This window comes from Hydra vulgaris, chromosome 10 (genome assembly GCF_038396675.1).
Source record: "Hydra vulgaris chromosome 10, alternate assembly HydraT2T_AEP".
In the NCBI taxonomy this organism is placed as follows: Eukaryota; Metazoa; Cnidaria; class Hydrozoa; order Anthoathecata; family Hydridae; genus Hydra; species Hydra vulgaris.
The window spans coordinates 11,373,799-11,445,887 of NC_088929.1; the positions used below are offsets into that span (position 1 = coordinate 11,373,799).

At 28.8% G+C, this 72,089-nt stretch overlaps 2 protein-coding genes, 1 long non-coding RNA gene and 1 other non-coding gene across 5 annotated transcripts in view; all 4 read left to right on the plus strand.

Annotated features, from left to right (window-relative positions):
• Positions 1 to 6,958, plus strand: part of LOC100198946 (THO complex subunit 5 homolog) — a 19,587-nt gene extending 12,629 nt beyond the window's left edge. The window contains exons 9-20 of the mRNA XM_065807256.1: positions 1,839 to 1,888; positions 2,041 to 2,118; positions 2,247 to 2,311; positions 2,418 to 2,517; positions 2,609 to 2,702; positions 2,790 to 3,103; positions 3,513 to 3,601; positions 3,718 to 3,802; positions 3,890 to 3,996; positions 4,243 to 4,335; positions 4,469 to 4,542; positions 6,456 to 6,958. Of these exons, the coding sequence (XP_065663328.1) occupies positions 1,839 to 1,888; positions 2,041 to 2,118; positions 2,247 to 2,311; positions 2,418 to 2,517; positions 2,609 to 2,702; positions 2,790 to 3,103; positions 3,513 to 3,601; positions 3,718 to 3,802; positions 3,890 to 3,996; positions 4,243 to 4,335; positions 4,469 to 4,542; positions 6,456 to 6,516 (1,210 nt within the window). The 3' untranslated portion in view covers positions 6,517 to 6,958. The remainder of the gene's footprint in view (positions 1 to 1,838; positions 1,889 to 2,040; positions 2,119 to 2,246; positions 2,312 to 2,417; positions 2,518 to 2,608; positions 2,703 to 2,789; positions 3,104 to 3,512; positions 3,602 to 3,717; positions 3,803 to 3,889; positions 3,997 to 4,242; positions 4,336 to 4,468; positions 4,543 to 6,455) is intronic.
• On the plus strand, positions 3,240 to 3,311 carry trnap-ugg (transfer RNA proline (anticodon UGG)). The gene has a single exon. It is a non-coding gene; the product is annotated as a tRNA-Pro (tRNA).
• Positions 6,959 to 39,629: 32,671 nt separating the features above from the next.
• LOC136085790 (uncharacterized) lies at positions 39,630 to 47,288 on the plus strand. 2 transcript variants are annotated; one of them, XR_010641181.1, is made up of 3 exons: positions 39,630 to 39,878; positions 46,662 to 46,730; positions 47,106 to 47,288. It is a non-coding gene; the product is annotated as an uncharacterized LOC136085790 (long non-coding RNA). The 2 variants fall into 2 exon arrangements; XR_010641180.1 differs by lacking the exon at positions 39,630 to 39,878 and having other exon boundaries at positions 46,398 to 46,730.
• Positions 47,289 to 56,888: 9,600 nt separating this feature from the next.
• Positions 56,889 to 64,940, plus strand: LOC100204926 (transmembrane emp24 domain-containing protein). Its single transcript, XM_065807257.1, has 4 exons — positions 56,889 to 57,147; positions 58,698 to 58,890; positions 59,245 to 59,352; positions 64,815 to 64,940. Exons 1-4 carry the CDS (start codon positions 56,980 to 56,982, stop codon positions 64,937 to 64,939), a joined length of 594 nt encoding a protein of 197 aa, XP_065663329.1. The 5' UTR covers positions 56,889 to 56,979; the 3' UTR covers position 64,940.
• The last annotated feature ends 7,149 nt before the right edge of the window (positions 64,941 to 72,089 follow it).

Consider the following 72,089-nt stretch of genomic DNA (forward strand, 5'->3'; position numbering starts at 1 on the left):
TTGGTTCTAAATCTTTTTTTTACATTTCCACACAAATTTAGAAAGTTCAGTGGAGTTGGCCTTACTTTCATGAAGTTTACTCAGTAAGCCCAACGTAATAATATCCTTCTTCTTCTTGGTGAGTTTTTATGTTGCAAATATAAATAAGGTTTTTTGTAAGGCATTTTCCATTGAGTGGGAATACGGTAGTTTGTTGACAATTGCATAATTGATTGGCATTTTCATGAGAACTAAATAGTATATTTTTATTATAAGAAGTATTAATACTCTTGATATTTGGAAGCTATAACTAACCTTTAAGTTGTTCTGGTTAAGAAGTTTGTGAAATTTGTGGCCTTTGAGAAACTTTTATCAATTGTACTCAAAAATGTTTTTGCTATGTTCTGACATTGAGTGAATAAGGTGGGTTAAACCAGATGTTTTTTTTTCGAGTTTTTGTATTACATTTTTTTATATTTGGAATGAAATTGATCTTTTCTTTTAATCCATAAGAATTGAGAGCATTATTATAAAATGGTGCAGCTCTATCAAAAGCTTCTTTGCTTGAAGATATATTACTGATGCAAGATCGTTTTTGGTATCAATTTAATGATGCTTGGTGGATGATTGGAATTGATGTTAATATATAAAGGATTATCTCCTGGTTTTCTATATGGTTTAAAAGAGTTCTCAGAAAGATTAAATGTGATATCAAGGAAATTTATGGTTTTTAAGTTTGGTCTGATAGTGATGTTAAGATTAAAATTGTCTTTACACATTTTTATTAGATCTTTTTTTATTTTTCCGATTGAGAACCACTGATATTATAGAAGCAGCAAACATATATAGAAAAAGTTGTTTCTAAAACGGTTTTAAAATTTTAGTCCCAATTTTTTTATTTAATATTAATATTTTTTTTAATATTAATATATATTTTTTTTATAATAATATTTATTTTAAGTGATTTTTGTGATTTTTTTTTAATTGTTTTTTTTTAGTTGTTTTAAAAGTAGTAAATAAATTAACATTTAAATGTTAATTTGTTTACTACTTTTAAAACAACTAAAAAAAAACAATTAAAAAAAAACATTTCATTTCCTTATAACTATAGAAGTACACTTTTTTTATTATTGTTATTATTATAGAGGTGATTAAATTCAATAATGTATGTTTAAATTACTTACAGTGTCCACTCGCTGGAAAAACTAGAAAAGGCTGTTTTTGGAAAACATGCTGGAAAAACTGGAAAACGAGTTTTTTGAGCATCGTTAAACCAATGATGCTCAAAAAACACATTTTCCAGTTTTTCCAGCATGTTTTTTCTAAACAGCTCTTTGCAGTTTTTGCTGCGAGTAGACATCCTTATGTATGTAAAATGATTGCATTGTAAAATGAAAATCCTCATGTTCATATGAAAATTTAAGTGGCTGTTCTTTTTGTCTTAAATGCCAGTTTGTCTCAAATAAACTGTGTCAGTTTGTTGCAAAGAAAGAATAAAATTCCATTGTGGATGCTGTCAATTAGTGGACCACACCTTTTGAATTGCTTCATATTGCTAAATCCAGATTAAGCATATTATAAAACTGTCTGACATTTTGCTACATGAAGGTGTTTGCTCTATCATGAAGCTCTGTTGGCATAGCAATGCCTGAAACTGTCATTTTAAATCTCTTCATTGTTTTTAAATTACCCACTTTATGTTAAGTTTGTGATTTTAGTTTGTTATCTATATGTTTTTAAAATGTATTAAAGCTATATGAATCAGGAAGTTTTACTAGGGGTCCAGTCTTCCAAATTTTCATAGGTTATTCAAATTTCATTCAATATAACATTTTAATTTTTTTCTTTTTTTCTTGCAGACCTTTATATTTACTGTACGTTCAAGCTAAAGCTTACAGAGATACATGTGGTATTTTTTTAATTTAATTTAAAGATTAAGGTTCTATATATATTTTTCACAAATAATTATGTTTTTAATGTTGGTTATAATCTCATTTCTGTTTGATTTTGTTTGTAACTCAAAATTCAATTCATTGCTAGATGAATCTTTTCAATTTCTAGATAAAGTAATGCAAGTTGAAATAGAAGGTGATATAAACGAAGCTAAAAATGATCTTCAAACAGAAACTGTAATTATAGGTTTGTAACCAAAAATTCATTAATAATTAATTTAGAATTTTATAAATTATAAGAAATTTTTTAAATTCTAAAAAATTTTACTTATCAGTCTGCTGATTTCAAAACAGTATTTATTGTTTTGTTTTTAGATGAGAGTGATGATTCTGATTCAGAAAATGTTGAACCCTCTGAAACTAATAGCGAAAGTCACAGAGTATGCTTTAGTGTTGTTAATTTTTTTTTTTAATTATAGCTTCCTTTTACCTTTATGTTTGGAGGTTTTTATTTCTTTAACAATAAAAGTTTAAAATTTCTTTAAGAATCGAAAAAAGGAAGGCACACTCAATCGATTAGAAGAAAAGCGAAACAAGTTGTTAACTCCCCATCCTCTTTATGTGCGAATAAAATGGAAAAAAAAAGGTAACCTGTTATTTTTCAACTTTTTAGGGAAAGATACATCTTATGCTGCTTAAGAAATGTAAGAAATGTATGATGGATTTTTTCTTTTTAGACACATATGAGTTAGATATGCTGTTTAAATATTTGCCTCAATTGAATGTGAGTTGTATCCAAGTAAATTTAAATATTGAAGGGTCAACGTCTTTGTAAGTATTACGTATTATGCATTAGTGTAATCTATTTTATTTAAACTCTTTTAAAGATTTTTTCAAATATGTTTTAATTTCTCGTAGTCCTTTATTATCATCTGACGTCATTTTAAGAGATCTTTTGGCCTCAGATTCAGGCAATGAACTACCAAGTGTTGCAAGCAAGTATCAATTAGAATGCTTAGGTTCAGAATCTTTTGATCCTTATATAAAATTGGTTGGTTATCCATATTTGTGGGTCCAGTGGATCTGTGGATTAAATAATTTACCAAACAAAAAACTTCAAAATACAATGACCGATTCAGCTATAAATATGAAGCATTTCCAAACAGTAATCAAACATATACGAAAAAGAATAAAAGGAAGACTGTCGTTACAAAGGCAGTTGCATCTGCTTGGTAAGTTAATTTTCTGTTCATAAGATAACGTTTTGTTTTTAACAAATTGTTATTTAGCGTATTCTGCATGAACGTTTGATTTGCTTGAATGATTTTCAGTTTAATTTAAATTTTAACTTGATACGATATTTTGTGTGGCTCAATGGTCTAGCGGTATGATTCTCGCTTTGGGTGCGAGAGGCCCCGGGTTCGAATCCCGGTTGAGCCCGTTTTTTAAACTTTTCATCAAGTAAATATAACTTGTTTTAAAGTCATGAATGCGCAAGATTTTTTTTTTGCCTTGTAGGTTTTGTGTCAATTAAAACTCATTCCAAAACTCTCTGACTATTGGTCGGAAGTATATATTTTGCGAGTAAAGGTAGCCCGGAAAGCTCTGTTAACTTTAAATCGGTTTTTATACATATTTTAGAAAGCCTCCAGCTACCTGATTTAAACAGTCCTTGCAAATCGTTCAGTGTATTAACAAGTTGGAAAGAGCTTACACTAGAGGAGTTTATGGTAGATAAAATAATTTAAAACATGACATATTACAAATAAAGAAGATTACATATATTTTGAAAATTAAAAATAAAAAACTAAAAGCGATTTCTTATGGAGTTAATATCTATTTTTAGAGTTACGAAAAGGGAAGGGCGTTGTTTGCGATGGAAATCGTTCCGCGTGACTCTATGTACTACTCTGCTACAGTTACTCGAGAAGGTGATCATTTAGATTCATTTAATTTATCATTTATTTTAATTAATGAATAGTTTGAATTTTATTTCAATTATTTTGTTTTTTACATAGAAAACTTAGATGTTTTAGTGGCTATACACCCAAACTATCCTCAAGAACCGCCAGTTTTTCTACTAAGTATACAAACTGCATGTATTGAAAAGCGAAATAGCTTAAGAGTATGTACTTTATTAATAAACTATTCTTTATTAATTAATCATTTAATTTACTAAATAAAAGTGTTAATGTTATATTAGTTTTAAATTAGGAGCAAAATAGCTAAAAATGTTGTAAATTTATAAAATTTACAAGACAAATTTTTAGGGTAATATATAGATACATCGGGAAGTAAGTTTTATTAACTTCATTTAATGGAAAGAAGTTTGGTCGCAAAACTTAACGTGCATTCTAATTTTTTATTTTAGAATTTAGAACGTGAAATAAATGCTTTTACAGAAGAGTTAGTTCTTAAGTGCTCATCAGATATGCTTCTTTCATCCATGCTCCATAAGTTGGCGGTTTGTTAATTTTTATTAAAATCATTCATTTAAAAACGATCATTCATTCGAATCTTGATTCACGAACCTTCAATCGTTAGCTACGTTAAAGTATTTTAAATTTTTACAAGAAAAAAATTACTTTATTATTTAGGTATGTTTTGATATATTTGTCGAGACAGGGGAGAAGATTTCTAGTAAAGATCGACTTTATATAATAAAATTAAGGTATTAATTTGTAGTATATTAAAAAAAAGCTTTTCCAACTTTATATATATATATATATATATATATATATATATATATATATATATATATATATATATATATATATATATATATATATATATATAAACGCACTTGTTTTTTTAAAAGTTAAGGTAAGTTTAGAGTGGTACAAAGAAAAAACACGAGGCAGGGTCCAAGTGTTTTTTTTTTCTTTATTTTCTTTGCCGATTATTAATTAAGAAAAAAACACAACTTTAATAAAAAAAACTCAAAATCTTTTCTGAAATTAAATAACAAACTCAAGTAAAAAAAATTGCAATAAAGTTTAAACGCACCTACAACTTCTTTTAATCGAAAGATATTAATACGGGATATAACCCCCGTTGTTTTTAATACATGTTTGTATTCGCCTTGGCATTAATTCAATTAAGTTTTCAATCATCTTGATTCGTATTTCAAGCCACAGTTTGGTCAGTTCTTGTTTGAGCATTTTTGGTCAGTTCTTGTCTGAGCATGACTAGTTATTTGCTTTTTTGTTAGATAATCCATCCAGCTCCATAAATTTTTGATCGGGTTTAAGTCTGGGGATCGTGCTGTCCAAGCCATGAGTCGAATATTACTTTTAAGAAAATAATCAGTAATTGAATGAACTGTATCGCATTGAGCATTGTTTTTTTTGAACTACCAGTTTTGATCAGCCTGGAATAAATTGCGACTAGGGATAGGCGCGTTTTCCAAAATGTCACGATACTCATACTGGTTTAATCTTCCTTCGTATATTTTATAACAGCTAATGCTTGAGCCTGATATACATCTCCATATGCCGACGGAACCACCACCTTTTTGAATACGGCTTAGTATGTGTTGCTTCAAATATTTTTGCGACGAACAAATCTCTTGTTTTTTCTGTTAATAATTTCGCAATTTGATTCATCGCTAAAGATAATCATTTTCCATTGTTCCACTGAATAATTTAAACGCTCTTTGCACCATTCTTTTCGTCTTTGGAGATCGGTTCACGTCAACAAAAGCTTTCTTGCGTAATAACTTACTTATTGTCATTCGACTAACTGCTTTGTATACCCAGCGAACTATTGATTTCTGCACTTAAAGTTTATACTCCCGCTTTTGGGTTACGTCTGGTTAGCGTGTAAAGCATGTTTTCATCGCGTGCTTTCAGTTTTTCAGGACACCCAGTACAAGGTTTATTATTGATAAATAATTTATTATTGTTGTACGAATGCTGAATTCAGAAATATTTAGGCGTCTACCAATTTCTCTATTGCTTATTTTTGTTTTATGCATTTCAATGACTTGTCATTTTGTTTTCAGCGAAACAGCTCTTTTACCCATAAAAATATGATATTTTGACAAAGTTGGATCAGTTGAAAATTGCTGAACTTTGAATCAAATCATAGTTGCGGTTTTTATTCAAAATAAGATAAGAATAGGGATCCAAATGAAATATCCTAACGCTAACAGGCTGCTGAGTGATAAAAAAAAAGACCAATAAAAAATCTCTCAATAAACTAGTGTTACGAGTTTTCTTAACAAAGTGCGTTTAAAATTTATTTAAAAAAAATCGAAAGGAGTTAATTGCTCCGTTAATTTTCTCATCATCCTCCACCTCCTTTATAATATCCATGCAATTTTTTTTTCTCTCTAAATAATAAATTATAGCCATAGTATAAATAAACATAAAAATACAGAGTACATCTCATTAATTTACCGGGTTATCATTTCTTAAAAGTACTATATACGTTTAAAAAGCAACTTTCTGTACAAGATATATATATATATATATATATATATATATATATATATATATATATATATATATATATATATATATATATATATATATATATATATATATATAAATTTATACATACATGTTTTATATTGAATTTCAGAGGACGCGATCGTAATCGACCTTATCGTTATCAAAATGAAGGATATTTTATACAACGTTAATAAAGAATGAAACGTTAAAAATTTTGTTGTGAATTCATTTAAAACAGTGTCGGAATAAAAAATGTTGTAGAACTTTGAATATCTTGAAATTGTAAGTCGGATAGCAAAAAGAAATTTGAGTTCTACGAAACGTTTTAAAAAGTTGGTGAGCCTCTCATCATCGACTAACTCTCATCATCGACTAACAACCGGTTGGAATTAACAAAATTTTACTTTCCGAAATGAGTTTTGAGTCAAAAAGCAAATCTTATGAAGCTAAAAAATCAAAGTTTTAAATATTAGGATACTCGAATTTTTTAAATAAAATCATTTTGCAAGTTTTGTCTCTATTGTATAAATAAATAACAGTTAAACTCATTCAAAGCAATAAAAAGTAAAACATTAAAAGTAAATTGTTTGTAAAACGTTAGTGAAGTTCCATAAAACACAATCTACAAGGTGACTAATGTCTTTTTTTATGAAGAAGAGCGTTTTAAGAATTCTAATTTTATTAGCTTTCCGTTGTCCCCTCGTGTCTAAATAGGAAGAATTGGTGACCTTAATCTATTGTGCCTAATCATGGATGTTTATTGCCTAATTAAACAATACCAAGTTTAACGTCATAAATGTGTTTTAAAAATGACTTTTTTTTTCTTTTTCTTTTTTTTTGTTATAGATCACAGGCCATCGAACTGTATCAAGCAGTTTCGTAGTGCAGTCGTGAGTTCTTACCGTTTTTCAAATTATTGTGCGTTTTAAGGTATAAATTGGTGGTTAAAATTTTAAGACATATATATATATATATATATATATATATATATATATATATATATATATATATATATATATATATATATATATATATATAGGGGAACAGCTCATTTTTAAGTTTTTTTTGTTAAAAAAAAGTCATTTTTTGACAAAAAAAACTTAAAAATGGGTGAAAACGAAACTGTATTTCCATCTTGTATTTTAAAACGCTAATTGGTTTTTTAAAATATTATTAACGCAGTTTTATGCGCATATGTTTAGTTTTTGCGCTAAAAAAATACCTTGCTTCCGGTTATTCAAAATGAATGGTGTACTTCAGGTGAAACTTTTTTAGAAATATTTTTTTGTGGAGCGTGTTTGTTTTGTGTTACTTTAGTTAGAGTAGTAAGTATTTTTTCAAATTTTTATAAAATTAGAGGCAGAATTTGCAAAATAATTCATCTTGCCCGGTCACGTGACCAGATAACAAATTTATGAACTTATTATTTTAAATTTTATTTCAAACTTTTCAACTTACTACTTAAAAATCAATGCAGGCAATGAATTATTATGTTATCATGAACACACTGACAAAGCGTCACTGTTAGTTTTACGATAACTCAGGCTTTTCAAAACGTTCGCCATCTTGTCCCGTGTTTCCCTATATATATATGTGTGTGTGTGTGTGTGTGTGTGTGTGTGTGTGTGTGTGTGTGTGTGTGTGTGTGTGTGTGTGTGTGTGTGTGCTCAAAGAAGTAGTTTCAACAAAGGTTTAAAAGCTTTTAATTTGAGAGACAACCGTGAAGACAGACGATACATAATTTAAAAATTCTTTGATATGTTTTTCAACAAAAATGCATTTTTAATGGTTATTTAATTTGAAATAAACAAATGAAGTTATAGTTTATCTTTTATATGTTAAACAATTAAAAGTAGTTTTGCAATACTTGCATTGGTTCTCGTAAGGGTTAAATCTCATGCATGTAAACCATAGCTAAAATCCAGCGGGTTTACGGAGAGTCTCATATAGATTCTAGTTGCAAATCTATACTTACAGTTTTATAGTACATAACTTGGCTAAATAATTTTTTGTTATTATTCATTAAAAACATATTGTTTTTAATGAATAATAACAAAATTAATAATAAAAAAACTCTATAAAATGGTATAAAAATGATTTGTGCAACATCTAAATCTTGCGGAAACAAAAGATGCAGGATTACTTTTTTTAAGCTGCAAAGCAAAGAAATAATGAACGAAACACAACCCAATGAGTTATTTGATGCCCAATGAGTGTATGATGCAATTGTGTGAGTGATTTAGGTTGATTAGTGAAGCAGAAGTCACTATTAAAAATATTTATGAATCTAGAGCTAACCCTGACTAGCGCTAGAAAATGTACTGAACTTCGTAAAGTGTAACTTTACTACTGGTTGTGAAACTAAACACTGTTCGTATATAGTTCAACTTTAAAGTGCTCAGATCAGTGTAATTGAACAAAGTGGGAGACACTGATTCTGCTGCTGACTACGATGTTTACGACAATGGTGTTTATGATTATGATAAATACGAAGCAGACTTAATAGAAGACGCTCATTTACATCGGAAATTTTTAGATCTCACGACTGCACCACGAGTGTTAACTTTAAAACTTCTATTTTATATTATGGTCCGCGGCCTATTAGGAAATAATAGAGTTTTCAAATTTCACATGAGAAATTCTTAAAAATAATTCTTATTCAGTAAACACTAGGGATGACACTTTTACTTATTTTGATGTATAGACGCGAATTACTTTTTAGCCTAAATTAATTACATTTAAATATATAAATTACTAACATTTAAAAGTAATTCGTTTCTTTTTACATAAATTATATAACGCGTATAAATTAAAGTGAGTAACTGTTACTTAAAAAGTAATTTACTTTTACAAGTAAAAGTTATTTTCATTTTTACTTTTACTTGTAAATGTAACTTACTTTTAATGGTAAGTCGTGAAAAGTAAATTACTTTGAAAAGTAATTTTGGTTATAATTATGTAAAAAATTTACATCGAAATGTAATTTACTTGTATTTAAATTAACTTGTATTTAATTTAAATGTAAAAAAAAGTTATTTATGAAGTAAACTTACGTAAATATAATATTTAAAAGACATAACACTTACTTTACAAAGTAAAATAAAACTACATCATAACAACAAATTACTTTTACGTGTTAAAGTAAGTAATTAGCAAAAGCAGCTTACATAAAAGTAATTTGAAAAAAATTGTTATTTACTTTTACAAATAAAAGAAAATTCTTTCTTTGAAATTTTATACTTTACTTTGTAAGTAAGTAAAATGCAAGTTATATTATTTACTTTCTCAAAGAACAGTCATTTTATGTTGATTTAACATAAATTTTGAGATAGGTAGCGTATTCAAATCCAGTGCCTGTTTGAGGGCACTTCTGGGTAATACTTCAGGTAAAACGCTGATGTATGTGGGCAGTGTTTGTGGTGGGGCATCAGGAAAAGATTTTTTTTCACGTATATTATAAAAGGATAGTTTTATTATAATTAGGGGCAAATATAGTCAACATTCGGGTATACCAGTACTGTAGAGACGGACTCCCTGCCGCATGAGTGCTAATAGGGGTTGCTAAATAATCATTGATTTTTTATTTCTTTTTTTTTGTTGAGCAGAAATAGGTTAGTTGCCATTATGAAACTTTGGTTGGGAAAGAGGACGTAATTTCTAATCTATGGGTAATTCATGGATGTGTAAACCTTGACTAAGTCACTGTTCGTTAGAGTGCGCTTTTTCTCCAGATATTTTTCTTTGTATTTTCCTTTTATATAAAGTATTTTGTTATGGTAATATGACGCAGTATAACATTTTTGGTATCCGCAAGGACATCGACTGCTAAAACAGTTTTCAAAAAATTGTTAAACTCATTTAAACTATCTGGTATAATTTATATGACTAAAGGAGTGTTTATCAGTTATAAACTTTTATTGCGTTTTATCATGTATAATTGATTTGAAAAAAGATGGTAAGGAAAACTGGTCAATCTTCTACTATAGGTTATGGGCACCATAATAACCTCCTTTTTGTTGTGTTGGTGTCCAACCCGCACAAGGATGAATAGAAAAATAAAATGTTGATTTGATTTCACAAGATGTTTATCGGCTATCAGTTGTCCTGGACTCTTGCGATTGATTTTTCACTACCTTCCAGACTAGCTAGAGTTCAGGATGCGGATTCACAACTTTTGCGTAACTCTTGCGTAGTAGAGCAAAAGTTGAGAAAAACTTACGCAAAATATTTTTTGCGTAACCATTTGGTATTCACAACTTTTTCGCAGCATTTGCGTAAAGTTAAGGTTGCGCATTAGTTACGCAAAATTTAGGCAAAAACTTACGCAAAATTTAAGGCAAATATTTTATAACTATTTGTATAAAGGAAGTAGTTAGTATTATTAATTCTTTTTTTAAAGACAGGGCTTACATTTACTTACAACTACTTTTTTTTTGTTGTAGCAAAATTTTGAAAATTTAAATTCTAATCACAGCGGAATAGTAAACCTTTAGCATAAAAGTACAAACTCAAAGATATATTTGTTTAAAAATAATGTCACGTCACAAAAAGGGCGGGGAGAGATTGTTTAAAATGTCGCATATACAAAGAAGAGAGTCTAAAAACAGCAAAAAAGTGTATCGTATTATTTAAATAGCCCCATATAGCATATACGTACATTTACTTTTAAAAGTAATAGCATATATAGCATAAACATTAGTTTATTTGAAATTATTTATAAATAAAATTTCTATTGTCTTAAATATAGGAAAAATTTTAAAAACATAAATAAAAGTTCAACAACTTTTCCATAACAAATTATGAAAAATTGTATTTTTCATAATATGTTATATCGAGTAGACTAATACATTAGTGTATTAGTCTAGTCGATATAAATCTACATTCATATCATACATATTATTATGAAAAATACATTAATCTATTATTCATAATACGTTATGGAAAAGTTGTGTTTTTTATAATTTGTTATATCGTTAATAAAAGTTGTATTTTTCATAATATGTTATATACTAGACTAACTTCGTAACTTCGTAACTTCGATGCGTACAGTTTCAATTGTATTAATTAATAAAAGTTTGAATTTGAATTAAAATCTACTTGCTTTTTTTAAGTTTTTTTCAGTGATATTTCAGATTGAGAATTTGTTGTACCATTTTTGCACGAATAAAAACATGGTTCTTTTATTTTTTGGATAGAGTAGGGTAGAGTGGGGAGAAATGGTCCACCATTTTTACTTTTTTACTAAAAGTTACATAAAAGCATAAATAACAACAACTTAGGGATGTTTGTTATATTTCTCAATAGAGTAACCATTAATTTTAAAACATAGTCTATAAAAAAAATAAAAATTATCATACATAAGAAAAAATAAAAAATAAAAGACACCACCCCAATATGGGGAGAAATGAACCACCTGTGGGGAGAAATGGACCGACTTTCAAAAATGTGTTGACATTGAATTTATTGAATGCTGTAGCCCGTGCCAGTGATGTGGCTTCTGGCTGTCTGAGTAAAAGTTTTGGATGGCGTCTCATAAATCCAAAAAGACACTCTCTTCCGGCCATTGAATTGGTGATCCAAGGGCAAGAGCACGATCATTTTTTGTTGTGAGGCCATAAAACATATTTGAGCACCTGGCCAAGTATGTTGCTAAACAATTTTCTTGCTCTGCAGTAAATAACAGGCTGTGCTGATAGTTGGGACACAGGCTAGTTTGTTTACTTTTTGCCTTTTTAATGTTGTTAATCAGTGTTGATCAGGCAACGTTAAATTCTTTTGCCGCTTGTCGAACTGTCATGCCCTTCTCAACAGCAGTTACAGCATCTATCATAACTGATTCTGGCACTTTGCCTTTGTCAGTTTTCCTTATGTAAACTCGAGGCATTATTACCTGGGAAAAAAAAAAATTTATCATTAACTATGTTTTGACTTTTAAAAATCTAGATTAGATCTATAGCTAGATCTACTTAAAATAGAACCAACATTAATAATTAACCGATTTATTACAGTAAAGGTAAGACATACATCTATATAGATTCAAAATGCTAATTAAAAGCATATCATCTCTATAGAAATCTACTGCCAATCATGAATCAAATGAATGGGGAGAAACGGACCTCTTGTGGTCCATTTCTCCCCACTGGTACCTGAATTGGTTAAAACACTATAAAACCTTTATTTATTGAACTTGTAAGGTAAAAGTTATAAATTATTATAAAGAAATGTTGGTTTTAAAATTAACTTGAATTCTGACGTAGATCCAATGAAATATAGACGTGCAAATTGGTTAAGAAAATACTTGTTTTGTGACTGAAAAATTTCCGTAAGCAAATAAAAAAAGTGCATAAGAATTGAGGAAAAGGAAATGGTTTTTTAAAAACATCTCATGTTACTGAAGTTTTTTTATTCTGGTCCAAAACAATATGGTCCACTAGTTTTAAAAATAGCCTGGGGTGTCCATTTCTCCCGACTGTCCATTTCTCCCCACTCTCCCCTAAAGTTAATTCTGTGAATCAGGTGCGTACAGTATAAAAATGTTTGACTCATTGACAGAGGAAGTATTGATTAAATCACTACAACAAGTATTGTAGTAGGTTTTCAAGACACCAAATACACTACAATCTAATAACTACAACCAGTGTGAACAATATGCTGTTATCTCAAGAATTGTAATACTATTTTCAACAGCAACAGATAATAACTCTAGTGAATTGTGAAAAGCGCTATCACTCCATTTGGACTAACTGGTGGATCGAGGAATTTTTTTTAGAATTTCTGCTCTTTGCAATAACAAACAACAAGATTGAGAATTTATATAGAAATACAAAATAAAAGATCTACCAAAACAATTTAAACTATTACAGAATATGTTTATTTTTTGCAAATAACAATATTATTTACCAAGAAATTAGGCTTTGAAAAACAATGCTCTTTTTTTTAATAATTTAAATTATCCATAGATATTAATAATATCTCCTGGTAATTGAAATAATTAAAAACAGAGCATTCTTATTCAAAATCTTAATATTGTTAATACCTTTGGATAATTGAAATCATCGAAAAACATAGAATCATTATTCAAAGTAAGTTTAATATTTAGGATATAATACTTTTTTACTTCAATAGCCTGATTACTCAGAGAAAATTTTAGTATTATTGTATTTTGAAATAGCCTTGTTCTCATTTATAAATTAAAAAAAATTGATATTCGAAAAACTAATGAATTAATTACATATTTTTGTGAATATTGTGTCTTTATTAGCACACATATTTTCTCTCTCTCACACAGAGGGTGAGAGAGAGAGACTATCTCTCTCTCTTTATGCTAGTTATGCAAGTTAAAGTATATACTTCAATAATATTATTGTATATATTTTGGTATAGTATAGTATAGATAGTATAGTATAGATACAACTATAAGTTAGTATAGTATGGATACATCATATAGTTTTGAAGTATGACAGTAATTAGTTATTAACTTAACTTATTTAATAAGTTATTGGAATACTAGAAAACTATATGATATATCCGTACTATGGTCGCTCTTCTTGTTTTAGCTAGGCTATCAGAGAGTGAACCATCCAGTATATAGATCGTATGTATATTTTTTTAACCTAAAATTTAAGGTGAAAACAAGTTTTATAAAACAAGCTTAAATTAATAAAAAGTTATATTTTATTGGCAATGACATACAAAATCTGAAATCTTTTACAATAATAAAAACGCCATTTTTCAATATTATTAGATGATTTATAGTTACTCCAAACTTAAGTCAGAAAATAGCAGACGTAACTTTTCTTGCGTAAAGTTTGCTGAGCACTTTTTAGGAAAATGTTGTGAATACCGTTTTTTATTCTTTTTGCGTAAATAATAACTTTAGTAGGAGAGAATTAGCGAAAAATAGGGTCGAACCCGGACAAAAATGGTATAAAGCTGAAATTTTGCAGAGAGAAAGTTACTGCAGTCTTGCCCATTATTACTCCAGTCTTGCCCATGATAGCCACCGCATGCAGACATGCATTTTAATCCGTTTTTCCTGCAAGAACACATATTAGTTCCGCACATATTTCTTGACGAAGTTTTACAATCGCAGCGAATCAATTTTAATATATTAGGTGGTGCCACATCTTTGTCTGTTGGTATTGGAAGAAGACAACCATTATCTAACTTTCATCCCCATTCTTTAGGATCCAAGTTGAAAGATTCATCTAGCATTTTCCATTCAACAATTTGTAGGTGAACTCTAAGACCATGAAAATAAGCAGCACGGTCTGTGGGTGGTAACTTTTCTGGCCTAATAATTCCTTCCCAAACCATTTGTTTATATTTTAAATACCTAAGAAAAATACAATGAAAATATGACACTTTCTAAATCTAAATGAGTGACTTAAATCTACAAAATTATAATTAAACTTTCAAATACCAACCGCATTTTCCTTAACGAAGATTCTACATTTCCACCAAAAAGTTGAATGAAAGCCCTTACTGCAAGTTCTCTAACTTTTTTTTTGGTTGCCCAGTAATCCGAAATAATTTCAGATAGTAATTGTAATTATTGGATTTTTGCAGTAATTTTAAAAAACTAGTTTTTCCTTTTCCCAGTATTGAAGGTGTCGAGTCACATCCTGACTGTGCGTGAACAAATAACAGATGTTCTTTAAAATCCATTACTCGAGATTGAGCGTCTTTAATACTTCAGAGTTTTTTCTTTCTTGATAAAAAAAATCTCATTTAGTTCATCTTTCCAATGATACATTAGCATAACTGCTATATCAGTATCATCAGCAACAAAAATGCATGGTGAAATTTTCTTTGCAACTTCCAACGATTTAGAGACAATTTTCGTGTCAGCATCCCCTTTGCAAATATATACTTCATATCCATCTCGTTTAAGGTAATCTGACAAAAGTAAAATTAATTGTGCCTTGTTGTGTGAATTCGATAGAAAACGCTCTTGTGAGTACGGAACCTGATTATTTTCTCTTATAACAAGATTTTGGGAAGGACCTTTGCATTTTCTTCTGATGTGTTCATTAAATTTAATTATAGATTTCTTATCATAACCATCAAATATAATATATGTGGTGGCATAATTTTTTCTTATACAGCTGATGTAGGTCTCAACAATTTCTACAAACCTCATACCTTTGTTCTAAAGAACTCTGTGGAGTAAGGAACCCCCATCAAGGACATATTTGCACAAACTGACATTTGTACTTGCTTTAATTTCGTCGTCAGGAAGAATCACTTTGCGCAAAGATGATTTGTTTGCTTTCAGCATTAGGTTATTTTTAAATAATGATTGTTAAAAAATATAGTTCAACGTCATCCTCTCTTTCTGCAATTGCTGCAAGTCTATTAAAAAGGAGTTTTGTATCGACACAACAATCAGTTTGTTTGTCTAGTTTTACGCTATTGATCAAAACATCTAAAGAAAAAAATGTATTCTTCTTTTTAAACTTTGCTTCATTTAACTTAAGACACCCATGAGGCTGAGAACACCCATGTTCTCAGCCTCTTCACAATTGACAAGATCTTCAGCATTGACTGACAAAAGACCCGTGGATAATGAATATAGATTTATATTGACAGTATTAAATTGATTTCTTACAGAAAACCAGTCATAAAACAACTCACAATGTTCATAATCACATACTAATCTTTTAATACCCATTTCTTTATTGCTTTTCATAACTCCGATTTCAAATCCAGATAATTTATGCATTGTTTCATGAAAACTTGCAGAATAACAGATGCTCATTGTCCATAGGTTGCGTACATTTTCATCAAATCCTCTACCTCTAGTTAAACCACCATTGCATTTTAAAGTCCGCATCAGGGTCTTCTCTTTTACAAGATCAGAAGATAGGCCAACCCAATACCTTTCAGATCGGCGCACTGCGTGACGATCATTTAAGAATTGTTGATGTAACCATGGATTTGTTTCTGAAAGGTATTGCATTTCTTGCAAATATAACCTGGAGCACTTGGCATAGTTTGAATGTCCTGATGCGGCAAATAAGTTTAGCATTTTTGAGAATGTTTGAAGATGCAAGTACCAGTTACAAGTTCTCTCTGCAACTAAAAGTTCCTTTATGATACTAATATATTATATGTACAAGATCCAAAGTTTTGCAGTGCGTGATTCATATGACTTCTTATCCGTATAGGTTAATATGGCACATTCAATATTTTTGAAAGCATCTGTATTATTAAGTCTGATTAACTCTTCCTCATTCATACCATTTTGCATTGCGCTTTTATAAGTGCATTCAAGTCCAGATATATCTAGTTTTGATTCGTCAACTAAAATATCTATAATATGACTTATCAATGCACTCTGGACCAACATGTGACCTCTTAAAGCTCTTGCAACAGCTTTTCCTTTAAGCATATGTTTTACTGTATCTTCAGAGTAAACTTGTTCTAAAACTTCTTCCAGGCCAGTCCCTGCCATTAGTTTTCCAATGCTTCCGAGAAAGCTCATCATTGTGTGAAACCCTCCGAGTCGACATACTGTATTGAGGTTCTGATCTATTATAACACCAAACGCTTTTTGCCATAATGGCTGATCAAACGTAACGCAGGGAGTAACTATTTTATATTTATTGGCTTCATCAATAATGAACAATAGTGTAGAATATATGCATGTTTCATCTGAAGAATTTAAGTCAATAATAGGTAAAAATTTTATGGATACTTTTTCATAAACTGTTTTTGATTGTGATGTAGTATGCATCATATAACCTGACAAGTTTGGGCGAGGATTATTTCTTGAACTAAAAAACCATGCCACATGCCAAATAAGATCAAGATTCATTTCGGGCGCACGGAATACTTCAGATACAATATCTTTTATTGGTTTAAAGCTTACATTTAATAAACCCTGATAGCTTGATCCGTGATAAGGCGTTATTTTTTAAGACATATCAGATAAATTTTTAATAGACTTGTGTTTCAAACGTGTTATGCTTTCATAATTTCATTTAGAAGACGAACGTATTGATATTAAACCTATTCCGTGAAACGTTCCTTTTCCGGTCAATATTCAAATGTTGTGATCTACATTATCAGCGACCCAATGTAGGAAGTTCGGCTCTTGTTCTTGCGCAGCATTTACTCTACTAACTGCAGCAGATAACTTGAACAACTTAACTTCATCGGAGGAAATTGAAAATCCAAATTTGTAAAGGTGATCCACAAGCCATTTTGTTCCAAAAGATTTATCGATATCTACTCCAATTCCAAATGGAATTGGTGCTATCATAGATCTTGGTCGCGAAGCTTGAGCAATGCATTGTCCTAAACTAATTTGTCGAAGCTTAACTGAAATTAAATGGCTTAGAAATAGCTGTAAACTCTTTGGAACCCATTTGAGTCCATATTCAATATCACAATATCCTCTAGTGACGGATATACTGATTTATCGACATTCATTTTTCTGATTTCGCTTTTAATTATACTTGTAGCGGCAGAAATAATATCATTTTTAGTGTGATCTTTCTTTTTTTGAAATTTTGATATTACAAAAGAAGCCAAATCTCTGAAACAAACTAAATTAGATTGACCAGAGAGTTCTCCAAAAAAAATATGATCACGTTAATGTTCAAGTAATTTTCGTTTTAAAGATTTTGGTCGAGTAACACGGATAACCATTACTAAGTTCTTTCATTTTAATGTGCACATCTGAAAGAGTATAAAGTTCGCAGTCAGTTTCTTCTTCTAACCAGAAACAGAAATTCTCAAAATTTTCAAACATAATGAGATCTAATATAAAGTTTGTGTATTGTCAAACCCAAGCTTGCACAATACACAAACAGCATTCTTTTTTTTTTTAAATGTAAAAACCTTTACTACAAGTAACGTTTAACTTGTAAGTTTTACTTTTCCATATAATAGTTTCAATATAATAAGACGCAACCTTTTTTCGGAGTAAAACTAAATTATTCTATTCATACAAAATGTTTCATTGCAAACTTTTGTTATGAAAACAAAAGAAATGATTAAGTTTTTCGCAATAAAAATTTTCTTTTGAAAACAAAAAATCGAATGAAGTTTTGCGCGGCAATCACTTTTAACACTTTTATACTTTTCAAACGCAAATAACTTAAAAAATAATTGTTTTTAAGTCATAGTTCTTATATAAATATTACTCAGCATAAAATTCTCGATTCAACGATATATAATTAAAGATGTTTTGGTGTTGTCAAAATTAGCCTATTTTTTGCCCCAAATTGCCCCAAAAGGGATGTTCTCGTAGCGCAATCAACGGGGCTTTTTTTACGCTCATCCAGAGACTGTCAACTTCCTCTGTGAAAAGTTTCAGCTTTATACTATTTTTGTCCGGGTTAACTCGCAATTCTCTCCTACTACTTACGTCAAAACTTAAGTTTTTGGTTACGCAAGGTTTGTGAATATGACTTTGCGTAACTTTAAACTTAAGCAAAACTTACGCAAACTTTACGCTAATTTTGGACGAACGAAAGTGTTGTGAATTTGCACCCTGAAACTTGCAGCATCTGTGTAAATTTAATAAAAGTATATCTTAAAATTGTTTTCAGAGCCAACTGGAGAACTTCACTTTTTTGAATCTCTCTTTCAGACTTTACTTTGATTTTACTTTATTTTGACAGCATTTGTGTATTCCCAATGAACACGCATGTTAAATTTGTTTCCTAGGCAAGGGGGTTTGTACCCTTATTTTTTTCTCTAATATTTTGTTTTTCTTTGTTGTTGGAGTTTATAACTTTTTAGAAAGAAAGATTTTTTGCAAAAAATCTTTTAAAAGACATTTTTTTGATTTATTCCTTTCAGTATTAATTTTTTTGTCTTAGCATAATACTTTTTTATACTTTATGTCTTAGTATTATACTTTATTACACTAGTATTATACTTTTAGTATTTATTTTTAGTACTAATTATTTTGGGAGGAAATAAGTTAGTGGTCTTGATAAAAATTTACTGTAAAGGAGCCGGGTATATCGTCCCCTCAGTGTTATCTTGTTCCATCTACAAATGTAATAAATAAACTGTTTTATCTAATACATAAAATAAATACATTGAAATAAGCGAATAAACAAACATTTTCAAATCTAATTTATACTTTAATTAATATGTTTACAAAAACTAAATATTATTACACAATTGTGATCAATAATTTCCAATTTTAACTTGTTTTCTAGTTGTATTCGTACCAGTTTTGATTTGTCAAAAAAATCAGTTATTCAGTAAATAGCCCACTCTTAAGAAATAGTGTTATTAATACCTTTACTAGAGTGACAATTAATAAACTTTGTGTGTGATATAATTTTTTGTAGTAACAAAAAAAAATAATGAGCACAGAATTTTGATATTTATAATTTGGCAAAAATTGTCTAAAAATTGGTGAAAAAATGGGTAAACGAAAGGAATTAAACATTGCTGAAAAAGAAAGAATTCAAGTTTATCATGAAGAAGGTTATTCACAAGTCGAAATTTCAAAAAAAATGAAAATTTCAAGATATTGTGTTCAAAGGACATTACAACGACACAAAAAAACTGGTAAGAATGCAACTAGAAAACGTACTCGAAGGCCTAAATAAAACTAATAAATTACAAGATAAAGAAATAAAAAAGATTTGTTTATCAGATAGAAGGTACACCGCCGAAAAAATCAGGTCTGTGAAAAAAAGAAATTTGGCTAGCATGGGCGTGTAGCTGATCGTAAAACAATTATTAAGACCAATTAATAAGACAAAAAGGCTAAATTGGGCTGAAAATCATCAACATTGGTCATTAAAAGAATGGAAAAATGTTCTTCGGACAGATGAATCCAATATTGAAGTTTTTAGTTCAAAACGTCGTGTTTTCGTGCGAAGATTTGCAGGGGAAAGATATTCGGAAGAATGTTTATTACTGTTAAACATGGGGGTGGATCTGTGGTCGTTTGGGGATGTTTTGGTGGGGGGAATATTGGAAACCTACACAAAATTGAAGGAATTATGACAAAAGAGGTATAAAAAGATATTTTAGAACATCAAATGCTGCTTTCTGGTGAGAGTTTATTTTCCGATCAGTATGTTTTTATGCACAATAATGACCCAAAACATACCAGCAAAATCTGCAAAACTTATTTAGCAGATCTTCAAAGCCAGAAAATATTAAAAATCACAACCACCAGATCTTAATCCGATCGAGTTGTTGTGGGAAGAACTTGATAGGAATGTGCGAGAAGAACAGCCATCTTCTTTGAAAGACCTTTGGCACATATTGAAAGTAAAATGGGATGCAATATAACCTGAAAAACTATCTAAATTGATTGATCGTATGCCGAAGATCTGTACAGCTGTAATAAAGAATAAAGGTGGTTATTTTGACGAATCAAAAATTTAATTAAAACGCTAGTTAAATTTAGAAATTATTGACAGAGGCGTAGAAAGAATTTTTTGGTGTTCAAGATTACTTCCAGACATGGAGCAAACTCCAAACATTTATATGTTTATATTTATGTCAAATAATGAGGGTTTGCAAAAAATTGCGATGATTGGAGGCTGGGAACAAAAAAGCCCCAAAATTTTTGCCCCCTCCCCTGCCCCAAACGTGAGAGCAACAAGTTGATGAAGTATTTTTTGTACTATTCTTAACTAGACTAATATTTTTCGATAAATTTTAAGTTTCATTTTAAAATATTTTAGCGTTCAAAAATTATGACCATATAAAGTTTAAACCCCCCTCAATTTGAGGGGGTTGCAAATTTTATATGGTAATAATTTTTAAATGCTAATAGATAATACTATGAGATAACATTATTTGACATAAGTCAAGGACTATTATACGGAAGGACGCGCAAAGTCGATTTCCTGACTCCGCTAGCGAAGGCCATTCAATATTTCTCACTAAACTCTTACTTAACTAAATTTGGCCAAAATAACGTTTTATAAAATCAAATTACTGAAATATTATTAAAATAATTTTGCGTTATTGTAAATAAAAAATTAATAACAAATTAAAAACTTATTTAAAAAAGCATAAAAGATCAATATAAAAAAATTCCTCTATGAAAAAACGTAAACATTATATCCTCAAGAGAGTTTTTAACAAAGTGAAAACTTTAAAAAAAACAACATGAATTTAATATCAAAAAAAGAAACAACAAAATATTATATATATATATATATCATAATGACATTATTCAGCTAGGCGTGCCTTCTTAATTGATGTCTGATAAAGGCATTTTTTGATTGGTCTTGATCCAAATTCTGCAGTCCATGCAGGAGATCATTTGCCAAACGCCTGAAAAGACTTTTTGAAGATAAACCTAAATCATAGTATGTGTCCTTTACAGAAAGAATGTTTATAAGTCTTTTTCTACAACATGCTCTGTGTTTTTTTTCTTTTACAAAGCATAAACCAATTTTAACTAGCTGATAGGTACACTCATGTGGGACTGTCAAATATCCCCTTGAAACCTCCTCAATAAAGTCTTTAGCTTCATTTGTTAGTTTAGGTTCATCATCTGGATAAACTAGTTCACCTTCACATTTTTTCTCAAGCCACCTTGCCACGTAGGCAGCAGAGTTCTTTTCAGTTTCAGAAAGACTCACATCATAAATGCATGTTTCAATTGAGGTTGCATCTTCAATACTAATTGGACCCTCGCATATGTGACCTTTTCTATTGGGTTTCCCTACTTCCACTGATTCTAAAAATGATGCAGCAAATCAAGCTAAACGCTTTTTAAAAGCAGAGAAGGCATCACCAGCTGCCATAAAAGCATTTGCCCCTGTTGATTGTCTATAAACAGAAAACTCTCCTTCTATTCTGTCACTTTGTAGCTCTCAAAGCAAAACGTAATCAAAACCAACTGAAAACTTGCAGATAGCTATCAACACTTCAGTGGTTTGCACAAGGGCTTTTTTGGTATCATGGGTAACACACTGAACTCGTTTAGGTCCATGTCCTGATTTCATACATTTAAATATGTCTAAAAACAATTGAAGATTATTTAAATCTTTATCTTCCACAGATCGGTTGTGATCTCTCAGCCTAATATCTTGCTTTTTTGCAGAAACATTAACAATGTTCCACCGATCTAAAATATTCTGAATAAAAGAGGAGGTTTCATAAGCTCCTTTTAGTTTTAGGGCAGCTACTACTTTCTCATTAAATACTCTTAAAACATATTGCACATTCTGTAGTTGAAGTCTCGAAGGATAAACAGCGGCATAGGATAAAGGAACTAATTTTAAAATGTTCTCTTTCTCATATTGATATAGACCTTTCACATCTGAAAATGAAGCTATGGTTTTATTATCTAAAGATATCTTTTGACACTTTTCAGAAATCCAGTTATTTTGTAAGCATTTAAGTAGATGAACTGTGTCAAACAAAAGAAACCAAACACGATGATCGTCTAATGGATGAATGGCCTGATAGTCAGTAATTCTGTTAAATATTTTACAGTATTGCTGATTGATTTTATGGTTATCAGTTACAGATCCTAAAACTATTCCACCGTGTTTTTCAATTATAATAACAGCTTCTTTCACAACAATGAACTGATACAATGATGTTAGTTTGTGAACAGGAGTAACAGAAATCATTAAACTAGGTCCGCCATGTAAGCATTTCATCATAACACATAGCATAGAGGTTGCTTTGGATTCTGGATCATTTTTTGCCATCCCATTTAAAACTCCACATGAATAAGCAACTGTTGGTCTAATCTTTACCTCGTCAACTATCAAAATAACATTTTCTGGTAATTATTCTTTACTTTTTCAAATGTTTTTTGTAAAACCTGATCAATGTTAGTGGCAGAAATTATAGACTGCAGCTTTCTTTTACTTGGAAGGACTAAAAAATCACGAAGTTGATGGTAGTTGCAGTTATAAAAAAACTCAATGGCAAAGCAATAATCAGCTATAGAGAAACTTTTGTTACGCAAGAGTTTTAGTTGTCTTGTAATGAAATTCATTTTTTTTTGCTTAATATCATCATCTAATTCAAATTCATTTTCTGAAAGAGTATTTGACACCTTTTCAATAACATCATTAACATGGAGTTTATAATTATGAACTAAATTAATTGCTTCGATAAATTGTGAGTAGAAGATTAAGCCATTGTTTGGATTCAATATATTACCTAATGAAACACTAATTCCATGTTTAAAAGCAGAAAAAGTTAGTGGTGAACACAAGGTACACTTATCATAAACAATAATTGTCATAAAACTCTCTTTGAAATCTTTTGACAGAGTTTATCCTCTTGTCAAGATATTACTATTTTTTCATACTTTTTGTGTAATTCGGTGTCAGGATAAAAATCAGAAAACGAATTTATTCTATCTTTTTTGATGAAATACTTCAATTGCTGATCCTCAGGCTTAGATTGGCGAAGCACAGGCTTTGGTGTTGGTAAACAAGAAAAAGGAACATTAAAAATACTTGGTGCACATGCTGGTTGAGTATAGCCACCAGGCACCTTTATCATTTCTGTATTTTCAGGCCAATGTTTTTCACATATAAAGAATTTAGATGGCTCCATAATAAAATTTTTACCTGAAGGAAGTACGTTAATCCATCTCTGTTTCTCAACTTCATATTTAGGTAATTTAAAAACACGACACTTATTAAATTTATAATTCCCTTTGCAATTTACAACGCCGCATTTGTTCACCATAATAAAAGTAAAAGATTTTCAAAAATTATTACTAGAACGTAAAAGAACCCTACAACTTTGATAAAAATAATGGCCTTCGCTAGCGGAGTCAGGAAATCGACTTTGCGCGTCCTTCCGTATAGAAGTCCTTGACATAAGTATAAACATATAAATGTTTGGAGTTTACTCCATGTCTGGAAGTTACCTATCTCGAACACCAAAAAATTCTTTCTACGCCTCTGATTATTGATCAAAAATGTATAATAATATTTAGTTTTTGTAAACATATTAATTAAATTATAAATTAGACATCAAAAAGTTTGTTTATTCACTTATTTCTAAAAATACCTCGCTTGCCTCCAACTTTTTGTCGGTGGTGTGTATATATATATATATATATATATATATATATATATATATATATATATATATATATATATATATATATAAATACAATGTTCTACCTGATATAATATATTATATTACATAGAACATTGTATTTATTTATATATAACTTTTTTTTGAATTTATTTTATATATTAGATAGAACATTTTATTAATTACATTTCTAGATAGAACAAGATAATACTGAGGGGACGATATTTGTAGCTATGGTGCTGCTTTTTACTTCTCTTAATCAGCGTGGTTGTTGTTAGGGCTGTCCCGAAGAGGTCTCTTTTAAGGAGGGGGAGGATTGTATATGTTTTTTGCCAACTAAAAAAAAAAAAAAAGGATTCTCGATATTTGACATTTGCCAACTATAGTTCAAAACTTGTTAACTTAACTGCTAAATGTACAAATGTACTAACTCAAGTCGTACCGAACGGGGGTGGAAGAGGGGATACCCTCTTCCACCCCCGTTCGGTACGACTTTGGTCAGCCCTGGTCGTAACAACCACTCAAACAGAAATGAAAACTTTTTTTTTTTAATTTCATTTATTAATAGCTATTCATTAGTCATTTCCAGAAATAACTTTCATTTTGATTAGATTGGTTTTTAACAACAACCACGCTAACTAAAAAAGCCAAAATACAAAACTTAGAATATAATTGCAAAATGCAGAGCCATATTTAAAGCAAGAACAATAAACCAGACAGTCTTTTAAAAAAACTTTTAAATAACTGATGTAAATAACATCAAGATTAATTAAAAAAAAATTAAAGTAAAAATTTATAACTTTTTATAACAATAACCGCCTATTTTAATTTATTTAATATAGCGAATTTAGTGGGATGGTTCAGAAAAGCACACTTACAAATTTAAAATTATATGGTCGATTGTGAGGAAAGGTGTCTTGATGCTAATTTATCATACAGATGAAATAACATCAAGTTCTTTTTTTTCCAGTAAATTTTTGTTATTTTTTTTACTTTAAATTTTCAAAAATTTAAAGTATAAAAGTTAACAAAAGTGCAAATCACAATATTTAAACAACCAGATTCCAATAACATATTTAAAATCACGCTCGTAGCAAGCTTTTTGTTTTTGTTTGAGAATTTAACTTTATGTAAAGATATGGAGCAAACTCCAAACATTTATATATTCATTTTTTTGTAAATTTTTTTAAAAGTATTGCGATAATCGCAATTATCGCAATACTTTTAAAAAAACTATTCTTATTTTTATTATTATTAATTTGATAATTATCAAACTAATTTTTTTTCCAAATTTAATTTCGACATTGATTTTTTTTATTACGTAAAGACATTTATTTAATGCAGTGATTGATTTTTAATTTTTATAATTTTTCGTTTTTCTAAATTTGCCGTTACAAATTATTACTTTTCTTGTGTAAAATTTACGAATGGCGGGGGCAAAAGAAGACAAAAATAGTCTTTTTGCCAAATCCCTTAATATATAATAAAGTCATTAAAAACTTGTCATTAAAAATTGATGATCACGTTAATTTAGTTGACAATTATACCAAGCAAGCATTTTGACGTTGATTCAACGTTGAAAACGCGTCGATTTCAGGACGCTGATTTAAGCGTTGAATTGGAAACAAAAAATCGACTTTGAAATATCAACATCGATTCAACGTCTATAAATTAACGTTGAACTGACGTTGATTTACGAACGTTGATTTATGCGTTGATTTGGAAACAAGAAATCGACGTTGAAATATCAACATTGATTCAACACTAAAAAAACAACGTTGAACTTATGTTACGTTTTTTAAACGTTTTCGAAAGATAACACTTTAAAAATGAATTAAAATGTATTTTATAAAAGTTTTACAAGTTAGAATAATAGGGTAATTTATTTTTCATTTTGGCAACTACCTTCGTTTTCGTTTGACTCAACGCCACCTTCTAGGTATTATCTTTTTGATTATCTTCATCATCTTTGATTTTCACGATCACCTTCCTTCATTAAATTCTTCATCTTCTTTTTCGTGTTTGTAATATTTCCGTTTACTTCCATTTAAACGATGAAGTGCATACTTCAAGCAGGAGGCTAATTATGTACGAGTTTTTTTTGTCTGTTGCTTTTGATTAATAGCACTTAATCGATTCTAGAAAATATATGCAAAAATATTCGAATTTAGTCAAGCAAATAGAACTGTAGAGATAGGAGGAAATAAAAATTTATTTATTCATATTATTTCAAGTATTCATATAAAGTAATTTATATTATTTTATATTAATACTTGAAGTTTACAGCTTTCATCTTAACTGATTTATTTTATTATCTGATAAATTCAAGGAAAGTTTTACACCTATTTTTTGTGAATACTAAATTAAATAAACTAAATTATAACTCATTTATTTTCGGCAGGTAGCTATTAAAGTGAAATAAACACTTAAAATTAAACTTTGAGACTTAAAATCAAAATAATATCCTACCATTATAGCTTTGTAAATATTTATTCCTCCATAGGTAATTTCACTGTTACTTTTCCCTTCAAACCAACGAAATGGAACTTTGATTAAAGTCTGTTTGTCACCAGCCTTAAACATGTCAAAAGACAACTTCAACATTTTTCTTTTTGAACTAAAAATCGGTTGAACTGATTTTCTTTACAAAACTAGTAAGTATTATTGATTAAAAAAATGTTTTCGAAACAACTTCATCATCTAAAACATTTGTTCTAGATTTCTTTCTGTTGTACTTTCTGACTCAGTAAATAAATAACTGCTTTATAAATTTCTCTGCATTATCCGTAATGACATAACAATCGAATACTTTTATTTCTATAAATAAATAAATATAATAACAACTGAACATTTTTATTCATAAATATACACAGACACGTAAGTGGATATATGTAAATAAAGAAAATATCTTTATATTATCATGTATAATATTGTATACTTAAAAGAGTGCTCAATAGATAAACTAGAGCTATATAATATATATGTTACTGTTACCCGCAGTACCAGGAATTAGCTAAATGCTAATACTTATAATATAGTATAATATTGCAACTCTGAGTTTCATGTGTTACCACAATCATCAGGCAAGTTACTATTTGCAGATATGCCAACAGATTTTCATTTATTGAATATATATATATATATATATATATATATATATATATATATATCAGGCAAGTTACTATTTGCCTGATGATATTGGTAACACATGAAACTAAGAGTTGCAATATTAAACTATATTATAAACATTAGCATTTAGCTAATTCATGGTATTGTGGGTAACAGTAGCATATATACTATATAATATATATATATATATATATATATATATATATATATATATATATATATATATATATATATATATATATATATATATATATATATAATATATATATATATATATATAGTATATATTACTGTTACCCACAATACCATGAATTAGCTAAATGCTAGTTTAATATTGCAACTCTTAGTTTCATGTGTTACCACAATCATCAGGCAAATAGTAACTTGCCTGATATATATATATATATATTCAATAAATGAAAATCTGTTGGCATATCTGCGACCGCTAAACTTTTTGAAACATTTTTTGAACAATTTTTTATCATAAGGGGCTCCTTTACCTATTTATAAAAAAAGAAAAGAGTACAAATTCAAATTCAGGGCTAATGCCAATGCATTGGGCTGTACAAATCAGCAGTTGCCAAAAGTAGGCATCCATGCACCCTTAATATATAATCAATCAATATATTTTTGAAATAGTTGGTGATTACATTTTAAAGTTGTTTACAAATAGTAATATTACTAATATTAGGTAAACATCTAATAAAAATTATGATAACAAAAATAATATTTACAAAAATAAACATTAAAACTCCCAACAACATAAAAACACAGAGAAACTAATAACAATAATGATAACAATAATAGTAATAAAAAAAATAAGTTACATGTTTTTATAAACACAAATAGCTATATCTATAATGTTAGACAGTTACAAACAGTTAAAAAATTGATAAAATGCAACAACTAACTAAATGACATTAAACAATTATTTAAATAGAAAACAAGAAAATAAGAAAAATAATAAAATTAAAAATAATAATTCCAGTGATAATGATAATTATAATATAAATAACAATAACAAAAAAGATTAAATATAAGAAAAAAATAGTTATCATCAAAGTAATACTATCAAAAAATCAAAACCGATAAAAAAACATAACAAAAATAAAGAACATAATATGTTCTTTATACATTTTACATCTGTACATGTGTATATTATACACATGTACAGATGTATAGATATGCGTACACAGTTTACACACATATATACACTTTTGCATACAGAAATACACATAGGCGCCTATACACACTCACATAGAAATGTATACATACACACACACACACACACACACACACACATATATATATATATATATATAGATATATGTATATATACATACATACATATATATATATATATATATATATATATATATATATATATATATATATATATATATATATATATATATATATACTGATGATCTTGATATAATCAAAGAGGTGAAGGGCTTTTACACACGTACAAATATCTTAATTAGACGCTTTCATTTATGCTCTACCAGAGTGAAGGTTAAACTGTTTAAAGCATATTGCATTTGTTTATATGGTGTTCCTTTGTGGCAAAATTATAATGATAAAACAATGGCACGCCTTCAGTATTGCTACAACAAATGTGCTAAAATGTTTTTCGGATACAACAAATATGATAGTATATCTTACATGCTTTTAGAGTTCAAACTACCATCTTTTCATACAACTATCTTAAACTATAGACATGCTTTTCGTAAACAGTTGATGGCTTGTACCTTGGCGAATCACTCTATGAATTCAGTTAATCAAAGTTTAAAATAATACTTTTCTTTGAAAAAAAAAAGAAAAAAAAAAAACTATGGACCTGGCACCTAATTTGTACATGCCTGTTGTCTGAAATATATTTTATTTATTATTATTTATTATTTATATATATATATATATATATATATATATATATATATATATATATATATATATATATATATATATATATATATATATATATTAATTCGAGTTCTCTTTTTACTAATTTATTGATTCTTTTACTCGCATTTTTAGCTTTGATTATAAACAAAAAAATATGTATGTTTGTAATTAAAGATGTGTAAAACAATGTTAGATAACAAAACACGGCTTTTTTTTAAATAATTATTACTAATAATATTAAAAATGCATTTAGGCATTGCAATTTTCTGCAAGCTAAATAAAACATGAAATTATAAACCAAAAGAAACTTAAATTAATTGTTACCTATAAATCTAAAATGTACTTAAGATAACTTGTCAATAGCTATTTACGAATTTTAAGTAAAATATTATATATAGTTATGAATAATTTTTAAATATTAACACTTTTAAATAAAATACAATAAAAAAAGCACATTTCGCTGGGAGATAAACCATAATTATTTTTAAAAGACCTTATAATAATCTGCCTCTATATCAAAAAGACAGGTCGTTTTAACGTTGAATAATCCACGTTAGTTTATCAACTATAAATCAACGTGGAAGTGACGTAGAAAATTCCGACGTTAAATTCCACGTTGCACAGTGGGCCAGAATGCACTTTTACTGGACAAAATTCATAACTAATTTAATATTAGAGCTATATTCACTAAAATTAGTATGAGTACTAATATGATGTCTGCGCTTTTTATGAAGGTAATATTTTTTTATTTCGTTGCTATGGATACCTTTATTTTGCTTAGCAACAACCTACTTTTGTTATCTGCAGATATTTTATAAGTGCTATATTCACTAAATTTGGCATGAGTACCAATATGAGATCACACTTCTTACAAAAGTGATAATTTTTTAAATTTAGTTGTTATGGATACTTATATTGCTTAGTTACCGGATACTTTCCTTAGTTACAAAGTGGTAAATTGATATTTGAATATCTTATCGGATTTTTGACCCACCTATATTGAATAACAATTGAGTATTTAGGTAAATAATGTTTTAGGAATAACAAAAGCAAAAAATAGTGCAAGAAAACGTTATCAATTTTAAATTACATCAAAAAATTATAAAACAATAATATCGTTTGAAGATTGTTTAAGTAATTGTAAAACATCTGAAGGAAATGCTTTATGATTTGTTTGGTGTGATGTTGATTTACGCAATGATGAAATAACAGGATCACTGGAAACTAGGAGTCTATTGATAAGATCAGTATTTGTTGCTTTTCTGAATGTTTTTCGGCTAAAATTTTCGCGATAAGATTTAAAGTCTTTATTTCTAGCCTCTTGAGCTTCCTCTGACATAAGTCCGATGGGTAATGCAAGGCTTTTAATTATGTCATGTCCATGTATCAATACTTTGTGAACTGATTGAGCCATGTAATACCATGGATAAAGGGACACATATAGTCTAAAAGTGTCAAAACAATAATCCTTGAACTTTAAGCAGTCTATTTCATATCCTGAAGAGAGCGTTACCAAGATAATGTAAAATCTGAATATAAGGTTTTGGTCAATACCCAGAATTTCAGCTGTTTGTTCATATGCTGAAAAAGCACGCCATGAGGTATTACCATCATTACTTGTTCCAGAACCACCACTTTTAGGGAAATCAACAACAAGTCCCATTTTGTTCATAAAATCAGTCTGAATCTTTTGTTTAGCTACAGATACCTTTTCTTTGTGTTCTTTAGATCTTGCTTGCCACTTTCTTGTTTCTTTTTTATATGCAATGTGCAATAACATCTCAAAAAATCGAATCCATGCATGAAGACTGGAAAGACCATATTTGAACTCTCTGTTAGTATAATCTATATTAAGGATATCAAGACTATTCATATTTTTTGGAGAGACACCACACACTGAACAGCATTGGTATGAGTTATTTTTTTCAGATAATATTGTTTGAACCTTCCCATCAATCATTGTAAGTTCAATAATACAATTCACTTCAATAGAAGATCCGCAAACCTCTAAGAAAATCATACCCAAGCTTTCTATCTCACTTTTAATGTACTGATCTTCTTCAATCACAGATTCCTTGGATTCCATTTTGTATGCAAATCTTATGGGTCTACAATAGGCTGTGGAGGACGACTTTTGATTTCTCCAAATAGGCACCTTTTCGTTGCTGTTGTTAAATCCAGTCAAATCCAATGGGACAAGACAAGTAATAAATAATGATTCTTCACGCTTTAAATCTCTGTTAATGTCGGGTTCTGATAAAACTTGTTTATAAATGCTTTGGCCAGTAGCACCATCAAAACCAGCCTTACAGGTTAGTGTCATTGTTTTTATTGCTTTGTCGTTCAATATCAAGTGCCTTAGCACAGGTTCCTGAACTGCACAGATTCTTTGCAAAGTATGAGTCATTAAATCTTTTAAAGGAACTGAAGCTGAATAGTCCTCCACTGTTATGTTTGCAGGATAACATTTCAATTTTGCATCTCTGACATCATTGTAAGCGGGGTAGATGTTATATTCTTTCTCCAAGGCTCCGCTTCTAATCAATTGATAGGAAGCTTTTGTCAGACTTGCATCAATTATTAAAGCCAGTGCTTCGTCTGCTGAATATTTAGTTGCTTTATCTGTATTTGATATATTTAAAACATTCTTGGCAGCAATAACAACAGATTCATCTCTAAATTTTTTATTAGCAGCAAAAAATAATTCATTGGATGAATGAGATTCAATTAAACAAGATACACGCCGTTTTTTAGTTTTATTAGAACTATTATCAAATGCAACTAGTTTTCGACCACGTCTACTTGCAGTTGGTTTATTGTCTTTTTTTCTGACAATTAAATATTCATTAAGCCAGTTCACAAACTTCTTTTCAAAATTTTTCACAGTATAGTTTGCAGATTTCCACTTTTTTTTATACAAGTAAACAAATCGTTGAACAGCATGTCTAAAATCAACGTCTTTAAAATCAGCAAATTTTGGCTGAATAAATTTTAATATATCTTCAGTAATATTTTGTTTTGAAATGCTAAGATTGTTTTTTTGGAGAAAATTATGAATGTCTACGTTTAACAAAACCATATCTAAATAATTATTGTAACAAGTATTTTGTATTTAAAAGTAAAATGTTATAATATATATGCCGCCTGGACTACTAATACTTGTTAGTAATTAAATTACTACAAGTGTTAGTAATTAAAATTAAAAGTAATTAAATTACTGTCAGTGTTAGTAATTAAATTACTAACAACTACCGAAAATATGTTGTTGCTATGTTATGCAAAGAAAAGGTATCCATAGTAACCAAAAAAAGTTAACCTCATAAGAATTCTGAATCTCATTTTAATACATACCCCCAATATTGTGTATTTAGCGCAAGTAAAATACTGTTAAAACAACGTTAATGTAAAAATGAGTTGTTGCTATGCAAAATTTAGTACCATAGCAACCAAGTTAAAACATACATAAAATCTGAACGGGGATTTAAGGGGACGAGCAATCAATTAAAACTCGATTGAAGCATCATATAGCTCAAATAAATATAAGACAACACATGGCAAATTGTGGTAATTATTAGTTATTGTGCGGCAAAAAATAAGTTTCTTAAGAAATTTTTTTTTTTAATCTGTGATTTTCAAAGTATAACTGAGATAACATGCTATGACAAATTTATTTCACACATTGGTTTTTCTTATCTCTAAATACTCTAAAATAACATGTACTAATTTTTTGTTTCAAAAACGTAGATGTAATTGAAATATAACACAACGTTGATGTCACCGTTAATTACTTATTTATAATTTTTTTTATTTTTTATTTTATCTCAATATTCAAATGCTTAGAGTCCTGGTAACTAAGGGATTTAATATAAATAAATTATCAATAGATTTCTCCTAATATATGTAGATACTAAAATTAAATAGGTTTTCAAGATTAGACAACTAAAATTTTTCCCATTTTGTCCACCTACTGGCCCACTGTGCGTTGATTTATAGTTGATAAACTAACGTTGATTATTAACGCCTTAAGGCGTTAAAACGACGTTCTATTTTTCAACGTTACTTTATCAACCGTAAATTAACTTGGAAACGACGTTGAATGCTCCGACGTTAAAAATTTCAATCTTGCTTAGACGTTGATACGACGTCGTTTGCTTTGTGGGATTCTATTGTTAAAAATATCTAATTGGTTGTATAATTTATTGAAAACACTGCTTTTAAAATTTACTATAAACCAAGACAATTTATTTAGCTATATATATTCAATTTATTTATATCTCAATTTGATTTTTTATCTTTAATTTTATAGTTTGGCTCCTTGAAGCATTTGTTATTTTGCTTTTTAATTAAAATATTTTAAATGTATTGTGATGTCTTTTAAATTAAACTAAAGTTTACTAAAAGCCAACATGAAATAACGTCATAAAACAACACCGACAAGCTGCATCATGACAGCAACTTAAGTATGACAGCAGGTTACCGAAAAGCAGGTAAATTGTTTTCCAGTTTGTTTGTTTTTTTCTTTTATGTCTACTTATCTGTTACAATTTTTATTGTAGGTTTGTCATATGGCGCAATAATGCAAGATAAAAGATCAAAGTTTACATATTTTTTTCAATTTGCTATACACATGTTTGATTTTAAACTTAATTTTTTTGTTTCAAACTTATTTGTACTCAATTGCTAAGTTATTTTTAATAAATTTATTTAGCTGTTTGCATTTAACGTTTTAAAAACAATTTTCTTTTTTAAGGAAAAATGTATCACGGGGATACCAAAAAATTATAAATCCTTTATAATTTACGTTCACTTCTTAATTATTTAATAATTATTCAATCTTTAATTAATTAAAGTTCATGTTATAAAAAATATAACAAGAATTAAGCTTTAGTTTTTCGTCACTTTAAAGCAATTATGAAGTGTTATTATTTTGTGTCAGTAACTAAAAACGTATTGTGTTGAACTTAGTAATGTCGAGGAAAATGGCTCTGCCTTACACACTGCTATGACCTATGTCAGTTTTAAATTACTCAAATAATGTTAAATAGTTGGTAAATTATTTTACCTCATACTTTTTATGTTAATTTGGCAGGTGGTTTAATTTTTTCAATTTGAAGGCGTTTTTCTAAAAGGGTATTAGTTAATGTTTCGCAACTTTAAACTGTGGAAAACAGCCACTATAAATTAAATATGTAACAGACCGACCATAACCCGTATTACGAGTTGCTTTCCGCTAGTTTTCGATGATTAATCTTTCTTATATAATTTCTTACCATCTTTGTTTACATTGAACACTATTAATAACCGAAGTTAAATTATAAAAATTTCTTTGAATTTATTACTAATATTGCTTTTCTAAATAAGGAAAATAATATTTCAGATTAAAAATATAATCATCAAACTGTAAACAGCATCACGAAATGCTAGTAAGATTTTTTAAATAATATGTTGTCCCGACAGCAGGACTATCTGTAATATTTTTAAAAGGCGAGTAAGAAAATATATCAATTATCTTTATATGTATATGCATAAGTTATGCAGCATATCTTAGTTGGTTTTATTTTAAAATCGCACAACTGCTTTGTGCGTTTTTACCATAAGTTGTGAAATCATAATGCATTGTTACCTAATGTGTTCTTACGGGTGGCCTATAACTCAACCTAATTTTGAAATTTCGTAAATCGTAGATTATGACGTTTTTGATTTTCAACCGATAATTTTTGATTTTTATATTTACACCTAATTAAAATATGTTCTACTAATTTTCCAACCTACTAAATCGTTGACCTACTATATTTTTGACCAATAATTTTTTATATTTTGTTGTTAATTTGAATACGAGCCAAATTTGATCAGTCTTGGCGCAGTGGTTAAAGCGCTGTCTTGAGAATCGGGAGGTATAAGGTTTTATAAATGCTTGGAAAACTTATTGATCGTTAATTAAAAAAAAATTAAATTTGATAGTTAAGAAAATAACGTTAAAAACACAGACCAGATTATCGGTTGAAAGTTAATTTATCTCAAATCGGTTGAAAATGAAAATCTATAAAATAGGTTAAAAAATAAATCGGTCGAAAACGAAAAAGTCGTAAATCATTTGAAAATAAAAAAGATTATAATCGATTGAAAAAATTTAGGACTAAGTTGGTTATTTGAAAACTAGTTCCACTTTTTAGTAAATGTTCTTTTTGTAGAACAACTTAGAAGGTTCAGATTTTTGTAGGTCTAACTCTCTGACACGTTCTTAAGCGGATGGTCGTAGAGTTTGCACTGTAGTTTATTCTCTTGCATCTGCTTGTTTAATATAATCGATCATTTATAATCATACTCAGTAAATTCTCGTTAGGGAAACTTAATCAAATCTCGCCCATATCCACACTAAAATTACAGTTGAAAGGCATTTATAGACCTACACTGCTGCACAATACATCATTTGATAGCTTAGTCTTTCAGCTACAAAACTATGCAGACTATTGTAGACTTTTTAAAAGTTTTGGCATTACCATTAAAAACTGTACTGTGTGTCAAAAGCACTGAATCTCGCCCACTTGAACTCAATCTCGCCATGTTGATTTAAAGTCGCCCACTGTGTGTCTTTTAAAAAGAACTTATACTCGCCTAGGATGAAGTTATATACAGGTAATTTTTATGCTCAATTGCACTATTTTAGAAAAGTAAAAAACCATGGGGTTTTTGTGAATGCGAACTTTCACCCCTTCCTAGATTCTGACCTGGATCTGGATGGGACTCGTAGTACAAGGGTTGCGAGTTCGAATCCAGTTCGAAGCAGTTATATGCTATCGGTTAGACTTGATATGGGGAACTAACTCATTAAACAACTTATGCCCTAGTGGTGGTGCTTTGTAATAAGACCATTAGGTCTTATCACAAAATTAATAAGACCCTTAGAGTATTCTTAAATAAAAATAATAAAAAAGTTTATATATATAATACGAAATTGTACGCATTTATTAATATATGAAAAAGATTTTAAAATATTTAGTACATATTAGTCAGTATTGTTCTCGGGACCAACCTATGGTTGCAATAAAGATGATAGTGAATTGAACTTCTTTTTTTTTTGTTGCTGTAGACTTGTTGGCACAATTTTTTAATTTTCTTTTCTCAGGCACTTTTTTTTCTTCTTTTTCTTTGAGTCGCTTAGCAGCATTGATAAGTCGCAGTTGTTTTCTTTTGCATGGTTAAAGCCAGTTTGATTTGTGTGAAGGCATTTCAACTATATCTATCTGGTTCTGGATGGCAATATCAATTAGCGCAATGAAGTTGTGAGAATCGTGCCCATCCAGAATCAATAACTGAGGACGTTGTGGACCAATGTTTTCTAAAAATGTCTTGGTAAACCATAGCTTTGCTAGCCCCTGTTTAGTCCAACCACTATCGGACCAGCTCCAATTTGTTCCTGATGGCGCGGACTCTGTGTTAAAACCCAACAAAGACCTGGATGTCTTTCCTTCACTATAACCTAAGGTGGAATGAACTTACCCTGTGCATTTACACATGCACTAACAGTGATTGACTCTCGATTTCCACTCGTTCGACTATGGAGTTTTTTTGTGCCTTTTCGTGCAACCACTTTTCTTGGTTTTACATCAAGTTGTAGACCATTTTCATCCTTATTCTATATGGATTCTGGTTTAAGGGGAAAACCTTTCTTCACTATAACGCCATTTAAAGCAGTAAAGTATTTTGACCCTTTATCTTTATCCATGCACTGATGTCGAACTGAAGCTGTACCCTCAGGTTGTCGCAGAGTTACCTTATGTCCATGCCGGCGCTTAATCAAAGTCCACCACTGGTTGCTTGGAAGTATCTTCTTGAAGTTAACATTATGCTTTGTGGCAAGTTTCCCAGCATAATTCAGGAACTGTGACTTTCCAAAACCTAACCCTAACTTTGCTCTATTGCTTGCATAATCGATAAGTTTTTCTTCTATTGCAAATGGTGGGGAAGGTTATCTTTCTGGCTTTGCTCCAATAACAACTTTTCCAGAGAGCCTCTCAGTGTTGTACGTGGCACATTATATAATATTGCTGTCTTACAAACTGAAAATGATGGCTCTGATCTGATATGCTTAATTGCACTCATCATATTTTCCTCACTCCATTTCAGGAATTTGCCCCGTTACTAAACAGTGACTGGCTGATCAATGGAATGATTGGAACCATTAACACAAGTTAAAGAAACATCAAGTGTTGGTAGCTGTTTCATTTGACAAATGTCAAGAGCACTACATGTTGAAGGAGTTACACCATCCCGAAGATGTGTTGTATTATGACATATTGTAGCCTCTCTTCCATCAAACATCCTGTGAAATCTTGGTGGTGATCTACAAATACCTCCTGTTTTAACCATTTTTTTCAAGACAAGACCTAGATAAATTTAATTTTAGTATGAATGTCATATTAATTTGATAAAGTGTTCAAAATTTACAAGAGCTACAAATATTAACACACGGTGAAAACCATGTTAAATTAGTTTTAAATTTGAAAATAAATAAAAAATCGTAAATGAAATACCCATTATTTCTAAAAACTAACTATTATAAAAAAAAACATGGCATAAAAAGATAAAAATATATAAATCAATACTAAATTCTTTCTTACCAATAATTATCAGGAAAAGAAAATGCAATAGCAGACAATGTTTACTTAGTCGCGATGTGTTTATTTTCTTTGCTATTCTTCTAGCTAATTTATTGTGTTTTGACGAACATTATCTTTTTATACAATTACTCAATACTCAACGCAGGGCCATAGTACTGTAATTAGCTATTTATTTTTTAATTAGTTTCCTTATTAACAATACACAGAGAAAGCTTATTATTTTGAAGGCAATCAAATATACATTAACGTCGATATCATCAATTTTTGTCAAAGCAGCTTACAAGTACATTTGGGGTTCAATTTTACGATGATGCCAATGTTGAATTAAGGGTAATTAATTTATAAAATAATTTCCTCAATAGTATATAGAATAAAAATACATATAAAATATAATTCTTTGTAAGCAATCAAAAACATAATGTCCTTAATATATATCCTTGCAAAATTTTATGACTTTGAATTTCGATTATTTTTTAAATATGTCATCCCAATATAATCAAAAAATAATAGGAGTCACGGCGAAAGGTTTTTTTTTTAAGAGTTAAATCTCATAAATATGTCTTAATGTAACATGCTGCATCTATTCTCGCCCACCCGGGCGAGGTTGAATGCATTGGGCGATAATATATTTATTCTGTGGGCGAGATTAAGTTAATTTGGGAGGTTGAGCAGAAAACAACTTTAAGCATATTCTACTATTTCAAACGATTGTAAATGTTATTACAATTAGAGAGTAAAATGTGGAGAACAAAATAAAATTATAATCTAAAATGCACATTAACTAATTAACTCGGTAGAGTTGCATTAGCTGGTTTGAATTCGGCAAATTAAGTAGCAAAAAACTTAGCAAAAATCAACGAATTTTCCTTAAGTGATCATTCTTTATTTGCAATTCCTCTGAGGTTGGTTGTTATGATGCTGATGAAGGTTGGCTTGCTGCTCTAAATAAATGTCTTTATGATGATGTAGCGTGTGTGTTAACGGACATATAAGCAATCAAAGATGGTGGGCGAGATTGAGTGATGGGCGAAATAACATTAAATTACCCTAAACGTTAAACGTTTTCTCTAGCAATTATATTATAGATGGAATGTCATTCAATGCAATGACATCGGAATGGACGGAAGCGTTTATTTAACGGTGAAAAGGAAAAAAAGAAGAATAAAAAAGATTAGTTAAAAATAAAGTAAATAATGAAAATTATTAAAAGTTATTAACGAATTAACAGATTGAAGAAAAATAAAAAACGAAAATGAATAAAAGAAAAAACAGATTTATAAAATAAATAATATAAATGTGAGTGTATATGTGTATGTATGTGTGCTGTGTGTAAATATGTACAAATATGTACATGTGTGTATTTGTATATATATGTATGTATGTGCGTATGTATACGTTTATATGCGTATGTGTATATATATATATATATATATATATATATATATATATATATATATATATATATATATATATGTTTGTATGTGAGTATGTATATGGATGGATGTGTGTTTATGTGTATAAATATATATGCCTATGTCCCAGTGAAAAATAAAACCGCGTCCCACATGGGTTACGCGTGGGTTCCGTGTGGGATTGATGGGATTTACGTGGGACGGATTTTCCCATGTGGTATCAGTATGGAAATTTGTCACCTTAAACCCATGTGGGTAATCCCACATGGGTTACATGTGGGAACCATATGGTATTTACACACATGGGAAATCCCACGTGGGTTTCCTGTGGGATTTGTATGGGAATTAATTTAAAAGCTGGTAACTAAAAAAAAAACTAGAAAAAAAAATTTTTAAATCGACATAGCATTGCGTTACGTTTATATTGTGTGAAAATATTTTATATTAATAGAGAGAATGGCAAGCAAGTATGTAAGTACCACGAATAATGTTTATCTTTCTTTATAGAAAAAAAGATTAAGATATGTTCAAATAGACGTATTATTAGGATAATATAATAGTTATTTGAATTTAGATTTTGAGTTAGTTATTTGCAAACAATTAACTGATGCAAGTTGAAATGTTGTCAAAAACCAATCTTGCATGCATGGGAGTTTCATGAGTTTCAAACCTGCATTTCTTTGTGGGACACTGCAGTGTCCCACAAAGAAATGCAGGTTTGAAACTCGAAGAATTCCCAATTTTCTTTATTAAAAAAAAAAAAAGTAGGATAGAGATGGGTTTCTGTAACTTTTTTTATGCTCCAAAACTTTTAACTTTAGATATAATAAGGTCCTTAAGACTTAAGGGACTTACGAACTACATTGAGGAACAAGTACAGAATATTTACAGAAACTTTTCAATTTTTAGTTTATAGTACCACAGTGTTATTGGGAATAAAATCTCTGGCTCCAGTTTTCAAAGTAATATGATCTAAAGTAATGTTTAAATAAAATAATATGCTTTAAAATGCATATAGTTATACATATAACTCCTGATAGTTAACTATATGTATAACTAGATATACATATAATTTGTTATAAAAACTTATTTTTTAAGGTTATGCTTGAACAAATTAGTACCAATTAATTCAAATTCAAGATTTAGTTAAAGTTCAAGTTAAAGTTCTTATTTATTCATTGTTTTTGCTAATTTTATATTTATTTGTTCAAATTTATCAGTTAGTACTATTTTTTACTACAGTAAGAATGTTTTTCATTGTTGAACGTGATTTTATTAGTAACTTAATTTTATTTTCAATATATTTTGACAACACCCTTTACATTTTAAATGATGACAGCTTTACTTTTCTATTGATGTTAAATTTATTACGTTTCAATAACTCAGATTGAATCTTAACTGAATTATTGTAAGCTTTGTAGGGGTTTGTTGTATATCAAATCGTGTTGTAAATAAAGTAAAAATAATATATATATATATATATATATAATATATATATATATATATATAAATAAATATATATACATATATACATATGTATATATATATATATATACAAATATATATATATATATATATTTATATATATATTTATATATTTATATATATACATATATATATATATATATATATATATATATATATACAAATATATATATATATATATATATATATATACAAATATATATATAATTCATTTTATAAAACAGAGACTGACAACTGATAATTAATGGATGTAAATACAAATTATAAAAATCATGTAAAAAATCATATAAAATATATATTTATATATATATTTATATATTTATATATATACATATATATATATATATATATATATATATATATATATATATATATATATATATACAAATATATATATATATATACAAATATATATATATAATTCATTTTATAAAACAGAGACTGACAACTGATAATTAATGGATGTAAATACAAATTATAAAAATCATGTAAACTTCATTTATTATTTCTAAATACTATATTAATGTTAGTCGACAAAGTTAAAATCAATTTAGAGCATTGTTATTAGTTCTTTTGCGATTCGCACTTCCACTTCTGTCTCTCAAATTTATAAAATAGGTGGTCAAAGCTTGCTCAATAGGTAGGTTATCAGCATAACAATGCTTTTTTCTTACACTTTCTTAAGAGAAATATGGCAAATTGATTACTTATTTTACCTAAATCATAGGGTCATCTATGCATAATGATGTCAGATGATGACCCGTTTATTGAACACCTTCACCCTTTATCAAACTCAGTCAATTTTTTGCCATCTCCCATTGAAAATGATGTCAGTTTTTGTTATCATATTATGATGGTATACCTGAATTGTTAATATAATATAAAAAATGCATATACCATCAATTTTTTTCTGGTTCAATTATACATTTATTCTCAACAGTACTACAGTTTTAAGCAACAAAAGCAAGATGTTTTTAGACCACATTGTTGGTGTAAATACCTCTAAAACCTGCTCATAGCTAGCATATATTGTTTTACTTTTTTTTTAAATTAAGTATGTTACTTTTTTTTTTAATTCAATTTTTTAATTGACATTATTTTGGTCTCAACTTCCCTTCCCCATTGTCAATTATTGTTAAACTCACACTGCCCCTCTATCTACTGGCATCATTTATGGATGATCCCATAGCCTAAATACTATATATATATATATATATATATATATATATATATATATATATATATATATATATATATATATATATATATATATATATATATATATATATATATATATATATATATTCTTTTTACTTTATTTACAACACCATTTGATATACAACAAACCCCTACAAAGCTTACAATAATTCAGTTAAAATTCAATCTGAGTTATTGAAACGTAATAAATTTAACATCAATAGAAAAGTAAAACTGTCATCATTTAAAATGTAAAGGGTGTTGTCAAAATATATTGAAAATAAAATTAAGTTACTAATAAAATCACATTCAACAATGAAAAACATTCTTACTGTAGTAAGAATTAGTACTAGTTAACAAATCTGAACAAATAAATATAAAATAGTGAAAAAACAATGAACAAATAAGAACTTGAACTTGAACTAAATCTTGAATTTGAATTAATTGGTACTAATTTGTTCAAGCATAACCTTAAAAAATAAGTTTATATAATAAATATTATGTATAACTAGTTATACATATAGTTAACTATCAGGAGTTATATGTATAACTGCATGAATTTTAAAGCATTTTATTTAATTTATATATTACTTTAGATCGTATTACTTTGAATACTGGACCCAGAGACTTTATTCCCAATTACACTGTGGTACTCCAGATTAAAAATTGAAAAGTTTCTGTAAATATCCTGTTTTTGTTCCTCAATTTACTTCGTAAGTCCCTAAAGTTTTATGAACTTTATTATATATAAAGTTAAAAGTTTTGGAGCATAAAAAGTTACAGAAACCTCCATATCTCCCTCCTATTTTTTTTTTTTTTTTCAATAAAGAAAATTTGACTTTCAAACCAGCATTTCTTTGTGGGACACTGCAGTGTCCCATGCATGCATGCATGCTTGGTTTTTGACAACATTTGAACTTGCATCAGTCAATTGTTTGCAGATAATATACTCAAGAACTATATTCAAATATCATATGAACATGTTAGAGAATGTTCATACGATATTTGAACATCACAAATTTAATAACACTGTTGTGATATGTTATATAAATAATACCATAATAGATTATGATATGAAAATAAGATAGGATATGAAGGCAATGATCAAAGAATAAATTTACTTATAGAAATTTAGATGTTTGTTTATTAGTTTCAGAATATTATATTATGTGTGACCACAGCCTTCTATAATAACAGGCCTTGACATCGCGCAACAAAGTTGTTAAATTGAAGGCCAATTCCTAAAACTGTGTTTACATTTTCATCTTTTAACATTAGACGAAAGTTTGTGTTCATGCTTTTTTAATAAATCTTTAAAATTTGATTGGTTTATAAATTAGATATTGCAACTTCAAGACGATAATGTTGTAAGGTTCAAGGCGTTACATTGTAAGATAATAGTATTGTCAAACTAACGGTAAGTTTTTTTAATAATTAAAATGCCTTTAAAATGCTGTGTATCTCTTTGCAAGTCGAGCTATCTCAACTACAACAAAAATATCAATTTATACAACTACAATATCAATACTCAACTACAACAAAAATATCAATTTATAAATTCCCGAAGAATCTAGAGGAGAGAAAAAGATGTAGTAAAGCTATCCCAAGAACTGGTTTTATTGTTACAGACTATACAGCAGTATGTCAACTTCATTGGCCAAATGAAGCACCTTTTGAAAGCAAATATGGGAAGCAACGACCTTTAAACCCACCATCTGTTTTTAAAATTTTACGCCTAGTTGTTTAGCTACTCCAGCAAGTTAAGTTAGAAAAACTGTAATTTTAAGCGGTTTTCGAAGCATTTTACGAAATGAGTTAAATGATTTTCTATAAGAGGATGAACTTAAATTTGACGATATTCAATCTTTGTTAAGTGATAATAACGATGTTATTGTTTTCCAGCTTAATAACAAAAGTTTACACATGCAATCAAAAATGTACAAACTTGGTGTTCCATTATTTATTTTAGTAATTTTCAATGATTATTCATTTGTAATTAACCATAATGGCACAACTTGTAATATTTCATCTTTAGCTGTAAACAAATTAAAGTTAATAAAAACAAAATCAGCTTTATTTGAAGCAGTTAGATTTTTAAAAAATAAAGAAAGTTCGCTTCAGTTAAATATTCTATTCGAACACCTTAATGCTATGAGAAAAGTTAATGTTGGTGAAGTTTTATATACTCCAGATATTATATGTAGAGCATATGAGTATTTTGCTATGCGACGAAGTTTATATGATTGTTTGTGTATTGACTACAAGTTGTCAAGTATAAGGACTTTAACAAGATTGACTTCAAAAATAAGCTCAATGGAGGACCTAAGTTTTATAAATAGTATTTTTATGAATTTAAATCCATTGAAAAGAATTTCCATACTACTAATTAATGAGGTCTATGTCAAAGCTTCATTACTTTACTAAAGAGGTGCTTTGTTTGGTCAAGCAGTAAACTACCCTGAAAAGTTAGCTAAAACAATTTTATCATTTATGATTAAATGTCTTTTTGGAGGTCCAGAATTTATATGTAGAGCTCAACCTGTTGCAAATTGTTCCTCTGAATTTCAGTTTTCTCAATGTCAACAAATTGTTCATACGATAAATAATATTAAAAATAGTAAGACATTGGTAATAATTACTGGTGGTAACCGTGTAAATCAAAGATTTTTTGGAATGTGTAAAACAGTTGATAGTAAACCATGGTTAACAAGATCAGGTATATATTTTTTTTATGATTATGTGCATCTCTTAAAATCTATACGAAACAATTGGTTGACAGAAAAGACTGACGAACTTCAATTTTTAAACAATAAAGAACTGGCTTTGGCTAAGTGGAGTAATTTATAAACTTTTCTAAATCACTCCACTTAGCCAAAGCCAGTTCTTTTAATCTAAAACTTTAATTTAAAAACTGAGTGCAATTGTCTTTTTAAACTCTCTAAACTTACTGCTAAATCAGTTTATCCAAAACCAATAGAGAGACAATCTGTAAAGTTTTGTTTGTCTGTTTTTTGTGAAGAAACAGTAGCTGCATTAAGAACGCATCTAGAGATTGAAAATAAAGCATTTGAAGGTACTGCTGTATTTATTGAAAAAATATTTTTTTTTCCGAATGTTGTTAATGTCAAAGCACCTGGTGCTGGCATTCGGTTTAGAAATGAATTATGCGGAGAAATCCACTCAGTTGGTGATCAACAGTTACAACTGCTACGAGATATTGCTGAACTGTCAAATTTTATGAAACCTACAGGTAAGCGTGTAAAACAGCTTACGCTAGATACTAGCAATGCAATAGCGCATTCATGTTATGGCTTTATTGATCTCGTAGAAACTTTGTTGAGTAATGGAGCAAAGTATGTCTTATTAGGTTGGTTTTCAACAGATCCACTTAAAAAAGCTTTTTCTAAGCTTCGACAGGGATCTGGAGGTACTTACTTTATAAACGTTAAATCTGTAATTGAAAAAATTAATAATCAACATACTAAATTGATATTACAACTTGACATTCCTGTTGATGGTATTGATGGTCATACTTGTGACATATGTTTTAGAGATATTTCTACTGATGAAAAAGAACTTCTAGATAATATACATGATCTTGAAAGCTCAGTTAATAAATCTACATTAGTGGCTATAGTTTACATAGCTGGCTATGTGCAAAAAAGCGAAATAAAAATTTATGATGATTCTACCAATTATTATTATAAATATGGAAGTTATCTGTATAGCCTAAACAGAGGCGGACTTGAAATTCCTTCTGATACTCTTGTCTAATGGTCAATATTTTGCTTTTTTTATATATATATATAGAGATGGGTTCAAGGTGCTACTGACCCTTTATGCAGAACATTCTGTGTTACTCAGTTTCAGTTCATTGCTGCTAAATATAGATTTAAAATCACAAAAAAACTGTTAAAGAATTACTCACTAATTACCACTCCCAAAGTACTAAAGCTATCATAATTTATGTGAAAATTAGTTTTGTATTTTATTATGCAATTTACTTGTTATGTTTTTTATTTTCTCATTAGCCTATATGTCTCTCAATATGTTTGGATTTGTAAATATTTACCCTGTTGAGATATATTGATAAAACTTTTTTTTTGCTTGAATCGACTTTTGTTGGTGTTTTTTATTGTTGGTAATTTTTATTGTTGCCATTTTTAGCAAAAAAAATTAAAAATACAGTTATCTTTCTAATATATAGATATATACTTTGTTATAGTTCTGCTTGTTATTGATACTATATAATATTACATAAATTTTCTTAATGAAATTTGAAATACGAAAAATATGATTATCTTTAACAATTTTTTGGTTTTCTTTTTATATTTCCGTCTTTACTAGAGATTATTATTAGAAAGCATAGACTGCCATTACACCCTACCTAATATAAAAATATATCAATATAAGTAAAAGTGAAAGTTTAATCGGCCTTCAGTTTTTACGGCATTTTGCGCGATGTCAAGGCCTGTTATTATAGAAGTCTACATCATTGAAAAAGTAGGTTTTTACATTTTTGTTTTTGTTTTTTTGTTTAACTACTTATCCTTATTGATCACTTTTTTTCAGGATTCTCCTCAGGGGTTCAAGCTCATTACGCATAATATGTGTTCAATTACGCATAATACGTTAGTCATTGTAAGTAATTAATTAGGAAATAATTATTTGTGAAATATTGTAGTCATTAATGACTTCAACCTGGCTAATAATTAAAATTGCTCGACTAATAAGGTTCCTTTCTCTCTCTCTCTCTCTCTCTCTCTCTCTCTCTCTCTCTCTCTCTCTCTCTCTCTCTCTCTACATACATACATACATACATACATACATACATACATACATACATACATACATACATACATACATACATACATACATACATACATACATACATACATAGATATATATATATATATATATATATATATATATATATATATATATATATATATATATATATATATATATATATATATATATATATATATATATAATTGTATTTATATTTTTTTTTAGAAAATGTTTGAAGAAAGTTAGAAGATACTAAAAACCTTGGTATTATACAAGCCGAAGCGATTTAATTAATTCAATTGACAAAAAACGGGGTGTAAATCGCAAAAGAAAAAATAATATTTTTAATATTCGTTTTGGATGTATTGATTAGTAGCATTTATTTTTAAATAAATTCATTTTGCAACACGTTTTTTAATTTTATAAAATTTCGTCATAATAGTTTAAGGTAAATCCCACATAGGTTATAGGTGGAAAACATCACATGTAAAAGATCAAAAATGCTACACGTTTTGAATACCAAATGGGATAAAGTAGCAAATACCAGATTAAGTTAAGCCTCTCTGAAAGCTTCGATGATTAATTTTAAATTACTATTTAAGTAATTTTTAAATTAAAAGAATTTTAAAAATTATCATAGAAGCATTCGGACTTTCATTTGTCTAGTATTGACTACTTTTATACCATTTGGATTAAAATATGTGGCATTTAAGATCTATAACATGTAGTATTTTCCACCTATATCCCATGCAGGATTTACCACATAAAACCCATGTGGAATTTACCATATGAAACCCAGATGGGACAAAATAATAATCCCCATATGGGTTACATATGGTATAAACCCACGCGTATCCCATATGGGATTTACCATATGGAATCCATGTGGGATTTACCATATGAAACCCACATGGGACAAAATAATAATCCCCACATGGGTTACATGTGGAAATATCCACGCGTATCCCATGTGCGCTTTTTCACTGGGGTGTGACATATATGTATGTATGTATGTATGTATGTATGTATGTATGTATGTATGTATGTATGTATGTATGTATGTATGTATGTATGTGTGCGAGTTTAAGTATAGATATATTTAAATATACCATTGTTATTATTATCATTGTTATTATTGTTATTTATACCATTTTTATTTTTATAGTTATTATTAATGTTATTATTATTGTTAACGTTATGATTTTTAAAGTTGTTATTACTTTATTCTTATGTCATTATTCATTATTATTAGGTGTTTACGCATCATTAGTAAATATACTATTTGTAAACATCCTTGAATTATAAAACCATGGAATTCAGAATATATTGATTGATTGAGATTTAATAAAACGATAACAACACAAAAAAAATCAATTTAAATCAAATTACCAATTTAAAATAAAAAAAATAAAAAAAGTTCGAAATGATAATTAAAAAAACAAATTAAAACATAAAAAGAAATCGCTTATAATTTTTCAGCACCTTTTTTTTTTTGGCAAAAATAACAAATGATTATTATTTTTTTTTATTTTGTAGAAGTTTTTGTGTTTGCATTTTCGTTTTGTAGTTTTTGCTTTCATTTTGTAGTTTATGTGTTTGCCTTTTTGTTTGCATAAAGTTTGTTATTATTTGTGCGTTTATAGTCAATTATTTTTATTGTTGTTCTCTGTTTTTCTATTTCACCACATTTTCTACACCTTTCTTTTTTTTGCCAAAAGTAACATAAGTTTTTGTGTTTTGCCTTTTCGTTTGTGTAAAGCTTGTTTTTATTTGAGCTGTTTTGCTAATTATTTTCATTTTTGTTTGCTGTTGTTAGTGAGTTTTTTCATATCTATTTATCTTATTATTTATTTATTTATTTATTTTTTTAATTAATTTAATTCACGTATGCTTTTATTTATTATTATTGCTGTTAATTTTTTTGTTTGTTTATTTTATTTAGGTGTCACTCCAATGACTAACCTAATTTCGTTAAATTATAATTATATTCCACCTAACCTAATTTCGTTAAATTATAAAAAGCTTGTAATTTCTTAACTTTTGGTTGAATAAATTAATAATAAATCCAGTTTTAGCAGCGAGTAAAAAATAATTTAGAACTAGAAAAGCTGCTGATAAATACGGCGTGTTTAAGTTTGTTCTTCATTGGCATATTGGTAAATAGCTATATTGCTAATCAGCCAATTTTTTGTGTGATTTATGTGATTCATAAAATTTTTTGTTTAATTTTAAGTTTTAGTTACCAATTTAACAATATATAGGTTAGGGTTGAGCGGAGGTGTTTTAGAAATATTTTTATTTATTTTAGTTGTAATTTCTTTTTTTGTGGAATATGGGTGTATGGGCTTGCACTTTCTATGGGTATGTTACTTTTTTGAGAGTTTAATATCTGGACATGTCTAAACGATAGATAGTCTTCAATTTTTATTAATTTAAAGCTTTACAACTAACAAATAACTGCTACTTTTTAACTGTCCCGTTTTGACCCACCCACTATATATTATGTATATGTGCGTGTGTGATACCACGAAGATGCTGCGGCAGAGGTTAGCAACAAAGATTTTCCAAATGCATTAGAAAATGATATTGTTGATATTCAAATAGGAATTAACGATTCATGGCAGAACGTGGTCATTTGCTGCTGCCTAAACTAACCGTTAAGTTGTAGACTACTAGGTACTTTCAAAATTTTGTCGTTGGTTTGTTTTGTGGCAAGGTGAGACCAATAAAAGCAGTTATGAACATTTTTAGAAGATACATGTTTGCGACCTCATCATTTTTTTTATGGAATCATTGGCAAAGTACAAAGTACGTTATTCTCATTACATAGGAGACGGGATTACTGAATCATATAAGAATTTTGTAAAGGCAAAGTCATATGATGATTTTGTCACATTAAAGATAGAGTGCGTTGGTCATTTCCAAAAACGCGTAGGCATCCGTTTGCGTCAAATTCGATGTGACTTGAAAGGTAAAAATCTAGATAACATGAAAAATTATTATTATTATTATGTATTTCGCCGATAAGAAAAGTTTACAAGTTTATGCAATACAAATATATAAATACATGGCTGGGGCAAGAAGAAGACAAGTTCTGTCTTATCACCAAGCCCCTTTAAATAAAAATGTCAATAATAAAAATACAAAACAAAGTAACTCGTTAAATAAACGTATATAATAAAAATATATCAGGGAAAAGAGGATTGGCTGATAAATCATTAATAAAATGCAAAACTTTTATGGCATGAGCATTAGGCAAAAGACCTTAGGAGCATGAAACGGAGATCGTAATTTAGCCTTATACAACATGAAAAAATCTGTTTCGGCTGAATTGTGGCGTTGCACCGATATAAGTAGTAGTGAAGATAAACATCAATTTTGACCGTGTACAAAGGAAAGTTATTGCAAGTATTGGCAGGATAATAAAAGTTATAAGCCACTAATTAATCTGCCTCTTGCCATCAAAAATATTCTTATAGACACAGTTATGGAACTACGGTCAGATGTTTTGTTTCCGAGATGCCTCGATCGCGCAACACAAAATCCAAACGAAAAAGTGTCAAAAAACAATTTTGTTACTAAAAACGTACTAGATTTGAATGTTGCTTCAGCTGTAATAAATTACAATGATGTTTTGAGAAGTGTCAAAAGAATTTGAATTACTTGCAGTTCAAGACAAATCGAGAGTAAAGAAGGCGAACTAAAATTCTATTCCTAATCATAAAATGGCTAGGAGGAAAAAGAGATATATAAGGAAGGGATACATTGATAACTTGATGACTGCAAATAGCGAATAGCTCGAATCTTTAGAACCAGATATGCAATTGAATTCAAATTTTCAGTATTGTTTCTTTATAGATAGAACTGCACTACACTACTAGAACTAATCTTTAACTTGTTTCCATTGCGAGTTTACGTATGTGGGTGAGGTGCACCACCCTACCCCACTCAATTTCAAGTTATAGTCGGTTTTTTTACGAATTTAGTCGGCTAGCTGGGTATTTGACACAATTCAATAGGGTAAATTTTTGTTTTGAGGATTTTTTCTTTTTTTAGAAGCCATTCGGTCCTTTTTATTGATTCTTTTTATGGATTCCAATTAAGTTGTCTAAAAATGCAAAATAGTTATTTAATTTATAAAATCTTAAACTGCATGGGTAGGCGATTAGTTTAAGTTTTGCTCCATACTTACTGTATACTTAGCTATCTACACCCATAAAGAATAACAAGTTATTTTTTAACATTGATAAAACTAAATGGATTCTTTTCCATCCTCTTATCAATAAATATAAAATGCCAATTAACATGCCTTTACTTGTTATTGATTATAATCAAATTAAAAAAGTAAAAGTAACGAACATTTAGGTGTCTGTATAGATGAAGATCTTACTTGGAAAAATCACATTAAAAACTTACCAAGTAAAATTTCAAAAAGTATAGGAATATTGTTCAAAGCAAGAAATGTTTTAAATAAACATACTTTAGTACAATCATATCACTCATTTGTTCATTGTGACAAACTATGCAAACATTGCTTGGGGTAGTACAAATGAAAATAAACTTAATCCTCTTTATTGTCACCAGAAGCATTTAGCACGTCTTATATATTTTAAAGACCGTTATTCTCATGCCAAGGCTTTATTATTTTTAATATATATGAGCTTAATATTTTTAATATTCTTTGTTTTATGTTTAAATGTACCCAACTCATCCCCGATTTCTTTTCATAATTTGTATTCATCAAAAAATAATTACATTCTACGCAATGATAATTTTATTAAGCAGCCCATTTTTCAAACAAATCTTTTTAAATTTTGTATTTATTATTGCGGACCATTCTTATGGAATAAAATAGTCTTAAAAAATTTTACTGAGGATTTTATTCAACAAAGTAACTACTTATTTTTTAAACGAAATCTTAAAGAACTCATTTTTACAATCGAAGTTTTAACAATATACTTCTGATATTTTTTAGTGATCTTCCATTTTGCCCTTTATTAAACATGAATTTATAAAAATTATATATGTATTATTAACAACTGTATCTATCCACATATATAATAGATAAAACGCATCTACATATATAATAGATATAACGCGTGCTGTATTTATAACGGAATATTTTAAGTTTCTTACTTCGTTAATTATTTTTTATCTTGTAAATATCTTATAAATTTTAACACGAACATTTCTTAGCGGTACTCGACGACAAGACCGTATTCTTTTATTTTTTAATAACGTTTTTAAAACCGTGTTCTTTTATTTTTTAATAACGATTGTTATATATATATATATATATATATATATATATATATATATATATATAATAACAATCGTTATTAAAAAATAAAAGAACACGGTTTTAAAAACGCTATTAAAAAATAAAAGAATACGGTCTTGTCGTCGAGTACCGCTAAGAAATGTTCGTGTTAAAATTTATATTATATATATATTATATATATATATATATATATATATATATATATATATATATATATATATATATATATATATATATATATATATATATATATATATATATATATATATATATATATATATATATATATATATATATATATATATATAATTATATATATGTATTTTAAATATTGTTATGAAATGCTTATTTAAAATGTAATAAAAAGGACAACAACAAAAAAAAAAACAATAATAATAAAATAAAGTTCATATAAATATCTCCGCTTCATCGGCCCCTGATGCGGAGATGTTTGAATGGACTTTTTTTTTTTTTTTTTGTTCTATTTATTACATTTTAAATGATGCGGCCACTATCGCATTTGAAGAGCACAATGGAAAAAACAGCAGAGTCACATTTTTCACATTTTGAGAAAACTTAAATTAAAAGTTTGAAACCTTTTTATTACAAATTATGTGAGAAACTGTCAATTCTTTTAATTTTTAAGGGAAGGTCATCCATTTAAGCATCAAATTTTAACAAATAAATATTCTGAAAATCATGTTAGCTCATGGAGAATTTTGTTTTTTCAAAATGTGTTCAGATTGGACTCTGCTATTTTTTCCGTTGATTAGGACTTTGCCTGTTTTTCTATTGTAACACATAAGAAATAACTATATAAAACCATTAAATTTTAAAATTTTTTTATTTTAAACAAATAAAAAAATAAAAAATGCATGAACATTCACTGGTCTTGACCCTCATCTTCAACTTTATCGTCATACGGCAGAGCATCATAGAATGCCTCATTGGTGGTAAATTTTTTGAGGACTTGGAGGTCTTCGTACTTTGCAGCTGATATAGCCAGTCTGTCTTCATACAAAGCTACTGGCACTGCTGTGCATACTGAAAAATTGTTTTTTCTCGTTGGAACAATGATGTTTGTTTTCAAGAAAACACCGTTCCATGGAACGGGCAGCCTTTCTTATACAATGGCCTTAGAAAGCCGGAGAAGTTTTTGACCAGATCCTGTTTAACATCAGTCACGTTAAATGGTGTAGGATGTTTTCGTGCTTCACTAAATATTTTTATCCAGTCTTCTGGAACACTAGCACTAGACTTTGTATTTACTGGACCCATGTCCCTGTCACACTCCATATAAGAATGTCCGCGCTCAGGAAATGTCACTGTCACTGAGGTAAACCTTTTTCTATGGTGCACCATATAATCTAAAAACCGAATCAGGGTAAAGTTCTTATTCTGTCCTGAGCAGGAATCGCAGAATAGTTCAAGGTGAGTAACCTCTTTGCTGACCTTGGTTGTGATGTGGTCATACAGGAAAGAAGCCACCTCATCTGAACCTTTTCTAGCGACAGTCTCATTATAGCAGTAAAGAAAAACATCATCAGTTGATAGTTGGTGAATGTTAAATGATTGGTATGTGAGCTTTCTGTTGTAGTAAAAGTCATTGGTGGACTTGTTGGGTAGGTTGACATTTTTTTGGTAGTCAAACGTAAAGGCCTCAAGATGAGGTGTAATCTTGGCCCTTCGCTTAGCGTCTCTTTTTCTCCGGTAGAATGTGTCAGCCTTTCGCTGGTGGAGATCTTTTTGAAATTTTAACTGCTTCAGGTCCCTTATGAGGACTTCATTTGTTGGGTCTGATTCAAGAATCTTTGTAGCAATTTCTATTTTTGCCAAGAACTGGTCGCAGGCTGAGCAAGTGTCGGTTCTTGGGTACCCAAAGCCAATATTAAAATCGTTGTTGAATATAAGCCTGTATGACTCATACACTAAACTGTCTCCTGGCCACTTCTCTTGATATAAATCAAACATCTTGGAGATGCTGAGTTCTTCTGGCAGGTACAGCCGTCTCGTCTTCTCTTGTGAGTAATGAGACTGCCGACCCCTAAACGAAGAGATGTGGTCTCTTATTCTCTGCCGCAGTTCATCAGATATTTTGTGATGACTGCCATGCTTTCCTCGTCCATCAACAGGAGGCAGGCCTGGGGTGAGTAAAAAAAATTAAAAAAAAATTAAAAAAAAGTTATAAAAATACATGTTCAGAGAATAACAGCACTCTTTATGAATTTCAACATTTCTTTTTAAATATTGAAAAATATTAATATATAGACAAGAAAGGATTATAGAAAAATGTGCATTTTTTTTACATTAACTATGTTAAGAAAAAATAGCTTTTTTATTCCACAAACTGAAACAAAAAACTATTGCTAATAGTATAAATTACCTGTAGTAGCAAGACTTCTCTTGATAGTCTCAAGTCTCTCTTTCTTAATTCCAAAGATGGAGATGAAGGCTTGAAAGCAAACATAGGCAAATGAATCTGGGTCAACATCATCTGTACTCTTCAGGAATACTTTATAGTGATAGCTGTGACTGTTTGCACTTTTAGGCTCTTCCTTTCGAGGTCTTTTTCGGCTAATCTCCGCGACTGTGATCAGTGAAGCAAGATAGGAATCCTGTAAAAAGAAGCAATATAAGATTATTAACGCAACCGGTCACACATCTTTGGAAACACAAGCATTTTTATAAAATTTAAAAATATATAAGCCTACCTACTTTGTTAGAATTAATAAATTTGTATGCTGCGTTCAAATAGAACAATGAACTGTGATATTGGGTCCACCCCACTAAAAAACTAAGTTAAAAATGCCTATTAAACATACAATACCAGCCTTGGGTATCATAACACAGTAATACAACCAGATGTCTACCATGGTTATGATTCAGATGTACAGGTCTAGCTATTCTAGACCTAACTAAATTTGAATGAAAATGAGAATGAGAAACTCTTTGTCTTATTTAATCAACATGTTCATGGTGGAATAACAGGTGCATTAAAATTATGAATCTAGGTCTAGACCTAAATCTAGAGCTAGTATTATAAATAAAAAAATAGTCTAGAACTATATTTAAAGAGTTTAATTTAAAACTTAAAAGAAGAACTCACCTGAGCATCCTTTGTTGGTAATGCATTGAATGACTCGAGGAGCAAGGCTCTATTCTCTTCTTTGACTATTTGAAAGCATTTAAGTCATATACATTTACAGTCAGGGCCAGTTACATGAGATGACAACCTCTGTTTCTTTGCTATGTCTTTCTTACTGCCATTTTTCTTTCTCTTTTTTGGCTTGTCTGTAACAATAGGTGTAGCATCGTAGTCAGCCATTTTGTTTTAGTATAGATTCTTTGTGTACTGGTTACTCAAATGAGCTTGTGTACTGGAACTCAAATGAGCTTAATAAAAACACCCTATTTTGATCCTTATGAATTTAAAATCAAAAAAGATTTAAATTTACTTTCTATATTACACTTAAACATAAGAAGCATGCGGCAAAATTTTGAAAAGTTTAAAGAATTTCTATCTATTATAAATTACACGTTCGACGTCATATCTCTGTCAGAGACTTGGCATGATTCAGAATGTCCTCTAGAGTTGAATTCTAATTATAGTTTGGCAAATTACAAACTAATTAGCCAACCACGAGGAAGCAATAAAAAAGGCGGAGGCATAGGTGTTTACGTGCTACGTGCTCAAAAAGTATTAATTTAAAATAAAAAAGCCATTAAGTGTAGCAAATAATAATTATGAAATAATTAAATATATGAAGATCACAATGGAAATCAAAACGGCAGAGTCACATATAACGTTATTATATGGACCCTGCCTTTTCTTTCCTTGTCACTGGTGGACACTGCTGTTTTTTCCATTGTATACCATATTTTCTTATTCCATTTTACCATAGACTATGTCGGTTTTTTCATTTGAAACTTGGCTTAAAAGAAGCATTTTTCAATGCTTTATTACCCAAGGGCCATAACTGAAAAATTATAAAAATGTGACTCTGCCGTTTTTTCCATTGTGGTCTTCATTTTAGTTTCACAATTATTTTTTGCAAAAACAGAAACGTTTTATAGGGAATAAAAACCTTATAATGACAGTGAAAATTTAACATGAGATTTTCACTCAAAAGAAAAGTTGGAGATTTTTACTCAGGAGTAAAAAAACGCTGGACTTTTTTTATTCCCCAAGAGTATTTAATCCGGTTATATTATGATTTCTACTGCCACGTTTTTTTACTACCCAGCAAAAATCCCATATTAAGTTTTTAGCCTCCAGTGAAAATCAGGTTAAAACTTTACTGTCATTATAAAATTTTTATTTGCGAGTAAAAAATTTATTATGGGATTTTTACTGTGGATTAAAAAAACGCAAGAGTAAAAGTTTTATACTAACCGGATTAAAATCTATTCTTGACCTTCAAGTTGGTCATTTTGTCGCCCCCTGTAAGGTGCCTTGTAAGTAAGCGCGCTCTAGGCTCCAAAATATCACATTTGGTTGTTCTTGTCGCCGAACCAAATTTCATACCTTTTTTAAATTTTTGCGTTCTTTAAACGTTTTTTTCAAGAAACTTTTTATTTATAATTTTTTCGTTTCTATACATGAGTATAAAGATAGTAACAAAGAACAAAATGCTAACAAAAAAAAGTAGTCGTTTATTAGATTGGCTATTCCTCATGACTTCTGATTTACGCAAGAGCCGATATCTATCGGAAACAACTTCGAATCGAGGTTATACACGTAATAATAAACTTTAACTAAAAATCATCGACAAATTAGTGTTAAATATTAGGTACTAGTTATCTATCATATTCTTAAAGATGATTGTTTTATTTTCTGTTCTTCTTTACTTTCAATCAAGTTACGGGTATTTTGTAAACATAGATGCCCATGGGGAGGAATGTTTTCATGATAGAGTTAGTCCAGGAACTAGAATGTCACTAATGTTTGAAGTAGCTGATGGTGGATTTTTAGATATCGATGTCAAGGTAATTCAAAGAAAACATTTATATTGTAGTATTGAAATACTGTAATTTCAAAATATACAAATAAATTTTTTATAGTTATTGTTGAAATATAATAGAAACTATTATCTTTATTTATTTTCATTTTTTTTCAATATAAGTTTTATTATTTGTGATTATTATTACACGTTAAACCATTTTTTTGTTTCCAAAATATGTAAATTTATGTATTCTTTTTTGTTTTATAGTTGTAATATGAATATATATTTTCTTTATTAAATATACAGGATTGAAAGAATAAAAAAACACTTATTAATGTTTGAAAAAAAGGAAATAAAATTTTCAAAAAATTGTTTATAACTTCATCCCAAAATACATTATAATAATAGAAGAATTCTTCTAAATAAAATCTTTTAAACCAATTGTTAATTTTTTTCATTTTTTTAAAATTAAAGTTATTAAAACCTGTTGTTGCACCTTGTGCTGTTTTAATTATAACTATGGTAGGTTCCATGAATATCTAAGCATGTATGGTTTTCTCTGTAAATTCTTTCTTCAAAATGTTATAAAAACTATTAAAAGGACTTTAAAAGAGACATCTTAACATTTTTTTAAAATATGGCTAAAGAAATAACAACAAAATGTAAAGTAACAACAGTAGTCCTCCAGTGTTTTAAGACTAACTGTTATTTTTGACCATATATTCTGGCTAGGGTTGCCAGATATCCGGCTTTTACGTTGGAGAATACAGTGCAAATGCTATAAAAATAAAGACTTTTGCTGTCTTCTCCTTCGTAAAAGTCAATTTACCCATTACAATGAATGAAAAATAAATATATGTTTTTAATATTATTTATTTGATTAGGATCACTAGTACATAAATAATAAGTTGTAGTATATGGTGATCTTTTATTTCATTAAACTAATTATTTTTTAAAAATGTTTTTAATTTGAATTTGTATTTTGTTTTAAAACATCAGATAAATTGAATATCTGTTAAATAATTTTCAGGCGATAGCAGCAAACATAAAACATTTAAAAATTGGTTTAAGCTTAAATAAATATGCAGGGCTATGCACTTGAAATTGAGTATTTTCTATTATAGATTAATTTTATAATATTCTATATACAATCCTCGGAATTAGGGTTGGCAATGCGGTAATGCTGACCTAAATGCGAACCTTAAAGTGTTTGAGGTCAGCAAAATATTGCTGACCTTGTTTCTATGCTTTATGGTAAGACCTATGTACCAATTTTTTTTTGCCAACCTTTAAAAGATTGAGGTCGGCAAATTATTGCCAACCTCATTTTTCCTTATTCCGAGGGTTGTATAAGAATCTTAAAAGTACTTACCTGATTATATTATTGTTACCTTGTATTTTTCGATAAAGTGTTAATTTATCAAAAAAACATTTAACAATTTAATTAAAATACAAAAGAGTTACAAGATTAAATTAAATACGTTTTTTACCCTGTAAAAAACCCTTTTAAACTGTAGTAATTATGAATCCATATTTTAAATCACTTCTCAGACTGGAACTCATTCTAACTATCACTGAATGTTTTTATTTCAGGTTGTTGGACCTGATCAAAGGGTAATTTATCAAGGTGAGCGTGAAACTAGTGGTAAATATACTTTTGCAGCGCATGTCGAAGGAATTTATAACTACTGTTTTAGCAATAAGATGTCTACCATGACACCTAAAATAGTAAAATTCAGCATGGAAATTGGAGAGCCTCCTAAAGATAATTCCAAAGAAGATGCTGGTAAAGATTTCTTTGTTATTGTTATTGTCATTGATTTCTTATTTAATTTTTTGTTTGTTTTGTTGTTCCTAATACCTATTTGTGGTATTATAAAATTTTAAAAATATTTTGTGAAATAAATTTTTTAAGAAAAAAAGCGTTTTTACTAACAAAATAAATTATAGACTAAACAACACTATGTTCGCAAAAGTGTTACTGTTATTATTGTCATTGGCAATTTAATAATAACACAAAGGTTTTTTTTAGCAACTCATGTTTTAAATGTTTTCAACTCTTAGTTCTATATTTTTGTAATTATTATAAGTATTAACTATGTGGCATGTCTATCCATGTTTCATTATATATTTATTTAAGAACATCACGACAAATTAAATGACATGATTCAACAACTCACAGTGTCATTAGCTGGTGTAAAACATGAACAAGAGTATATGGAAGTTCGTGATCGAGTACATAGAGCAAGTATGTTCTATTATATTTTTTTTATACCTAGAAGTAAATTGAGTTCTATTTTCAAGTATTTATTTTATTTTTATGAAAAAGATTATTAAAACAATTATGTATTTTGCGATTGCAAAGCAATTATGTTAAACATGTTAGAGTTCAACTTTGTATAAAAGATCTCCAGGGTCAAATAACGCAATGGACCCACTTAGCTTTTAATTTTTCAGCATTATAATCTACCCGATCACCAATTTCACTGTGGCTTACTATAATACCCAAATACTATAATACCCTGGGTTACTTCCTACAAGCCGTTTTTTTATGTTCTTATTGCTCCATACTAAGTCATAAACTTTTTTATTAAACTATTAAACTTTGAAATGCAAGAAGTTTTTCTGAAAAGAATTTCTAAATATACTAGTTAAAACGATATAACTAAAAAAATGGTTTAGAATGAAAGAACACATTTATGCTAGTGTATGTAAATGTGATTCTTCATAACTGCAAACCAATTGGAACAAATATAAATATGTGCCAATATACATAAATCCTAATTGGTATAATTGTGCAAAATGTTTTATTTTTATTTTTATAACTAGTATTAAAAAACAAAAATAAAGCCTTCCCAACCAAAACCCAATATTAGATGTATGTAAATTTAGCTGTGAGTGCCCTTTATTTATTATGTCCGTATTTATTTGTGAGAAGCATAACAGCTCGAAAACTTTACACAAAAATACATATTTTACATTATTGTGTCTGTATGTTCTATTATTTGTTGTATGCACTTTATTAAAAAGATTTGTAAAGTTTATCACATATATAAAGTTTACAACATTTGCAATTATGGACATTTGCAGTTATGAAGTCTGCACTTAGGCATTTGTCACCATTTTATAACACATTTAGTGCAACTGTTGTATGACATTTTTACAACTATTGGAAACCAATCTTAATTTTGAAGGTGAATTCATTTGTTTTTAAAGTTGTAGTGCAAATTTGGCTCAGGATAGGAATCACTTTCTAAAAATTAATAGAAGTCTAACTAACTAGAACTTACTAGAAATTATAGAGTTAATTATTAATTTAATATATCTTATTATACACAGAAGAGAAATATCTTAAATCTAAAACAAAACAAGTTTTAAGTCTTCTCTTTTTTATATATAATATTACACATTTAATACATTATCATAACATGCTTAAACCTTCTTTCCGTTGCAATGGGAAAAAAAAGTAGTTGAGAATTCCAGAAAATACTTGGTCTAAGTATCAAACTTTAATTCAACTTTTACTATCTAAAGACAAATGGGGGTTGTTGTTTTTGCAGTTTCTTATTTTTTTATTATGACAACGTGACATACAAAATATTCAAAACTTCAAAACATCAATAGTTTGGCAAGCTTTTCTACATCTGGTTATTTTATTTAGAACAGTCTTGAATTTACAGAGGTGTCGCTTTTCACCTTAACAATACTGAATTTACAGTCAGGCTATAAGATAGTCGATGTAGCAACACTCCGCGCATGATTTACAGTAAAAAAAAAGTTAAAATAAAAACATTTTATTAAAAAAAAAAAAAAATTATCAAACATTAAAATTACTAAACATATTAAAATTATTAAACATATTGTTAAAAACATTCAGAATGTTTTAAAAACATTCAGAATGTTTTGAAAACAATCAGAATGTTTTAAAAACATTCACAATGTTTTTAAAAACATTCTGGTCAATTAAATTTGCGTTTTTGCTGTTTTTTTAAAAAACGATTAATTTGTAATTAAATTAATGGTTTTTACTTTCTGACAACACGCAAATGTTGGACAAAAGTCAAAAGTAATTAAAAGTGACGTTTTTGTTGGCATAAGAATCATTTTTTTCCTTCTGTATTCCCAAATGCAACAAACTATAGGACTATATATAGTCTTGCATAGTAGTCGGAAAGTTCCTCCCATAAACTGTAGTTATAAGATAGTTGATGTAGCAGCACTTGTTTGCGAGTCAGGTTATAAGATAATCGATGTAGCAACACTCCACACATGTTTAAAAAAAATGTTTTTTAAAAAAAAAAAACACTTTAAATTAAAAAAAGCTTTCTAGTCATTATTGCGGTTTTTTAAAAAACAATAAAACTTAATGTACTTTCACATTAATTCAATTGTTTTAACTTTTGGATGACAATAAAATGTAGTTTAATTGTCGAGGTAGCAAAATTGTTGCTCAAAGAGACTTTTTTTTACATTAAAAGTCTCTTTTGACTACGAGATAAGGATATATATATATATATATATATATATATATATATATATATATATATATATATATGCACATATATATTAAATGCTTATTAATTTTTAGTTGTCTTCAACAACATGTTTCTCTATCAGTAGGTTCATTAGGAAGAATCTTCCTGATGAACCTACTGATGGAGAAACATGTTGAAGACAAATAAAAATTAGATGAGTGTTTTTACTAATTTATTATTGCTCTATTCTTTAAGAACATTGAGCACTCTATTTGAAAAATACACGAACATAATTTATATTTACAGTAGAATCCCAGTAACTCAGACCCTGCATAAGTCGGACTTTTACTAAGTCGGACAAATTTTCAATTTTGAATTCTCTATACATACCTCGGACATTCACTAAGTCGTACAAAATATATATACCTGTTCAGAATCCGAGTTAACGGGATTCTGCTGTGTGTGTGTATATATTTATATATATATATATATATATATATATATATATATATATATATATATATATATATATATATATATATAAATACAATGCTAAAAAGTGCTAAAAAGTGTTCCTAATTTTACATGTCTTAAAAACGAAACAAACTATACTACCACAGCAAACACTCCAGGAGTCTGGAGTCATAGCATGCCATGATATGAGCAATCAGCTGACAGGTGAGAGCACACAGGCAGAATTTCGTTGACAAGTGCCATTTTGCAGCGGACAAAAGAAGTGCAACTTTTTTGGTTTGTTTCATTTTCTTAAGTCTGGTCCGTGTCAACGTCACGGAAGTTTTTTAATAATTAAAGGAAAAATCCAGAAGTTTCCAGAAGCATGCAGAAGCTTCCAGAAGCTTCCAGAAGTTTACAGAAGAAGCATCTGGAAGCATCCAGTAGCATCCAGAAATATCCAGAAACATTCAGAAGCATCCAGACGCATCCAGAAGCTTCCAGAAGCATCGAAAAGAAGCATCTAGAATCTTCCAGAACAGGTTCACACAGGTTCATTTTACTATATAAGAGACATGTAAATCAACATGTTATTCAGTCAGTATATGGAAGTCAATCAGTCAGTATTATCAAGACAGTTTATCAAAGTGAGTTTTATCAAAGTGTTTTATCGAAGAACATCAATACAAGAAGTGAAATACAACAAGTGTTTCATTACATCAATACAGTCCACATCCAACCAAGACGTTGTGTTCCACAGAGCATTATTGTATCATCACAAGGTAAATGTAACACGGTAAGCCTTGAGAAGCGTGATTATTTATTTTTGTTATTTTTATGACTTCAAGTGCAAAAATGGCTCCCGACAGTCTTGGATTGGAACTAAGAAAGAAAATTATTGGCGATTACGTAAGTGGAATGTCACAAAAAAGTATTTGTGATAAATATCGCGTGAAAAAATGGACCGTATCAAGACTATGTTCCAAATATCGTTCTATGGGGAAGTTGGCAGCAGATTACAAAGGTGGAAGACCGCGTTCCACTACTTCTAGAGAGGATTCTATGATCGTCAGATCCTTCAAAAAGGATCCCTGGATATCAGTCGAGATACAAAAGCAATTAGAGCTGCCTGTATCGGACCGAACAATCAGACGACATGCTGTTGAAGCCAGATTGTTTTCTCGACGCCCTGCAAAGAAACCGCTGATTTCACTAAAAAACCAGAAGAAAAGACTCCTGTTTACTACATCTCATATTGACTGGAATGTGCAAAAATGGCGAACTGTCCTGTTCAGTGATGAATCGAAGTTCAACATCATTGGGAGCGATGGCATTTGCCGTGTACGTTGACCGGCTTGAAAACGTCTCGATTTACGTCACTGCCATAAGACCGTGAAGCATGGTGGAGACAATGTAATGGTCTAGGGGTGTTTTTCTGCTAACGGTCTAGGTCCAATACATCAAAACGATGGAATAATGGACCGTTTCATGTATAAAAATATCCTGAAAGATGTTATGTTACCTCATGCTGAATGGAATATGACAATAAAATGGGTTTTTCAGCAAGACAACGATCCGAAACACACCGCAAAAGTAGTCAAGCAGTGGTTTCAAGACAACCACCTATCGGTGATGGATTGGCCGCCTCAATCTCCGGATCTCAACCTTATCGAGAAACTGTGGGAGATTGTCAACCGCAGAATTAATCGTGAAGGTGTTCGTAATAATGAACAAATCTGTTTGAACATATTCAAAAGGCCTGGCCAGCATTTCCATAAAGTTTCATTGATCACCTGATCGAATCTATGCCTCGAAGATGCAAGGCTGTGATTGACAACAAAGGATTCGCCACGAAATATTGATAGCGAAATACAGCTTGGTCAACATTTTGTCGAGTTGCACTTGTTTTGTCCAGAAGGAAATCAACTTTTTTTAATACTTTTGATTAATTTATTAATTTTTGTGTACAAATAATGAACTTTGTGATGAATAAAACTTGAAGAACTTTATATATATATATATATATATATATATATATATATATATATATATATATATATATATATATATATATATATATATATATATATATATATATTACATAGTCAATGTAATTTGTCTCTTTGCTATTTATTTATATTTGTATATTGCTATGCTAATAAGCTTGATATTCCAGGTAAGTGTAAATAGCCTCTTTCTACCTAATACGTTAAGATACAAATTCTAATTTAGAACAATTATTATTTAGTAAAGTATGATATTATAATAAAATTAAAAAAAAATAAAAAATAAAAACAATAAAATAATCGCACAAAATAAAGATGCCAAGTTGCGAATAACAAAGAAACTTATTTCTTTGTTTGTAAACAACTGCTTAGCCAAGTTAAACTAGGTGTAACCTAGCTTTATCTTCCCCTCCTCTTCAGGGTAGAACATCTACCCCAAAACCCAGCTTTATTAAAAAACAGACTTGGTATGGAAAAATTGTTCTTACCCTAAAAAAAGTTTTAAAATTTAAATTCAATTTTGCTATTTTGTTTAGATGAAAATCTCTTTGCGGTTAAAGAGTTAGCAAAAATGAAGTTTTATTATAAGATATTTGATGTGGTGAAAGAAAAAGTTTTTTATTTTACACTGAATTCAAATGATATAAACTGTTTTGGTTAGCGTAGATACAAAGTGAACTCAGTGAAAAATAATGTTACAACACTTTTTCATTTACCGCCATATTTGTATAAGCATTAAATTAAATAAGCTAATATTTTTTTAATTTTTCTTTTAGTAAACGACAGTACAAACAGCCGCGTTGTATGGTGGGCATTCTTTGAGAGTTTAATTTTAGTATGTATGACCCTTGGACAAGTTTACTATTTAAAAAAGTTTTTTGAAGTTAGACGCGTCATCTAAAGACTTGCGTTTTTATTTTCGTTTTACTAATTTATAACATTGTGCTGTTGCTGCTAATTTTCAAATGCTTCAATGAGTTAAGACAGTTTGTTAGTTAGTTGTAAAATTAATTAAGATCTGGTAACAGGATTTTAGGTTTTAAAATATAAAACAATACTCTTAGCGTTATTCGAAATAAGTGAAATTATTCACTTTAAACAACTTTTCTAAAAAATTTTCCCAAACATCTTGCTGAATTTTCTAAAAACCTAACAAATTTCTAAATAGAGGTGCCGGGCACCTAATAATTTTTTTTTGGTCTGCTAGAAACCTAGTAAATTTTGGAGTTGCTTGGTAATTTCTGAAGGTGCCTGGAAATATACCTGAAAGAGTTATATAAATTTTAAAGATGCTCTGCAAATCTGGGAGATGATACCCTGTAATTTCTGTATGTTTGCCGGGTACCCGGTAATTTCAAATGATCGGGTACTCGGTACACCGCAGGGTTTTTATGTTACCAACCCTTTTATTTCTGTTACTGCGTTGCCAAGCATCTTAAAAAATTACTAAGCACCTCCAAAATTACCATGCACCTTCAAAAATTACCGGGTGAACCAGCACACCTAAAAAAATTTCTACGTACGCGGCACGTATCTATTTCGAAAATTAAACTTTTTTTTTACAAGCTGGTTATCAACTTAAAATAGATTTTCTGATTTGTTGCGGAATACATCAGCTATGAACTGTGCTCTTCTGAGACAACCGGGGTAAATTTTGGTTTACTCTATTTTTTTTGTTTTATAACTATTATTGGGTTTAGTAAAGTGTTTTAAAATAATTTTTAAAATCTAAACTCACTTTTAAGCATCGCAAATTTAGATTAAATTAAGGACCGGCGAAGTCGACTTTTTGAGACTCGAATTTAGATCATATGCGTATACCGAATTTAACTGAAAGACGAATTTAAGCCGTTTATGTAGCCCGAGTTTAACTAAAAGCCGAGTTTGAATTTTAAAAACATTTAATTAAAAAAGAAATTTTTTAAGAACTTTTATAAGTTATATAAAGTTATAAAAAAAGTTTTAAAAATTTTGTTTTTGTTTTATTTCTTTGTTTTTTACTTTAAGGTGGTTCTATACTAGTAAAACCAAAATTATAAAAATGCACTCAAATTTTATGATTTTTATACAAGATATAGTATTTCATATTTAATACACAGTAAATAATTTTTTTATTTATTTTGGGTCAAGATTTTAGGTCCATTGACCCTAAATATGGACTACGTGCTACGATAAACAGCCTGTGAACTAATAATAGTATGACCATGAAATTTTTACAACTTTTTAATGTCGGATGATTACACTCAACCTGCCAAAATCAAATAATTTAATAAATTATTCAAGCTTTTATAAGAAAACTGGTTAAAGGGCTAAAAAATAGCCCTGAAAAGGCTTAGAGCCTAGTCCATTTTTTAGCTGTTTCCTTACATTAATTATTTTGGTTAGTTGAGTGTACATATAAGTAATGAACAACTCCTTATAATTCCAACACAATCAGACAAATCTTTCACAAGATATTTATTGCAGCGTGAAAGAAAAACATATATTGAGAAAAAACAATAGTTAAGATTTTTTTTTTTATATATTTTAAGAATATATATAAAGTTCAGAAAATTATTGCAAAACATTAAGTTTGCAATTTCTAGAGCATTGAAAATACAAAAAAAAAAGAAAAATATGAAAATTCTCATATTTGAAAAACATTTGACCAAAATAAAATTATTTAATCAATAAAAAAAAACCTTTAATTCCTTTAATTAAATGGTAACCAATAATATAGCGATGTCTACTTGCGTAAATTTAGAGATGTAATATTGATATAATTTTGAAAAACCAACTATTTTGGTCGATATTTATACTTTTTGTAGATAAAACATACTTAAGTGCCAAACTTAAGTATGTTCTTATTTATATCACATTAGAATGTCTAGGAAAATGTTGAAACAATCACCTTGTTTGGTTTGGGTGTAAACTTTATATAATCATAACCTTTGAATTTTGAATTTAAAACCTGTCGAATTAAATTTAGTGTAAGTAAATAAAAAATAAAATATGAAAATTCTCATATTTGAAAAACATTTGACCAAAATAAAATTATTTAATCAATAAAAAAAAACCTTTAATTCCTTTAATTAAATAGTATAATATAACGATGTCTACTTGCGTAAATTTAGAGATGTAATATTGATATAATTATGAAAAACCAACTATTTTCGTCGATAATTATACTTTTTGTAGATAAAACATACTTAAGTGCCAAACTTAAGTATGTTCTTATTTATATCACATTAGAATTTGCGGCCGTGGCGCAGTGGTTAGAACGCTTGCTTTATAAGCAGGAGATCCAGGTTCGTAACGAGCTCTGGACATATTTTCGCGTCACGGTAAGGAAGGAGGCGTGAACTTCCTGGTTAAATGCATTTCCGCGGTGCTCTGTGACAAGACCGTTAGGACTTCTTGGGGCACCTAAAATAAAAATAAAAAGAATGTCTAGGAAAATGTTGAAACAATCACCTTGTTCGGTTTGGGTGTAAACTTTATATAATCATAACCTTTGAATTTTGAATTTTAAAACCTGTCGACTTAAATTTAGTGTAAGAAAATAAAAAATAAAAGTTACTAATTTGTTGCCATTACATTTTGGGTAGGAATGGTAAATGTTTGAGGATATTTTTTTTTCCAGGCTCCTATCACCAAGTTTTAACAACAAGTTTTATTTCATAATCTACGTATAAATCATTGCTCAGCTACAGCTAGGGTTATACATATATTACACAGTGACGTAGCAAAGTATTTTTGGCCAGTAGGCATACTGGTCCAGGTGCCCAATTTCTGTTTTTCAAGTAATAACTTTTATTAAAAATAACTTTTACTAAAAAACAAAACAAAAAAAAACTCTTTAAGTTCATCTTAAGGCTCCTCTCGGCCCTGGGCCTAATTGCTTGAGGGAGAGAAAATGTTAACAACTTACACTGGCCTTGCTGTTTTTAGGCCACTGAAACTACACGCAGATAAAGATAATTCCGTGAAAAGTTAGAAATTTTACATGCGCATATAAAAATACCGTAGTTGTTTGAACCAAGACTTTTAGAGTCAAAGGATATACTTGATCAGGCAGACTTTTATCGTTTCAAAGTGGCCAAAAATCTTTACAAAAATAAAGCGTTCTCTTAAAAAGTTTGGGACTCCCTAATCTTCAGGGCATGGTGTTATAGCCCCCATAATTCAGGACAGGTTTAAACTTTCTCTCCTTAGTTTTTAAATAATAAATACATTTACGCAAAAAACTTGTAAAGAAGAACTAACAGTTATGCCAATTACGTTCCTTTCAAATGAACTACTCTTTCTGAGTCTCCCATGGGTATATGCGCCTTCTGCTAACTGCTTTGTTTCTGCCTTGTTGGTCTAAATTCCAGTGGTTCTAAATTCCGTGGTTCCAGAGGTTCTAAATTCCTAGGTTGGTCTAAATTCCTAAATGGCCAGAGAGTGAATATTTTTGAGACGGTTTGATTAAGAGAATGGTTATTATAGCTAAAACTCATGGACCGCAATTAGAGAGGGTTTTAATTATGGGCAGAAATCTATTATTGATATTTTCAAACTTTACTGGGAAGGAATACTTAAAACCGCGCAAATCAAATGTTGCGGCAAACCAAATGTCAGTGACTTAGAGTTTTACTTTTTTACATGACATTTGTACGAGATCCTGTCAAGGTTATTGTAAAATATAGGTAAATTTATTTACTTACTTTATATAGATTACTTTTAATTTACTTTACAAAATATATAAAATGTAACCTCATGTAGTTTAAATTTTATTTTATATATTTTATTTTTAATAAAGATTTGTTATTACTTTTAAAATAAAAAATTTCTACTTAAAAAATACTATTTTATTTGTAAATTTAATTTACATTTGGTAGCATATTACTTTGATGTAATTTACTTTCATATGCAATTTACTTTTTAATATAATTTTTTTTTAATTAATTACTTTTATAGGTAAATGTAAATTACAGTTTTAGAAACTTTTATATTATGTAATGTAGTTTTCAAAAGTAATTAACTTTTAAATGTAAAATTAAATAAATGTACCTTGAGTAGGGATCCCTAAAAATTGTTTATTAACAAAAATTTTCAGATTCAGCAAAATTATTTTTGAAATTATTCCAATTTTTGCTTAAGGTGCTCATACTACCCTAATCTACCCTACATTTAATATTACTCTTTAATATATATATATATATATATATATATATATATATATATATATATATATATATATATATATATATATATATATATATATATATATATATATATATATATGTATATATATATATATATATATATATATATATATATATATATATATATATATATATATAAATATATATATATAAATATATATATTTTTATATAAATATAGATATAAATATATATATATATATATTTATATCTATATTTATATATATAATGCGTTCGTCATCTTTCCCCATGTAGGGGAACATGGGGCAAGATGACGAACGTTTCGAAAAACGCCTGTATCTTAGTCAATATCTGTGCCAAAAATTAAAACTTGATTTAAAAGTGATAAAAAATCATTCCACGTCACTGATGTATAAAAAAACACTCTAAAAGTAGAAAATAGCTAAGGAAAAACTCATTAAACGATGTTAACTCAAATCGTTTTCTTGCCCCGTATGACGATTTGAGTTAACAAAATTTAAAACTTTAAGAAAAGAAAACTCTATGAAGCTATAAACGCCTCAAAAACCATCATCACAAATTCTTTTTTATTAAAAAAGTATTTGTGATGATGTAAAAATACAAATAAAGGTGTAACTTTTAAAACTAATAAATTATACAATTATATCGGTCAATGCAAAAAAAAACAGTAACAACCTAGTAATCAGTTTGTAGCAAACTCTAACGCAACAAAATAAAACTATTGTCAAACAAATATTGTATTTCGTAATAAAATAATGACTGAACAATACAAGAATAGCAAACAGTACAAGTAAACTTCCGTTTAATATAGATTACGGACAAGCCATCTTGCCCCGGTCATCTTGCCCCAGGCTAATACAATCTTTAAAATGAATCAGAATCAGTACATAATCAAATTATCATAGCCTAATACTTCTTGTATGGCTTCCAGTTTAATCAAATTAAATAAAAATCTCTCGCTTACCTTTAGCTGGTGATGTAGCGATGTATTAAATCAAGTAAAACGAGGATAAAAAGTTTTTTTCTCAATGTCGGAAAAACTTTTTTAATACATAACTTTCGTCACAAAAATAATATTTAAAAAGAAACCATTGATAAATCTAGTAAAATTGATCTACTTCCCTTTCAGCTAAAGTCAACTGTTATATTTAGTTTTGCTTAAGAGATAACTGTAGGTCGTCATCTTGCCCCATTCGTCATCTTACCCCATGTTCCCCTATATAAATACAGTACGTGCCAAAATTGTCACCACGTTTGAACAAAAAAATATTTTATATATTTAATTAATAGGTAAACTGTGAAGAAAAATGAAATTTTAATTTTATTAATTAAATTTAAGACTTAGCTAACTAAAAAATTGCTTTTTGTTAAATTTAGAAGATATTGAATTTTTTTTTTTTAATTTTATGTGAAAAGCTTACGATGACAATTTTGTCGCGAATGAAAGCAATTAACATATTTGTCCACAGTTAATTAGGCATACGACATAAATTAATAGCCTTATGACTTAAAATGATTGAGTTATCAACTTTTCACAGATTTAATTTTGACAAAATCAAACTTTTAACGATTAAATATTGTTTAAATTTTGATTTTGTTTACAAAACATAAAAAAAGTATTGCTATTATCATCATGAGTAAAATAAATCTTGAACTAGAATAAAATATTGTAGAAAGGCTTAAATCCGGACAATCTTATTGTGACATTGCTGCTGAATTCAGAAAGTCTCATAATCTCATATATAAAATCAAATTGCACAATAATTTAGAAGTAAATAAGCCTAAAAGTGGTCGAAAGAAAATTTTTACACTAAGAGACCAAAGAACAATCGCTCATTTAATTGCTTATGGAGAGTCTAAAACTGCAAAGGATGTTACTAATTTAATGAATAACAGCTATGGGACTCATGCTTCGGTGCGGACAGTCAATAGAAAGCTCAAAAGAATCGGTTTTCGATTCAGAAGAAAGATCAAGAAGTCATTGTTAGTTTCTCGTCACCGCCAAGCTCGTTTAAATTATGGTAAACTTCATACACACATGACTTTTGATGACTTTTACGACTGGATTTGGACAGATGAAAGTAAAACTAATATGTTTGGATCAGATGGTATAAGATATACTTGGAGAAAGCCTAATTCACAATTAAATGCTCGAGATTTTACACCAACCATTAAATATGGCGGAGGAAAACTCTTGTTTTGGGGATGTTTTTGTGCTCGTGAAGTCAGTGAATTAGTGAAAATTAATGGAATAATGAACGCTGATGACTATATCAACCAGGGCTCGAATTAACGTAAAAAAATCTAATCGCGATTTTTGTTGTTGCTTATAACCCCTCCTCCACTCCCGCCGGAGAGGAGGGGGCATTATTTATTTTAACTTATTTATAATAACATATATAATAAGTCTCATTTTTGCATAAGATGTCATAACATTTACGTTCAGCGGTTGTAAAGTAGCTTTAGTTATAATTTACATTATTACTATTATTATATTGCATTAAATCTAACGGCTGTATTTTTGTAAAATCAATGAACTTGATATAATCTTCTTTTAATTAATTATTTCATTTTCTATTTTATTTACATATTTTAAACTGTTTAAAACAACTAGAATATTTAATTTTCTATAAATTTTTAACAGTAAAAAATTTAATTAATAACTATTTATAACTCTAAGAAAACAATCTATAAATTTGAAACAGTCATAAAAAACTATTAAAAATGACGAAAACATTATCGTGATAAAATGTTAAAACTTAAAATGTTAAAACTTAACATTTTCACGAAAACCCGCACAATCACAAACAAGAATGATAATTAAATTCTTATTAAGTAAGTTTTCTCATCTAAGTAACCTTTTCAAATTCCCATGATATTTC

Coding starts and splice junctions, on each gene's coding strand:
- LOC100204926 (XM_065807257.1), top strand. CDS start 56,980: ATGATTGTTTTATTTTCTGTTCTTCTTTACTTTCAATCAAGTTACGGG. Junction 58,891..59,244: donor TAATTCCAAAGAAGATGCTG/GTAAAGATTTCT, acceptor TATTTATTTAAG/AACATCACGACAAATTAAAT. Junction 59,353..64,814: donor TGATCGAGTACATAGAGCAA/GTATGTTCTATT, acceptor TTTTTCTTTTAG/TAAACGACAGTACAAACAGC.